Genomic DNA, 72,089 nt, shown 5'->3' on the forward strand with positions numbered 1-72,089 from the left:
ACATTTCTTCCTACATATACCCAGTAAGTTTTGGTTCCACTGGGATAAAACACTTAACTTAAAACCCTATGTGCTCTTTCAGGATCTAATCAGACTTTATTTGAGAGAGACTGAGTTAATGACCAGCTCACCTACCCTGGCATTTCTTACTGTGCACCTTTACAGACAGTGCTGGAGAAGTGAGGCTACAGCTCCACACATGTGACTGGCACAGCCACATCAAATGGAATTGGTTTGCTCATCTCACTGTTGGAGATGGGTACAAATAAAACTTTGATCGATGCCAGTAGGGATGCAGAGGTGATTGAGTGACAATTTAGTTTTTACTGCACTTGCGGCATTTTGTGTGTTGAAAACAATTGAAACTCTGTGGCTGTAATCAGCACATCTGGGGAACTCATAAGATGAGTTTGTAATCTTGGCCTAAGGTTGTAACATGAATGCTCTTGTCACTTATACTACCAGCAGTCTGGCAGTCTGGCAGCTTGGAGAAGGCAGAAAAAGCTGTAGGGAGTAGTTAAGTGGATGACTTTTGACTCTCTGTAAATAGAAAAGGAAAAATTGAGGTTTTTGAGCAGTCCTATGACTCCAGTATTTGCAAGTCTGCTACTTCATTCCTGTGGACTGCCAGAATACTTATCTCTTTCAAGAATATATTCGTTCTTCTTTCAAGAGTATTATGATTGTATGGACCTACAAAGCAAAACATCCCAAACTGCATGGGTACTTTGTCTACTGCCCATAAAAATAACATATACACGCATGAAAGTAGAGCAGCTTCACATAAATTTTGCTTTTCTCATTTTGAACTACATGTTCATAATTACTCCCTAAATATACATCTGAAAAAAAAAGTCATCAAGAATAAGAGATTTCTTTCCAAGAGAGAAGGTATCACAGATGAAATAGTCATACTGGGATCACTTTTCTGCTGTTGGTAATCCTATATTCAATGTGTTTGGAAGGCAGATACATGCATTTTCTACTTGCTTTGCATGTTCACAGTGAAACACACATGTACATAATTTCTGTACCTCTTTTAATGTGTTTTCAGCATAAACCTGTTTTCTATAAATTTATTTCCTGCTCCATATTTGTATGGAGATTACCTCTTAAATATGCTAAGTGGAGAAGTCAGAGCTCTCTTTATTTGTTAAATGAATTAGTGTTAGAAGTTCTGTTCAATTCCAACACTGAAAACATGAGGGAGGGTGGGAGAGAAGAGTTAGAAACACCCAAAGAAAAGTATTTTGCATATCAAAAATCACAGGGTTGCTAACAAAACTCAGCTTTTCCAAAAAAATCCATGTGAAGGAGTTAACTTAGTTTAAGCTAAAATATAAACTCCTTTCTCACTGCCTCACCGACTGCAGAAAATAGATTAAGAATTTCTTTAAAATGTGACCTTAGAAATCTGAACCTGGGAATTGGTGGTAACTGGGGGAGCAACTGAAGGTCTTTGAGCTCTGATTGGGTTGGGTAAAGATCCGTGTGTATTTGGATACGTAGCTGAAACTGATCCCTTCTTTGCTTTGCTCTATTCCCATTTCACAAGACAGACTTTGGTCTGTCCTGCTTCTCTGCACAGACAACTAAGGTTCAACACACAGACTGTCTCCCTCCCTCTCTCCCTCTATTCCCATTCATCTCCTGCCATGTTTAGCTCTTCCCTTCTGGGTTCGTGCACCACTTTCATGACTGCTACTGCATGACTGAGCATATATCCAGGGCTTCATGAAAGCTCTGATCTGGATCTGATTTATAAATGTGATACAAAAGTGTGTATCACATTTGTGTGATACACAAGGGTTTACAGCCAGGGGAGCGGGGAAGTGTCACCTGCAAATTTATGACTTTTAAAGAAAACCAGGTTGGGTACCTTTTGTGCACGAGGAAGGCTTACAGTAATCTTAAATTTAGATGAATAAGAGGAATGATGAAATAGGGATAAGTTTAATATAAAGAAATGGACTGTTTGAAAGAGATGGAAAAGATGAAGGATCGAGAGGCAAAGAATTGCTGATTGATCACCCATCATGACAGAAAAACAGGAAAGAAACAAAAAATAGAAGAAAGGAGTAACAGTCCCTGTAGAGGGAATAGCAAATTTGAAAGACAAAGAAAGACCAAAGGATAAAGATATAAGGCTTCTGATTGCTCTTTTGATGATGGTAGTCCTTTTGTTACAGGAATCAATAAATTAAGTCTACTTATCTAGCATCTGTGGTGATTTAAATCTTTACAGCCTGGGGGCTGCTTTTTACCACCTTCTGTTGGAGGTTGCCCAGCCCAGCTGCCCCAGCAGAGCAGAGACAGCAGCATGGGCTCCTTCATCCCTTTGGCCATCTGGCAGTCTGGGATTGATGGCCAGGAGTGATAAACTCGAGTTTACCACATGACTTCTTTCTAAAGTAGATGGGATCCATGCACACAGTGAGTAAAGCAAAAATGGTTCATACACATGAAGAATAAACAGTCAGGGTCCATGCTCCATCACTAAGCCTGCAGGTCCAGCAGATAAGATCCATGTCCAAAGTCCCCCCAGACAGCACAGTGGGAACCTCTGGCAGAAGATTGGTAGTGAACTGTTTTTGCAGGTACAACAGTTCAGAGGCTTTCGAGGGACTCGTATGTCTGTTAGGTGACATGAGGTATTCCAGTCAAATAAATAAGGCGTTTCTTCTCTGGGAGCAATTTTTAGGATGTTGCCATACTTAGTATCCATTTATTAAGAAAGAATTGAAAAAAAGGCATAGTTTTTTTATCCTCAGTTTGTGAAGCATGGGAGAACCAAATGAAAATTGCACTGCAGCACAACTAACTCATTTACAGAAGGCTATCCCTGTTTCAGGGCCTTTATATGAAATCTCTGCGAAGCCAGAGGAGTGAAGAAGAGGGCCTCAATAATTCAGTTAGATTATTGTATTAAAAAATATTCTCTGAACTATAACACAATTAAGTCACTAGAGGAAAAAATAAAAGATGCATTAGACCAAGAACATGTATTACATTATGATTGGTACCATAATTCCTGGGAGCAATAAATCATAATCATATATCTTCTGTTTGAAAGCCAATGGATATGCTGTCTCTGCCTGGAGCTCTGGTCAAACTTGTATAGTACAGAAAATAAATTAAAATGTTCTGAAGTTAAACTTTGGAAAAGAAAACTTTTGCATGCTGGATATTTTTTCCTTAATATAACCAGTGTATATGGTTTATTTGCATGCACTGGTTTGGAAGCTCCAGCTATTTTTAAAAGTCATCAAAGTGATATATGCAATCATTTGAGAACAAAATATAATTTCATCATTTGTTCATAATGTTCTAATTTTTTTCCTCAAAATTTTGCTGAAAGTGATGGAAAGTGAATTGGTATTGAGTCTTAGGGTCAAAATTTTGAAATTTGAGCACCTAAAATTAGGTTTCTAACTCCATATTTAAATAGCTAAATATAAGTAGCATGATTTTCAGAGCTGCTGAGCAATCCCAGCTGCCACTGAAATCAGTGGGAGCTTTAGGTAAATACCAGATTGCCTATTTAGTCTCATTATCATGTAAAGACTAAATAGGGATTGATACACTTTAGCCAGTGTTATTAAAGAAGGTTGTTATGGTAGAGCAGGGATCTGTAGAAGGACACAGAAAACTCTTGGTGAGCTTCAGAGGCCAAGCTGCTGCTCATGTGGGCACAAACCCTGCACTCTCGGACTATAATTTGTGAGGTAGTGCCCTCTGATGTTGCTGGTTCTCCATAATGTCCTCAAGCCTCTTGCCCTACAATAAAGGTTGTATGATGTTTATCTTTACTCCTCATGGCTTTGGAAGCCTCCAAGGTTCTCTGAGCCCTCTGCAGAGCCCAGGAGGAGCAGGTGCCCGGCTGCTGGCCTTGCTCTCTCTCTCTGCTGAGCCCTGCAGCGACTGATACTGCTGATTATGAAACAAAACAAAGGAGAAGCAGCTTCAATTGAACAAGCAATTGATGCAAAGATCAAAGAGGAAGCTAACAAAACACAACTTGAAAGAGAACAATTCAAAGCATCAAGCAGATGCTTTATTTCCCCTGCCTCCTGGTACAGATACAGAGAAAAGCCTCAAGTCACTGAAGTCAACATCTAATCTGACAGGAGCCAGGATTCCACATTCAGTGTTTCAATCCCTGGTTTGTGTCAGAGGTGCTACATTCTTCACATGCTTTGGATTTGGTTTTTTTGGGTTTTTTTTTTTTTTTTTGTTTTGTTTTGTTTTGTTTTGTTTTGTTTTGTGGGTTTTTTTGTCTCATTCCACTTTATTTTCACAACCAGGGGAAATCTGATTTTTGACACAATCTTTCCTAGGAGTAAGATGGATATTCTGTGTGCTGCAAACCCTGGTTTCATCAGGCTTGTGGCCTTCAAGGGTTATATTTCTGTTTAGCTTCTGGAAGCTCATTCGGCTGTCGTGGTCTCAACTGAGGTTGCAACAGGATTTGACAAAATATAATTTATGCTTTAAGTTTCTAATATTCTATTTGATGATTAATAATTTCACTGGGCATCAGTTTGTAGACAAGTCTTCCATATAAAATATCTTCTCTAAAAAAATAAAGGAAATACTTGTTAGTTAATCTTTTTGGTAAAAATACAGAGAAGGACCATAAATATTTCATAAGGGAAAAAAAGTAAAAAAAAATTGTGTTTATGTTAAGAAAAAAAATCAAATTCATATAAATGAGAAGATTAAATGCCTCCATGCCTGGGAATAGGTGATCCTTGGAAGAAGTGGGAAGAGCAGACTCCTATTATCATATTAGTATAACTTTCTGTGATGAAAGAAAGTAAAATTTGTACTCAAAGTCAGTGGACAAATTGCTCAACTTAAAGACATTGAATACAAAGAAAGGAGAACAGAATGTTTTTGAAGGCATTTATAATCATCACAGCGTGAATATTGATGGAAAAAGATGAGGACATTAGGTTTTCTCAGGTGCCTGAGTGAATTATAAGCCAGAGAATCACTGAATTTGAATGATGATTTGAGACACCTGCCTGGTGGGACACAACACTGGGCAGTCACCCCTGTGCTCTTCACAGCTGGCCCTAAGGTATTTTGACAGGAAATTACTACAGAGAGTCAACACTGAATGGAATGATGTGGATTTCTGACAATAAGGGGGGGCAACTTTTAGAAGAATTTCATGAGACACTTGGAGAGATAAAAAGGTCTGGAAGGAAGAAAATAGGGAGTAGATAAAAGAGGCTATATCAATAGTCTGTGGCAAGAAAGCTCTCAATACTTTTTGTTGGTAAACATCTCTGAACACGTTTTTGTGTCACATATCAGATATTCGAGTGAATTGCCTTCCACTGTTATTTCCAATAATCGTGATAGAGTTTATATTTTGATACAGTAATTTATGAGCAAGCATCTTGTCTGAAAAGTGTTACTTCTTTTAGTTTTCATTGGCAATATTTCCATCATTGCTGCTAGACTGTATTGCCTCCTCTCACACTACTCCACCGTCTCTTAAAAAATGAGTCTTTAGCACAAGAGCTTCTGCCTCTCCCCATCCTTTTGCCCCATCCCCCACCATTAATTTCCCCTTTCCTGTCACATCCTGTCTCCAATTCTGAGGTCTGTGGACTATTATCTGCCTCTCATCTCTTCAGTCCCTGCTATTTCAAGCTCTCTTTCCTCCTTTATTTCTGTTCTCATTATCTCAGCCTCACCTTCAACTCTGCTGGCTCCTGTCCCACTGCCTGCAAGCATGCTCTTGCATATTCTAGGTCAAAATAAGGCTTCTTTATCCAGCTTGCCCAGTTACAATCCTATCTCCTTCCTCACCTTTGTTTTCAGCACTCTAAGGCCCAGATCCAAGGATCTATTTTGGCTCCTAACTCATCCTTGAATGCCTAAAAGTATTCTAAATGCAGTACTACCTCAGTTTTCTTTTCTTAGCTCTCATGATGACCTTTTAAATGTCCCTTGTACCTTGTGACAGCTGAATTACTTTTTTTGGGAAATAACGTTTGCATGCTTTGGTTCCTTATGGAAGAGACACTGTAACAATTGACTAGGTTGTGTTTGTGCTCCTACATCCCCAGCATCATTCCCCTGGTATTAGCTACTTCCATGATGGGGCTGACAGGAAACTTTTTACTACATTCATATTGGACTGGTCATCACAAATTAGTTCTCAGAAATAAAAGGACAAATGAAGAGTAATTTCCAGGTTCATTATATTCTCTCTCCATCAACAAGAAGCCTTCCTTTTTTTTTAAGAAGGTGTATGGGCTATTCAACCCTTCTATAAATCTGCAGTCAAATAGGCTCCAAAGCTGAACTAATAGGACAATGACATACCTGACTTCTTCACAGTAAGTACATCTTAAGTTTTCTAATAAGTTTAATTCTGTGGAAGAAGTGTTCAGGACAGAGAGGGAATGGGAGCAGCTGGACACAAGGAACAGAGACAGGTGGAAGGAATTCAGCCAGCAAACATGGAGCGAAAGACATTTCTTCAAAGGGATTTTGGATTGCATAGGTAGAGCTGTTGAACCACTTGAAGGCTGTAACAAAAATTTCAGAGGATCCATAGAGAGGATCTGGGTGTTGCAATGTGTCAAATCACAGCATCTTTTAACGTTGTAACCACCTAGCAGTATTCACAATGCAGCATCTAAAAACCCAGCTATCAGAGTCCATGAACTGGGATTCATGAAATCCAGCTGCTGGAGAAGGCAATTGGGAAGTGCTGTGCACATGTCAGAGCATTTGAGCACTTTTCTTGGTTATTAGTCTTTCAAGTCACAGACACTTGCAGAAAATTATCCCATCCTGTTCATTCCTTTGGGACTAATGTTGCTGAACTCTTTGCTGGAATCAAGAAAATGATAAATCCAAGTCCTCAGTTTAAAAAAAAATGACAAGATATTAGTTTTGCTTCCTAAAGCTGGCTGTGAGGAACATGAAGACCCTTAGCAATACCAGGTAATTGGTGTTTTCCTTATTAGCTCCCTGGCTTGTCAGAAGCTGGCAGAAGTGCTATAAACATCTGAGCTCTGTGTTTACACCTCTGAGGTCAGCCAGCCAAGGTTCCTTCTTTGGATTCAGCTCACAGATGTTATTCTCTTAGTTGTGCCTGACAGTATTTTATGTTTCTTAACTTCGCAAATGGATAGTTAATGGCCTGGAACAAATTTTGGAAAGACACCTAAAAGAGAGCAAAACCGTAGAATGATGACTGCTCTTGGTGCAGGCAGCAGGACACTGCTTTTCTCATCTGGGCTTCAGGAGCTAAAATGTTCCCAGTACTGCCTTCCTATGGCTGCCCGTGGCAATGCTGTACACAGAGGTTGGCAGCAAATCTACCAGGACCTTTACAGTGTCCTGTCAGTATAACTCTAGTTTGATTGTTTCATCTTTGCCTCCACAGCTGGTTGCAAATTACCTACTGTACAAGTGGGGCAATCAGAAACCCTCATTGCTTTCATGTCAATCTACATACAGTGGTTGATGGTCATATTTTGGAGTTTCTTCACATTTTAGGGGAACAGAATGCTGTGCTAACTTTCTTCAGTAGAGCATAAAAATATCTTCCTCTCATAGAAATGAGACATAGCAGCAGATAACTATTTAAGTGATGTCAATAGCTACGTTTTCCTTTTAATAATTTAGACACTATAATATGATTTGCTTAGCTAGATCACTTACTCCCTGTGTATCATCTCAGATCAACCACAGAACACCAGAATTTATTAATACAACAGAAGAACATAAAATACAATTTTCTTCTTAAAAAATCTATTATAGTGTCAATAGGTTCAGCTGACTTTGAGCATGTGAATATATTTGAACTCTGCTATTAAGGCACGATCAATCACTGAAATCCAGTGGTATACAGAGTAGGGATGGAAGAAGGGGCATCCCATGGTGATGTGACCTAAGACACAGTGGTCACAACAGAGGGCATGCTGGGATATTTTAAAAGGTCCAAAGGCAGCACTGAAGTTTTTGTTCACAAACTCCAACAAAATTCAATTAAATTTTGATGAGCTGTGCTCAATTATTCTAAAAACCTGAACCAGCAGCCTTTCAGTGATGTAGCAATAAAAGCTGTCCACCTTGCATGTCATAGAAGTCTAGTCTGGGAAGTAAAAAGAAGAGAGGGAAAAAAATGAGAAATAGATCTGAGATGAAAGAATGGAAAATCGTTCTGTTTTTTCCTTCCTTGCCTTCCCTCCTGGAGAGTTGCAAGGACCCACAGAAGGTGGAGTGTGGTGTCACACCTCACCCTATGGAGGCTGGGTTTGCAGCTGCCCTGGAAACATCCCTCTTGCTGCAGGGTGAGCAGTGCTGGGCTTGCTGCCAGTGAGAGGTCTTTGCTGTGACTGTGCACTTGTTTGAATTATGGGCTCAGCTCTTCCCTGTGCTTGGCTGCTGGGTAGGGCTCATGTGCAGAGACTTGGCACCTCTCTGCCCCTCTCCAGAGCTGTTCAGGAATGCTGAAGAAGCTGGCAGCTTTACAGATGTGCTGGGATTCCCACTGGGGTAGGGTCAGCAAGTCAGGCCTCAGCTGGGCACTTGTGAAAAACTGAGTCCCCGTGCCAGGTGTCTGGCAATACTCGCTTTCTCCATTGATCTGAGCAAGTGACGCCACCTTCACATATATTTAGTAAACCAATTTTGGTAAAATCTGGAGAGCAAAATATTCTAATGAGACGTGTTTGCTTAACCTGGCCTACAACCCTCCTGGCTATTGAAGGACAGGGAATGTTGCTCAGACCAAGCATAATTTCTTCTGCTTGTAAATACTGACTGACGTGTACTCAATGTGAATATATTGTGTGCATTTATTACTTGAACATTAACAGTGTAATTATATATACAAGTATACAAAATATGTCTATGCATATATCTTAATATCTCTTCAGTCATTAATCTACTAAAGTCAGGAAAAAAAAAGATGTCTTTTAAAATAATATTCTTCTATAATTTTTTCCCTGTGTTGTCTCCTAAAATCACATTAAAAACAATAATAAAAAGCTGAATATAATAAAAAAGTGATGGACAATGAGGTCATGGAAAGAAAACAGAATTTTGTCATTCAATATGATATTAAAGAAAAAATTGCCTCAAAATATGGGGGTTTTTTGCTTTCTCTTGTGATGGAAGGTGATAAATGTCAATGAGCTTTCAAAAAAACCACTAGATTCATTGGAGCCCATAATGTGAAAACTCTGTGCAACAATAAATTTGGAAAGTTATTTATTCTTGGGATTGAAGTCTTAGGCTGCAGGGGTAGCAGCACTTAAGGTTCTCACTTGGCTCATTTTCCCTGAAAATGGAAAATAAATAACTCTGTGACTAAGCCTTTTTGATCTCCATTTAAAATCCTAAAATAAAGGCTTTTAGATGCAAACCAGTTCTTCTACAGTAGCAAGCTCCCACTATCACTTACTGTAGCCTCAACCCTTTTCTGTGGCACCCCAAATAAATAAGAGGCAAAGTACCTCCATTCCTGGGAAGAAATTCCCTCGCAGTTGCTGCACTATTGCCAATGTTCTGAAGTACCTGAATTTTTAAGGTGATGAAATATCTGGGGATCTGGGATCTATGCCTGAGAGCTCTGTCCATTAAGAAGAATGGATGAGGCAGTACTTTTTATTGTAACATCTTTATTTTAGGCACTTGGCCCTGCATCAGCACCCATTGCCCCTCAGAGCCAGGTGTGGCTGTACGGTTCCAAAGCTGGGAAGGAGCTCAGGGGAGCCAGCACAGGAGTACAGATTTGCATTAGCCAGAAAGGAGGAAAAGAGAGAAGAGAATTGGATCTAAGTATAATATTTGAGCCTTTATTCTAGCACATTAAATCAGGATTTATAACACCTCACGCAATGAGGTTCCTAGGCTTTTTTCTGGTGGTGCCTCTTTATGATCAGATATGATAGAGGGATGCAGGAGATTGAATTTCCATTAGTTTTTTCCTTCTGTATTAGTATTTACTTTCATGTTTACCACCTTCCAAAAGCATGATACAAATAGCAACATTATAACCCCCCTCTCCTTCAGCTTAATTGCTTCATGTGTGGTTCATTACCATACATCATATGAATGGATGCAAAAAACAGGGGGCACAGCTCTTTATACCTGTGGTCAGGGCATTCATTAGGAAGTTATGAAACTTGGCCTTCAGTTGCCTGCTCCTGCTAATGTTTATGATCTTTATATTTAGTCATCATTAAATAAATGCATTGTTTCAGTGCTTCAGAGACAAAATTATTAGTACTGACTTGCTCATAGGAGTGCTTTGAGCCCCTAAATATTCCTTTTTTTTTTTTTTTTTTTGGAAAAGATAGATATCTAGAGTTCCCAAGTACCTTTTCAGTGAAGAGCAACATTTTTTGCTTTTGGAGATGATATTTGACCTGCTGCCCCAAGAACAGAACTTGAATAATTTGCAGCTGACAATCTCATTATGTGAGTGTTTATATATTTTCCAGCAGGATAAAACCAAATAAATAAATACAGAAAAAATAACTTTTAAAGAGTAAGGACTCTCCTGTGATACTGTTATTCAGTGCAGTTTATGGGTTCTGGATCAAAAGAAAAAGATAATTTATCAGAGGAAGTCAATGATCATTTATCAGAGGAACAAAAATGCTTAGCTGAGTTCAGTCCTTGGTAAACGCCCTCTCTGATTTGGGTTGTGCTATTTTTGGTGCTTTGTTATGTTATTTGATATACATAGCTTGTAAAGTACTTGGAAAAGGTGAAGCCTTCACAGAAGTACTCTCAGTCCTGTAGCATCCAAGGTCACAGGGCTTTCACAAATAGGAGAGTGCAGATAAAGAGAAGCTGGCATCTGTCCTGGAAAGATCCTACCAGTCGACCAAAAGAACAGACTAAATCCCTCAGCAGTCTTTTTCCACAGTTCAGAAATCAGGGGTAAATTGAGGCTTGGGTTGGGGTTTTTTGTTTGTTTTGTTTTGTTTGTCTTTGAATAGCTGAGACAGCAATTAATAATGAGATAGAGATGCTATCCTGTGTATCCAGTGGAGATGTATGGAGATGGAAAAACGAGAAAGAAAGAGTCGAAAAGCCTCATATCAAAGTATTCCTATGTTTTCTTCTCCCAACATCTGCAATTCTGCAGACCTGGTCCTTCTCCTGGCCATCTCTGGGACCAAAGTAGCAGAACACAACACAAGGATTAGTGCCAAAACCAATTTGTGTACAGAGAGAGGCAGGACCTGCAACATCTGTGCCAGTCCCAGATTGCTATGGAAACTTAATCCACTGACTCGTGGCTGTGTCTGCTGGGGAATGCAGCAGCTGGAGCACCCTGGAGAACCTGTGAGGGTGGTGGTGTTTGCCCCAGCTGTGGGTGCTGCAATCTGCCCTTCTCTAAAGCATCCAATGCAAGTTGTAAGAAACCTGCAAAATACCCATGGATAATCTCAACCCATGATTTTAAAATTTTATTACACATTGTCATAAATGAACCTCTGACAAAGCATTTGTGAAGGCATGTTCTGCCAGAAATGTAGGAAATAAAGACTGTACAAGAGAGATTCTCCAATGCCCAGGTCTGAGTGAGGTTTTCATATGAAGAGTCTGAACACTCTCCTAGGGAGAAAGTATTCACCGTTTTAGTAAAGGGAGAATTAAGAGGAACGTTTGGGTGTGTTAAAGTCCTTTCAAACAGAGTGCTTTACACATTGCAAATCACCTGATTTCTCACCTGGAAAGACCTTTAGTGTGCTTGTGGAAGCACCCACTGTTTGAAGCATAATTGTAATTGTGTCAGGCATCAAATTTCATAGGTGTTCTGTACAACAGCGGACTTCAAGCTCTCCTGCAGTGGTGGGAGGGACACACTCTACAGTGAAAGTGTTAATTTCTGCTGATACTAATGCTTTAGCAATTACTTGCTCCATTTCATTTTAATCACCTTAGCTTGTTTAACCTAGGACGATGTAAAAGGAGTAATGAAGGAATCCAATTACTACAGCTCTACTCAGGGAAGAAAAATAGAAATAAAAAAGAAATAGAATTCTGAGCATGTGTGGGTTTTTAAAATAGTTCTGTGATGACCTGCCTAAGCTAGAAAAACAGTTAGGAGTGACTCTCACTGTTTTCCTGCTAAATAAAAAAGCCACTCAGAATGTGTAAACATAACCTGGTATTAATTTTGGAGAACAGTTTATTTTTATCAACCATTTAATTGTGCTAATATTTTAATATAAGTATGGAACATAATGTGAATAGGTTGCTTACTTTCTCTACATCAAAACTGATAATAGTTTAAATTCTTTTCATGATTCAAGCAAAAAACACTGAATGAGTACATCCAGAAGTGAGTTAAAATGCATTTTACTTCTCACACAAGACAGAACTTTCAAAAATTGCATTGTGATGCCAGCATAACATGTTGTTCCAAAGAAAGTCCGAGAACAAAAAATGGAGTCAAATTCAAAGCTAAAGAGATAATAGTTAATTAAAGCTGAAATCACCGCTACCAAGAAATTCAGGTCCTAAGACCTGTGCATCCTGATGCTGTGAGCAAAAACCCACACATGTAAAGTGAATTCCAATAAAATCAATACTGTCAATATTTGTGTTCAGCAGTGAGACAGTTATCTGTCCATTAGTGCCCAGTCTCACAGTGCTGTTTACCAGCCCCAGGACCTAAGGTTCCTTCCAGCTGCCCCTTAATTGTGCCAGGACCCAGCACTTGCTGCTCTGTTTTGCAACTGGAGCTCCATTTTGGGTGGGCCTGCAGCCCTCACTGTTCTGAGTCTCTGTGAACACCAGCAAAGACCCTCCTGTTTTTCACATTGTTATGAAGGTACATACTCAGTTTCTGAGCCAGACACAAATTCAGGTTTGCGATCTCTTTTCTTGCAGCAGTTCTTTGATACTTTTTGGTTCAGTTCTGCAAGTGCTGATGGGATAAATAACATTTGGTTGCTGACCTGGAGGTGCTCATATTGCCTACCTGGACTTCTCTCTTGCAGTCCCAAGGACACAAAGTATTTCATTACGGGAATGATGAAGAAAACCAAGCTGTAACCATATAGTAAAGCAAAACAGAGTTAGCTGGTCATTAGCAACCTGCAGCTTCCTGAAATCAGCATTTTCCTGCAGTCTGAATAGATAAGGGGACACATTTCCCTGACACCAGAGTGGAGGACATCCCCAGACAATAAATTACAATCTATTAGAGCAGCCCTTTCAGTTATATCAAGAAAGTATTACAATTTTTTTTTGGCCAGTGCAAAAAAAGAAAATCAAATATTTATTGATCCCAGTCAAATATGGGCATCAAATGAAATTACTGTTGTCTTCTTAACACTGTTGAAACCAAGGCTGTATAAAAGTAATTTCTCTAGTTGTCAAAACCTATTTGCTCTTTTTTTTCAAGATCTGCCTTTTCACAATCCAGGGAGCAGGGCCACTAACCCACAGAGGTGAACTAACACTACAAATGTTTCTCCAGTTTGTTTTGATCTAGCAAAGCAAAGGAGGGGAACAGAGTATCAGCATATTGAGATCAGGTTCATTCCTGTTTTCTGTTTCAAGTTCTGGTTTCAAAGACATCAAGACTGCCTTCATGCCTGGTAAATACAACTCACATTTGCTGTGTGGTGATACAGCTTCCTTGTGCCCTGCACTTGAACATGGTATTTATTGTCCCATTAGCACTCAAGGCACACATCTGCTAGCCAAGCTGGCAACTGGACTTGCTAATTAAATTCCCTTTTCAAATTATTTAAGCTTATATATAGTATCTATATTAGCATTATCCATGCTTAGCTCACGTCTCTTCTCTGTGGAATCAGGCTACATAGCTGTCTTTGTGTTGTCAGAGGCAGAGTAACAATTCACTGTCTTAATGAAACATTTTCCACAGTACTGTAGCCTGATAGAAAGTGAAATAATATTTGCTTAGAAAAGAAAGTTTTCTTTTTGCAAGGAGACAGCTTTTGTTCTGTCAGGAAGATATGTATCTAAATCTAGGTATGCCCTTTCTCCTGCCAGCAGCAAGCTGGAATTATGTGCTTCCTGATTCTCCATTAGGGACAAAGATATCATCAGCATTTGGGCCCCTGGCTGCCCTTGCAGAAGCTCTAGCAGCAGGTGTTATGCAAAGATTGGAAAAAGGTAATATTCCTCACAGAAATAAGAAAACCAGCAGCTTGTAGGTGTAAGTATACAGATGTGCTTTAACACTGTGCATGTTTCCTTAATGGCCTTAATTATAATCTAAATTATTTGTAGTGTTCTTGTTGTTATGTTAATGTTCTCATAAGAGAATAAATGCTGCTGAGGTTTGTTCACATTGATTTGAATTACTCTCTTTTAGTACTGTAATCCTTTTGCCTAGGGGTAAACTATGGCTGAACATATTCATGCAATTTTTCTGAGGGAAAAATAAAGCTATTGGTCGATTTAGTGCTAGAACCTGCTACTGTGAAATGGGGCAGTTTCAGCTGGAGTAGAGGGTGGGCACTGAAGGATGATATGGTGGTTTTTCCGTGGTATGACTCTCTCTCTCCCCTGCCCCTCACCATGTGCCTGGCTCGCAGGGTGTGCAGCCTGTTTGGTGTAGCCCCACTGGGCACAGGGTCCCTGGTGCTCAAAGGACATCCACCACCAGGCCTTGAAAAGCAGCAGCCTCTATGTAATCATGACACTGCTTTGAGGCAGTGGAGAAGAAGATCACAGAGATGGCAAAGGAAAAATACAGTGACAAAGGAAAGGCGAAAGATGGAGCAATAGTGTATTTTATATTTGCGTTTGCACATTTAACAATTCAGAAATTTCTCTGACTTCTTGGTCTCTGCATAACTTTTTCTTTTCAATTAATTTAGAAGTTTGAATACTTCATTACAAGATTCAGTGGCAGGACAACTTTCCAGCAGCTTGATAATGACTGTTTCCCCCACTAATGAATCTCTCTGTTGTGCTTGCTGGGGCTTATTCCACTGATTCACATATTATCTTACAGGGAGCCAGGTAGCCTCAGGTTATCAATTAATAAAAGATGTTCTTTTTTGCTCTCCTCTACTGTTATGTTTTTGATTTAATTATGAAGTATTTCCTGATCAGCTTGTTAATGATCATTCCAGATTCAAATTTCCACCTAAAATGAACAGGGGAAAAAAGAAACCCAGGAAAAAACCAGGCAGGTCTGATGGACCTTCACATTTATACAAACAGGGACAACCGTGGGAACAGGATTCACTGGGACTCCTCCCAGCACTCCCACAGCTTGCTGGCATTATTCCTGCCTTCCTCTGCCTCCCCTCCAATTTGCTCTTATTCTTTCTCTGATGATAATGTGAGCAGGGAGGCAAGAAGAAGTGGCACTGAGAAAATGGGAAGAAAGGGAAAGGAAATAATACGTTACAGCAAAAGCCACATTATTGAGGTTTGCTGCTTTCTGAGTTCAGCAAGGCCTCTCCTCTCCCTTCCTTAATGTGCCTTTGCTGCACACTTGAGGCAGTCACCCAAAAGCTCTGCCTGCTGCTGCCAGCTCCTGCTGCAAAGGTGTGAGGGCAGCTCTGGGGACCAGCGACTGCATGGTTCATGAACTCCAAGAAAAGAGTTCTGCTTGAACCTGCCTCAGGGTCACAGAGACCAAGACAGAAAAATAGTTGACAAATCACAGTTTTCATGCAGGTCAGGTGTTGTCAGCTCTGCTGGATGTCTGAGTTATATTTTGCTGTTTTATCGTGAAATGTGTCCCAAAGGTGCGACCTCTATTCAGCCAGACACCACTCAAATTTTTTGTTAAAGTAATTGCTCTTGGCCACATGTTCATATACTGGCCTGTGTCTCTCCTCCCCTTATGATGGAAGTGCATTACATAAGGCACTCAGAAGAACACAATTTACCACAAACCATCCTACACAAGCCCTGAATTTGTCCTTCTGCCACAGACAACTATGCAGCAGATGTTTGGACAAACGCCCTACAGAACACCCCTTCCTCACATCCCTGCTCAGCACAGGACACAAAATGCTCACAGTAGCCTGGGAAAAACTCAGACTTCAAGTATAAGTTTAAAAGCCACAGCTATGCTCTTTTATATGAACAAAAACAGTGGGAAGATCATGGGGCATTCATGACGTTAAAAAAAAAAAGGCTTAGAAATTGGTCATTCCTTTGCCTTTCTTCAGAGAAAGTCAAATATAAATCCTGGTAATCTCAATTGAGAGAAAATTGTCTTTCAATCTTAAATGTGACAATGGTAAACAAGACACACCAGGCAAACACTTCTGAGGCATTTATACCAAGGACAAACTATGAAATTTACTTACTTAGGACTTCATGAAGGGGCAAAAACCTACCCAAAAACAAGGTATTCAAGAAATATAGATCTAGTCTGGCTCCTTTCCATCATAATTACAGCAGTTTCATTAAGTAATTAATTAACCCAGCCTCAGTATGAGGCTCCTATCTGTAGCAAGGTGCTAGTAACAAAAATGGAGATGTTAATGTTCACATAGGACCAGGGACCTGTCTGAAGCAGCAGTCCTGCAGCTTCTGATTTTCACTAGTCCCACAGCTGTAGCAAAATCTTCAGTTGTATATGACATAATATAGTATGTATATTATTCAATTGTGAACAGTTAAGAGAAGCTTCTCCTCCTCACAGGAGTTCAGGACTGCAGAGAACGTTATGCAATAACAAGGGCCTATGTGAGCTCAGGGGTGATATCACATCCAAGAGTGCAAAAAAGCACTTACACATGTAACACAAACCTGTGCAAAACATCTGTATCACTGACTTTTTTTCTATGTTATAACTTCCATGAAAATCAGCATAGGAGGTAAAACACTTCTCAAGGATTAGGGGTTTTAAACCAATTGGACTTTTTTTGTGACATGTCATGTAGAGAAAAGAAAAGATTGTGACCCAATTAGAAAAATTTTCTCTAGTGAAAAGTCTTTATATCCTTTTTGATGAGTTGATTAGGTTGTTTTAAAGCACTACTCATGCCTGCAGCCAGTTTTGATAATTAATCAGGAAACTCAAGTGTGCAATGCAAGAAATGAAAGCACCAGATGAGAACATGCAGCAATGAAGTCTTGGTTTAGTCCTGACACATGGGGTTTACCTGTGAACTTCATGGACTGAAAAGCTGTGTATGGTGTAGCAGAAGGAAAGCCTCACTTTGTGTCACCAAATATTTCTTGTAGTCCAGGAAACATGTAATTTTTATTACATATTTTATGTAATTTCATGTAGAAATCATGAGAACTGGGGGGCTGTGGTCCTTGCAGTGTGTGCACAGGAACACCAATTTGCATGGATGGGACTGGCCATGGGTGCAGCACAAATAGGAATCCTGCTTCGAAGTGGGTTTTATGTGGCCATGCTGGAATGTTTCCCCTGAACACAGGGCCATTATTTCTGTATGGTGCCTGCATGCAACAAAGCATTTCACCTGTGTGGCTGTTGGCTGTTTATGGCTATCAGTGAAAATAATGGGAAGGCATGATGGCCTCAGCCATAATCTTTAAATGGAGTATAATTCTGCCAGCAAATGTGTCTAAATAGTAGCACAGATAAGCAGAACCATCATTTCCTTCATCTCTTAACCCAGGTTATTTCCATCTTAGGACCTGGAAACACTAAATTCAACTCAGAGAAGCTTTGCAGGTCCTGTTCTTTTGAATACATTATTTTATTCCTGCTGCACTTCAAGACTTGTTTTATTTACAACATATTCCCCTCAGCTGCCGTCTCTCCTGTGTTTTTTATTCTTTTCTCATTCTCTTTATTTCCTTTTTCATTTTATTCCTTTTCTTGCTTTGACCTTTTACTTTTTTTTCACACTCATCTCAACCCTTCCTCTCAGGCAGTGTCCCATTTTCTTCCTTCCTTTACTTGTCAGTCATAATCTCCTCACTCCTAACTAAACTGTTGTGCTTCACCACAGCCTTGTTACATCTAGTCAGCCAGTCCTAAAAGCATCCTGCAATTGGAAGAATTTCCTGTAGGAAGTAAAGCAAATCTGCACATCAGCATTAGGTAGAGGGGAAGTTTATTATCTAAACCAGACAGCAAATTATTTTGTTGCATTGATATGGATGGTATATAGGCTGTGTTTAGTGCAATGAAATTGGGATAAAGTATGGACCAGCACTGGTCTATGATTATTTAGTAGATATTGATCTCTCTGAAACTGTTTTGGACCATTCCAAAGATTTCTTATCTGGCTCGTGCTTGGCACATCCTGAGGGTTGGCAGCCCACAGGCAGCTCTGCTGCTGCTATCTTGCCTTGGGGAGGATCCTGTGCTTGGTAGAAGAAATGAAGAGTAAGTCCTCCCTACAGGAGCTGATCCCCTGCTAGGCAGTGCCATTATAGTCAGAGTCCTGTGGGTCTAATTTATTTCTTTGCAAAAAATAAAAAAAAGGTTATTGATCAACCTGTTCTAGTGGAGGGTCCATCATGGCAAGTGGCTTGAATCCAGATGATCTTTAAAGATCCTTTCCAATACAAAGTATTCTGTGATTCTATGATTCTATGAAAATATATGTGTTTCTCAAAACTTAAATGTGCAGGGACCTCTTCAGCAGCTGTTACACATCTTTCAGCAGAGGCTCAGGGTAAGAATCTGTTCCACAAAAAACTTTATATTGCGAAAAGATGATCATGCTGAGCAATCTTCATCTGTGAAAAGGAAAATAAGCATTCCCATGAATAGCTACATTTGCTTGATCATTTGATTTGGAACTGAAACAGTACTAAAAATATACAGGACACATTATAAACTGCACACAATGCTCATCTGTGTTTGACGTGCTATCTTGAACTTACAAACAGGTGTTAGTCTGGGCCAGGTAAAACACAAGCTTTGTAGTTTACATTACATTTGGGTAGTCTCAGAGGCATGCTACCTATCACATATTTTAAAGCTGGGAATTGAGAGAAAAAGAATTTGGTGTTTGGGATTTTTTCTTGCCTTTGACTGTTATAGGACAATGGCTAGGAATCCTAGCTTCTAAACTTGTGTTTGGAAAGCAATTGGTGTTGCCTTTGGATATGAAGAATGAAGAGATTCAGCTGAGAATGTGATCTCTTTTTTGCTAGAGAAATATTATGGAGATATTGTTTTGGTATCTTGATTCTTCTCACAGGAAATGGCATTGCATGCAGTATCCTGGTTCTCACACATTAAATAACTTCTAGTTTCACAGAATCACAGAATGGGTAAGGCTGGAGGGGACACAGCGGGTCAGCTGCTCTAGCAAGGTCATCCTAGAGCACATTGCACAGGACTGGATCCAGATGGTTCTTGAATATCCTGAATATCCTGAACATCCACGACCTTGCTGGACAATCTGCCCCAGTGTGCAGTCTCTGGCTCTTGGCCTTCATGGGCACAAGGGCACTGCTGGCTCATGGGCAGCTTGTTGCCCACCAGGACCCACAGGTCCTTCTCCTCAGAGCATTGAGCCTGAGACTGGCCCACAGCCTGTGCTGGTGCATGGAGTTATCCTTCTCCAGGGGAAGGACCCTGAATTTGCCGGTTTTGGATTTCAGAAAGTTCTTTTCTGCCCATCTATTCAAAGTGGGGTATTGGCCAGTCATTCCAGCTCTGTGTTGTCAGTGAACTTGCTGAAGAGGCATCTGCTCCTTCATCCAAGTCATTGGTGAATAAGTTAAACAATGTTTGATCCGGTATTGAACCTTGGAGGCCACCACTAGTGACGAGCCTCCAACTAGAACCCGTGTCACTGATTATGGCCCTCTGGGATCTTCCAGTTCTCAATCCAGAACCTCCTGAGTTTGTTTATGAGGATAAACATATCAGAACCTCATGAGTTTGTTTATGAGGATATTATGATATGGTGTTTCACTGACATTTTTGTTTATCTATATTACTTGCAACTACATGGTTGTTCAAAGGTGTATTTTTTATGATACTGATGGTAACAGCCTGATCAAAAATGGGGTGGTAGAGATGGTCTGATGGAGTGGTGATTATCATGTCTGTGGTGGGAATCACTGGGAAAATGTTTTGAGTGATGGAGGTGTTTGCTGTGCTAGGTGTTCACTGAAGGACCATTAGTTCATGTTATTTGCAATATAGACTTGAGTGTTTGTCTGAGGAATACTTTGCATGTTAAGGATTAGCTTGAAGATGATGTAAAGAGGATGAAAGTACAGCACAGAAACACCTGAGCTTATAGGGAAGAGAAATTAGTGGCAAAATTGAGTAAAAATTTCCACACAAAGGTGATTTTCCTCTGACTCCTGGTATTCAAGAGATATAAAACACCTTCCAAATGTGTTAATGGTAAATAGAATTATAAGTCTCTGGACTTCTGAGAGGAAGTCCAGGAGTCATGAGACTGATAATGGTGTAGGTTTTATGGCACATAAGAGTTTCTCAGTCTCAGTTAAACTCTTGATGTTTCATAATTAAATTTTTGTTGTTCTTCTAAGGACAACTCCAATGGGGATAAAGGAGAGATACTAAATGACTGAATATTGCATACAGTTATATTCACTAAGAGCTGTTCCTCTATATAGCTTTCTTAAGAATAGAACAATCTCTGCTGAAGCTTCTGATGTTAAATGATAAAATGTAAAAAAATACATTTTTAATAATAAATTTAGGTCTTATATGAAAAAAATAATAATAAAATAGAAAATATAGAAAAGTATTTCATTAATTACTGAACATTTATATCTCCTACGTCTCTATCTATATTTGATTTGAGCAAGCAGAGTTAATTTAACCTAATTCAGCTATTCCTCTGAGTTTCAGAAAGTAATGAAAGTTGAAAAAAGGCTAGACATGACTTTTTTTATGAGGCATCTTATGTAATGTAAGATTCAGTACAGCATATTATTTTCATATGCTTCAGTGCATTATATTAGGAAACAGTCTAATGTTCTGCCATTAAATGTTTTTTTTTTCCTAATTATTTAAAAATAATGGAATATATTGAAAAGATTTAAAGATGCTCATCTCAGATGGGGCTATAGGAATATTTTCTCTCAGTATACAAATTAGAATGGATTTCAGAAACTTAAAATATTAATTTTTCATGCTTTCAAATTAGTTTTATCTGTAGATTTAACATGATTAATAAATTGGTGTTCAAAACCACCAGATGTAGTGAAATATACAAAACCTGATGCAAGTATTATTTCAACAAATAAATTGATTCATGATAATTGGGTTGCCTTTCAAGAGCACTAGAAATGGACTTTTGCAAGAAATGAGGAGAAAAAAAATTTCTTAAAGGAAAAAGGTTTTCTGAAAAGATGAAACAAAACCTTTTCCCTTGTTTTTTTCCTGGAGATTATTCCTGAGGCCAGGGTATATAAAGGTGGTCTTTCTCTTACGTACACTTGTTTACTTATATTACCTTCAGAGTAGCTTTAGTTCCTGCAGAGCCGCTTAGTAAATCAAGCAAACCAAACCTTCTGTGGCTTTTCGTTTCTATAAATAGAAAAACATAATAAAGTAATTTATCTCCCTTTCATGGCTAATTTCACATTCAACTCATGTGCAAGATTTAGCACATCATTCCAATCTATGCTGTACAGAACGACTTTTGAGATCAGCCAGGGGGTTTGGTCTCAGATAACCAGATATAAATCTAGAGAACATGCTTTGGTTTGTAGTTCTTATGTCAGTGTGTATGTTGACAAAGCTTGTGCTGACCATGTGTTTGTCTTCCTGACATTTTGAAGCATGCACTTCCAGATTAAGTTTCCATATGCATGGGATTTAGAGTAGAATTAACAGCGCAACCTAAATAAAGTTGGCACATTTTACTTTTATCTCATGAGCTGGAAAGCTTTGTGCTTTCTGCAGCACGCAGTGGCATGAAGTCAGTGGAGCTCAGTAGTGCTGTGGAGCAAAATGATGGATCAACAACTTGCAGGGTGGTTTTTGCAGACCAGGAGTCACTAGGACGGAGAAATGCCTTGATTAACCCCCTGGTCTGTGGATATTGGGGGTGAGGAGGATTGGTAATGTACCAGCATCAAGGAATGCCTTGAGGAGCTCACAGAGAATCTTGCGCGGTGTGATGCACGATTTTGATGCGATGCTCTGGAGATCTGGGGCAGATCAGGCTTGTTAAGGTGGAGAGGTCACAGCCACAGTGTCTGCTTTTCTTTGTGTTTTCTGGAATGGATTTGACTCTTGGCTGTGCTAGCACCAGCAGAGCTAATAGAAACCACAGTACAAAATGGGCTCTGGCACTGTTTCCCTGCTGCAGCAGGAAGTCAAATGACAGAATCATGAAACCTCCTCATAAAACATTTTGTGTTCAGTCGTGTTTCCTCCTGGTCTTGATCCTGTCAGTGAAACAAAAGGCTCAAAGTGTAGCAAAGGCCTGAAGAGATATCATCATGTTAAAAAATAGAGTTGCTTCCAAAATCTTAATAAAAATTATACTAACTAGTCTGGAAATACTTTGTGGCTTTTTTAAAGATGAGGAAATGTTGTAGTTGTCTTCTTTAAAAAAATGTATTTACTTAGGTAGAGGAAAAAAAGCCCAAAACAAAACACAAAATTTACTTGAATAATTTAATTAGATTTTGGTGAAGGGTCTTTCTAAAAATTATTCTTCCTTCTTTGTTGTCATATCAGATTTTGTTATTACAAAAACCAATAACAAACAGCAAAAAAAAGCAACTGAATAAAGGAATAAAATGACCTAAAGGAAAATGTTGTAGAGCCAAAGGTAAGCAATTTAAGACAAATAAAAGCTATCTCATTTTACACAGTTTCATGGCTGATTGGTAAATAATAAAGATGAAAATGGCTCAGAAGTTAATGGGTACCTCAAAATAACCCCCATGAAGCAATCTGAGGGAAGAACTGTCCGATATTTTTTTTCTCATAGCTTTTTGCAGAGAAAAAGAAACAATTTACTTGATGGTCAATACTTCCATTTTTTGCAAGGGTAAAGGAGCTTAAGAATCTGTGTTTCCAAGGGAGCAGAGACTTTTGTGTTTCATTCAGTAGCAAAGCATATTTGCCAGAGCTCAACTCACAGGCCACGGGGTAATGTGGCAGCCAGGAACCAAGTCTGTCAGTCTTTTGCAGAAAGCTATTTTCTGATTTTATTGATGTACAATACAAAAAAACCCAACTGTTTTTTTCCAAATTACCTGCATTATTCCAATAGCTTTTGCAACTGTCAAATAGTTTCATAGACCTTGTTCATTTGGACCCAGTTGAGTGACAAATTACTGAATTCTGTTAATGCCATAAAAATTTATGACTGCTTTCAATACTTCAGCAGCTACCAATCCAATAAAATTTTTATAATGCTGCAGAAAGAAATTACCTTTGTAATGATCTTACTGCATAGCCAGTATGTATTGCACAGTATGTGAAAGGGGTGGGCAAAAAAGGCTGTTTTAAAGGAATTGTCTTTATGCAATCCAGCAAGAAAGCATCCATTTAGTGAAGTGCTAATGATATTTAGATCTGCAGAAAGTTGGTAATAGAGCTTTTTTGCACCTTATTAACTCTTTAATTTCTGACAAAGACGAAAACCTGTGTAACTGCCTACAGTGCTTTTTTTTCTTTGCTGAAGGTCTGTAAAATCTTCTGTGACTTCAGGAGACTCAGTGGAGATTCTGAAATGTGAAGTAACACGAGCAGGAAGCTTTCAGTCCTGTTCTGACTGGATCTTTTCATGTATGCCCACAGAGGTATTGATGAGCACATCATAAATCCCTGTATACACAGGAACAGAAATGCTGCTGTATAACCATCTGCTTTTTCACTCTGTTGTGAAAAAGAGAGTGATAAAACCAGATTTTTCTCTTTCTCCCTTTTGAACTTAGAGACTTTAAAAAAAATAAAGGCAAATTGGATTGAAAAAACACCCAGCAAGTCTTAAGTGGTTTTATTTTTTGGAAAGTAATTTTTAGAGTGTTTTCTTCTTAATAGTTGTATGCTCAAGTATTATCACAGTAAAATACTCTTGGAAAGCTGCATGCTATCCTAAATCTGAGGTCTACAGGTAGATCTCAGAAAACAAAACCATAAGATCATTGTGCTTGCAAGGTTTGTCCCTAAGGACCTTAGTTCAATAGACATTTGGAATAATAAGACTGAGCTGCTATTTTCCTTTGATGTGGACTAAAATAATAGCAAGAAATACAATGGGACACTAGTAAATAGATTTGACATGCTCCCAAACTCAGGAGAATGCAAAATTTGCTTTCTTCATTGTTTGAGGTCAGGAGAGAAAGTTTGCAAGAGTTTCGTTATTCTGTGACTGCAGAGAGCAGAAATTGTGTTACTGGATACTTGGCAAAGGAAGGCATGAACATTATATTAGCAGTCTCTCACTTCAGCCTGAATATTTCTTTTCCAACACATTACACTACTATAGGCTGAGACTATTTAATATAGATATGCCAAGTAGTGAATTTCTTGGACACAGTAGTCTTAGTAATACCTTTCTTTGACTTTGCAAATTCATTTCTGTAACATTTTCCTTTGTGGCCTTCTTACTATAAATCCATAGAGTCCTTTAAAAAAGCTGGACATGCTGCAGGAAGAACTTTGTAGAAACACACTCATTGCATTCCCATTCCACAGCTTTTTGAACTCACCATTTGTACAGTTGGAATTAATCTCTTTTCTTGTCTAGCTCGAACATAGCTGTGGCACAGCAATATTAGCAAAAAGGCCCTGTGGGCTCCCTATTATTAACTTCAGCTTTTGTACCAATACCATTATTAGCTTTGCATCTGCCATTAATGACACAGATAAAAAATGCAGTCATTTTTACAAAGCACTCTAATTTCACAGGCCTATGGGAATTTATTTCCTTATTATTGCTTTGGTTTCAGTCGTGTTTTCTGTCAGATCTGTGGATTTAGTGTGGGAAAATACCTTTGGCTGTCAATTGTTTGTCATTTGTGACTACATGAACCAAAAGACAAAGCTAGCTAATTTTCCTTAGGAAGCAACTGTAGGGGAAACGCTGTCAAATTCCATCTGTCTTCAGTTCAGCTGGAAAGAGCAGAAACACCTGCCTGGAGGGATGGAGCTGTGCAGCTTTCTGAAGCCACAGGACTGGAGTGCTCTTTCTCAGATGCCCAAAACCTGTCAGGTGTAATTGGAAGAGACCTTTTCAAGCCTTCAGAACATGACATCATGGTAGCATAGATGAAACTAGTGAAAATTCAGGTGATCTTTATGTAAAAAAGAATTATGCCTAGAAATACCATAAAATAAAATCGTTTCATGTTGAAGCATGAATGTTGTCTGAATACAATTTTCCAGAACAGGATGCCTCATTTTGAAGGGACTGCAACCTCATTTTGTAGGTGAGGTTATGACATTTGCCATTCCTTTCTGACTTTCACTGTTTCTGTAACAGATTGAATCTCTGCTTCTTGCATTTAAAAGTTAATAAATATTTTTTTCAGCTAGGTGAATCAGAGGCAATGTATTCATATTCAATCAAAGCTTCATCTCACTGTCATCACACATCTATATATTTAGAACACATAATATTTCAAGAGGTAACAGCTGGGCTTTGTTTGTTTTAAGCTGTGGACCAGTTGTAAAGGAAGGAGCAGTCTTAAAATTCCCTTCATAGAAACCTCCTGTGGATCTCCCAGAGATGGGGGAGTCCCCAGAAAGTTACTCTGTGTCCCCCCTCTCCCACATCCAAGCGTAAGGGCCTGTCAAGAACAGAGGCAGGACATGTCCCAAGTCCAAGGCTGCATTTCCAGCTGGTCTCTTAATAGAGACTAATGGTTCTTTTTCATCCCAGCAATTACACAAAGCCTCAACACCATTTTCTTTCTGAACTCTGTCCACTGCAGAACTCTACTGCATTAGATATTTCAAGGAGGTGAAAAAACTCATGGGGAGAAGAACTGAAGCCTCGTTTAGCTGGTTAGTGTCTGTGGCTGTGACTGTTCCACCAGTTCTTGACATGAATGCTGAGAGGCAAAGGACAAAAAGTGAAGGTACAATTAAAGGAAACAGTCACAAAACACTTAAAAAATATATTTAAAAAATAGGATATCCAGCAGTGGCTTCACAGGTGAAATATGAAAAAGTGATACAGAATTGAGAGAGTTTTCCTTCAAATTGAAGAATTTGCACAGAATAAACAGGAATCTTCTGTCTCCCCCAAAGTGAGATATTCAGAAGAAACAGAAATCGATATCTAGGATGATAACAAACCAAATAATGTCTCCCCATACATGTCTGATAAGCACCTGGGATAGCTTGAAAAGCTGAATGAAATTATTCAACAGATTACTATAGAAGTACAAACCTCTAACCCTTTCCTACAGCATGGCTGGAAAGCAGAAAACCCAATCATCTTTATGTCTGTACTTAAAAAAGTAGTGCTTAGATATTTCTCTAGCCACAGTCCAGCAGCAGAGATGGAGTAATAGTCTGAGACAACATGGACAAAGTGTGCATTTCCTTCTAAACTACTGAAGACATTTGAAAAGTTCTCCGCATGTTTGTATCTCTCTTCTAATTCATTCCGAACTCAGACAGATCCATTAATTTTTCTTTGTGCAAAAAATATCATCAATCTTCCCAGAAGCAAGTCAGAGTTTTCCATGATGAATCTCCTCAGCCTTTCTTCTCTTAGGCACCAAATACTCTTGTACTTGGCCCTGGAGCACCCTTTCCCATTCTGAATGTGCCAAAAAGATATGCATTGCTATTGGTTTGGATTGAGGAAGATGGATTTCCCTGTCATGATTCAGAACTGTCATGAGATCCCGTAATGTAAAAAATACTTGCTTTTGCACCTCTAATGCCAGGCTCAGATATTCATGTGCATCTAAAGTTTCAATAGAGCCACCTCCATCACCTCCAAATTTGGTAACAGCCCAGGAGAGAAGATGATGGTAGCTGTGATGGCCCAGATCTGCAGCCAGCTGATGTCCCAGGCTGTGGGAGAGCTCAGGAACCTGAATAAAGAAGCACACAATACTGAGCCCCAGGTGAAAGCAGAGACAATTTCTTCACCCTCCTCAGGTGGAGGTGGCATATGCAGCAGCACAGCTATGGGCCAAAGGCATCCCTTCCCTTGGATCAGGCTGTGCATTATTGCTTTCCCTCCATCTGAAGGAGAACTCCTGCTCAGACAGCAAGCTCAGCAAGATGGAGCACTTTTTACTCCTATAGGTTTAAATTCAAGTGGGGTAGATCTGCCATCACAGGTTTATGCCATAGAAAGTGGGCATGGTCAGGAAACAGCTGTTCCACACTGGGATACACATCATCTTATGCCATAGAAAGTGGGCATGGTCAGGAAACAGCTGTTCCACACTGGGATACACATCATCCCTTGAGGGGCACAGCTGCTGTTTTCCTCTCCCTTGTGGAAGACAATTGAAAGTGTGTGCAGCTCTGTAATAGAGAGGTCAGGACTGCAATTTCTCTGCTGGCAGAAATGCCAGGATGAGCACATTCCTGCAGAAAGGACACCACCATTGCTCTGCTTGTCTAATATCAATGCTCTTCAGTCAGAAGACAGCAAATTCTCACCTATAGTTGGTGGGCACTGCAATACTCAAGGAAGCAAAACAGAAGGGCAGGGAATTCAGGAAGGAACAGGGCTACAATAGTAAGAATATCCCACTGTATGACAAAGCTGGGCTTTTTGAAGTAAGCTACTGAAAATTTCTGGAAGGAGAGGGAAAATATAAGGACTCTATCATTTATTCTTTACTTGAGTAAAGTCTCTGAGGAAACACATTATTATCATTTGAAATTATGAGAGTATTATAAATTACATTTTAAATCATTCATTTAAGTCAATATATTTATTTTACATCTCTGTGCAGATACATAGGAAGGTATTTTGAACAGCACTAAAAATAAGTAAGGGAGAAAGAGCAAGAAAGTGAAATGAATGTAATTCTGCCACTGACATGGTCAATATTTTATTATGACTTCATAAATCTAACTGTCCCAAACTGTCCTTGGTAAAAAAGTGAAACAAATTACTGTCGTCTAGCTCCCTGTATGTGTTAATGTGTGACATTACTGTGGTCCCCACTCTGCAGAGTATTGAATCATTCAACTGGAAACACAATATTACTTTCTTACTTTGCAGCTGACAGGGATTATTGTTTGCCCAGTCAGAATCTGGTAAAATAAAGGGGCTAGAGGAACATCATGTCTTAGTGCTGTTTCTGAAACAAAATTCTGTAGCCACCATCAAGGAACACCAGACCAAACCTGCTATGTTAGAAAATCTTAGCCTTAACTTACTGATGTAAAGATTTTGTTTGCTTTTCCAATTGCATTATAGAAGCATACCTAATTGTTTGGGTTTTTTTTAAACAAAATTTTCTCTCTTCCTAAACTAAGAATTTATACCCTTAACAAAACAGTTGAGAGCCACAACTTGGAAAGCACTTGGCTTATTTTTGACAGTGTCCTTCTGGACGGTAGTTCATTTTTCAGAGAGATATCTTAGTTTGTAAAATCAATTAAGTATGAGACCAATTTATTGTGATTAAAGATGAGTGAACATTTGGGGACATTTTTACAGGAGCAGAAAGTACCTGATGGAACATGATGACAAGTGCTAGCTGGAACAAATGCCAAACTCTTGAGGGGATTGCAGTTTAAAAAAAGCCTAAAAGAGATTTGTTCACTTGCATTCACAAAAACACAAATAAAGTTCTTGGGCTTACAGCAAGGTTCAGAGTTTTCTGCCTGGCCGCAGCTCTGGAATGTCAAGGAGACAAACTACTCTCTTTTCCAAAAGCAGTGAGATCTTTTGTCAAGTCCATGTAATGTGTAATGAGAAACCTGTTTAGAAAGTGCATCAGTCTTAAATAGCATAATGAGAAATTACCCAAATCCTGAAAAAATAAATCATAATTAGTTTAAAAATATTCATGAATGACACTAATGTAAATAGTCTCTTTCACTTGTTTCCTTAATTCAGTGGTCATACTAGTCTGTTCAGGACAAATGCCTGTACTCATGGATTTACATCACGTAAATGATGTAGACATGGGCTGGTTACTACCCGTTACTGATAGTCACCACAATGAGGAAAAGAAATTGAATCTTTGCATGATGATCCACATCTCCAGTCCTAGTCCTGGTGCCACTTTCTCTGGTTAGTCCAGTGAAGGTTAAGCCTAGTGGTGAGGGGGGCTGCAGAACTGTGTACTGCTGTATCAGTGGCTATTAGAGAAGATAAGCATCAGAGAAAAAATCCTCAGATCTATTAATAAAATTTATTGAATATTCTGAAAATATATTTTCCTTAAAAATTTCCTGACATAGAAGTAAAGAGTAAGAAAACATTTTGATGAGTCACCTATATAATAGACAGACTATTTTTCTCTCATGACACAGCCACATTAAGACCAGCCTGATCTGGAATGTTTTGTCTTTTAATTAAAAGGGGCATCAGTTGTGAGTTCTTCCTTGCTGAATACGATTTAGCCAAAATTCTCTCTACAGCGAGTAAATTTATCTTGTTAAATGCCACTGTAACTAAGACCTTTGTGTATAGCAGCCATACTATAACAAAAGCCAGTGTAACTCTTGCTGTTGTTATAATGCCAGTATATGCAACAGCTTTCAAAAGAGAATGAAGGACTTTCATTTAGCTGCAAAGAAAAAATGTTCCAGCTTGGTAGAGACTGAGTAGAAAAGTGTCTTCAATTCATTAAGCTGTGCTGAATATTAAAGCTATTTTTCACTTAATTCTTAAAAAATAGTTTATTTGTTCTCAGATGATTGTATGTTCTCCTTCCATTTTTAGCAGTTATTCACTGAAGTCCTGCAACAATGAAGGAGGATGAGGATTATATTGGATTATGCTACTTGCTTTGTAGATTTTACATACACACATGGAAATGTGCATTTATAGAAAATATTCCATGGACCCCATGTATCTGGCAGAAGGAAAACTCCTACTTCTAGTTCTGTTCTGAGAGTGCTCACTCACCCCTTACTGGCCATCTATTGAAGCAGAGGATCTCTGAGCTCATTGTGGGACAGAAGAGATGATGATGATAATGCTTTTTTTTTTATTTAAATGCTCAATAATTGGAGGTTACTTGCAGCACTTCAGCATCTGAATCAAGAGCAGGTGAAAGGAAAACACAAATAAAAATTCTTAAGTATTAAGAAATTTCAAAACACTTCTGTAATCAAGTGTTCTTTCTGTATGGATTCTGTAAAATGTTGCATGCTCATGCCTTCATCACCATGCATTCCTGGTCTATTTATATATTCTCTGATAGATTCCAAACCCACCACTTTGCAGTAACTATAATGAGGAATGATGATCCACTGGTGAAAATAGCCTTGATTCAGTCTGCGCTGCAATAGGTAAGGACATGTCAAGGGCAAGTCATCAGTATGCTGTTTACTAAGATCTTTGGAGTCAATTTCTGCAATGTACTCCGTGATTTTGGACATATTATTGAATTTCAGTTGTCCTCTCACCAAACAGCTAAGAATAGCTTTTGCTATAAAAAGATAGGATTTTGCCATTCAGTATTCTTAGCTTGCTCCAATATGGAAAGTTACAAAAAAAAAAAAAAAAAAAAAAAAGTAGGAGAAAAAACCTATTGCTATTTCTTACAACAAACACTAAGAGAGATTGCCCAGACTGACCTGAAAACCAGTTGTCCCAGCTTCCTTTGGGAGAGTTGAGCGCTAGCCATGTCATGAGTTGGGATGGCGTGCCAGCCCCCTGATGGCAGAGGCTTAGCTCCCCTGTGCTTAGGCAGCAGAAAAGAGCAGATATCTGTGCCAGACACTCCCAGAGACCTGGGTTCTGTTTTAATGCTGTGCACCAGAGCTCAGTGGGGACTTGCCTGTAGTCATACCATCACAGAGCCTTAAAATTCCCCAGACCCACTGAAACTTTTCAAAGCCAGACTGCAAGTGTGTGCCCAACATCAGAAATCAGAACTTGATCTCAGAGCTTTGAATTCATAGGGCTTTTTGCAGCAAATTTAACGTTACATGAACCAAGTGCACTGCTCTCCAGTTTTGATATGTTCTTTTGAAGATATCTGATAGTGCAGGGAAATGTAAATCATTCATGGGGAACTAAAAATATTGATGATACGTTGTGATGTTTCCCCCTTGGTCTCAGATGTTTATCAGCTATCAAGTTCTCTTGGCTCATCTTGAGGATTTTCAATTTAAAATAAGCAAGTGAAATCCAGTCAAAACTTACTTAAGGACATACCTGCTTTTCCCAAAAGAAAAGGTAACCTCCAAAGCATGAATAATCTCTTTTACTAAATTAATATGCAGCAATGAGCTTTAGGTTTGGGCTTTGACTTCAGCTTAATTATCTGGTAGCATTTCAGAGATCATTTATTCCACCAGAATCTGTTCTCCAGACATTATATAACTGCATTTCAAGGGCTGTGCTCTGTTTTCAGCTTAATACGAGTGTATCTGAGAGCAATTTTCTTCACTGGGCTGACTTCTGATTTACCTCACTATAACACTAAAAATAGAATGTAGCCTCTATGTACCTGAGACTTATGTCTTTTCTTTTTATATTTTGGTAATATAACACTTAAAGGTACACCAAGTAGATATCCTGGGAATAGCTGGAGAGCTGTACTGCCTGGGAAATAGATATATATATTTTATAAATTGCAAGTGCCTTTTTCTGCTGCATAAAACTTGATGGCAAATACATTTATTTCATTCTAATCTACTCTTGTCCCAGAACAGTTCATAAAATAATTTCATTTCAATGAGAAAATAATAATTTCAATGACAATGCATACTAGAACTTTATACCACAGGGTGGCTCACTTGGTCAGAAAAGAAAATTCATGTGGTTTTACAAAGCACCTCCTCTGCTTTCATATCTGCCCAACAGCCTGTGGCAGAGGAGTGGCAGGAGGGTTCTCAGCTTTTGCAAGCTCCCCAGCTCCTGATGATAACCACCAACATGGCGATATGTGCAGCTATCCCTAAACTTTTCTTCAGGAGATGATTTCCAAGGGGCTTTGGCACTGCGGCAGTGAATTGTTCAGTGCTGTTCCCAGAGAGAGGGACAGCTGTCTGTCTGATGGATCTCTGTGGTTTGAGCAGTGAGTGGCCTATGATCACAGCATTCATGTCACCCAGCTCTGGGTGCAGCCCAACCTTTTACTGCTCAAACAGAAGTCCTACAGTATTGTGTCCTTATACTCCTGCAGGGGAGTTGCACCCTGCTGTTCAAAAGCATCTTTATGCACCATTTTCCTCTTCTATAAATTTAGGTATCTTGTCTGGCAGTTTTACTTCTGGAACTCAGTTTTTCCTAAGCAACAGAAAAATTATGTGGCACTGAGGAAGTACCACATAATTTGAAGTACCACGTTTGAATTCTTCACAACCTTCTGTAAACATTCCCAGGGCAGTACCTGACAAACCATCACATGAGACTGGACTCATGCATCAGTTTTAAAATAGATCATAGAATCATGTCATAGAACAGCCTGGGTTGGAAGAGAATTTTTCCAAACTCCCTGTCAAGGACAGGGACACCCTCCACTAGACCAAGTTACTCAGAGCTTCATCTGACCTGGCCTTAAACACTTCCAGGGATGGAGCATCCATTACTTCTATTGAAAACATTTTCCAGTGCCTCATCATAATATTAACTTTTGAAAAAGGCATGCTTTTCCATTAAAAATATCCATGTCTACCAGGTTCTTCTCCAGCATGATCCAGACTATGTTTCTGAAAGAAACTTTAATCTTTCTCCTTCCAGCTGGTTCCTGTTTTGGTTCTGCGCTCTGACATCCTTCAAAACTTTCTCTATCTGATGATTTACCTGTGGTGCTGGTCTAGCCCAGGGATGAATGGTTTCCTGAAGCTATTTACAAAAGTTTTATGTGTATCTCCATAAGAAAGGAAGAGAAAATGAAGATGAAAAATGAAGGGGAATGACAAAATAGAGAACACAATGTTTTTTTTCTTCCATCCTCTGTAAGAACTTTCTCTTTCCAAATGACATTTCCTCCTGCAGGTTTGTGTTTCAATATACTCAGAAAAGACAGAGAATAACAAACAGAACAGCTTCATTTTAGCAAAATGAATGGAGAATCATTCAACATTTATAAGAAGTGGAAGAGAGAAGGGGGAACAAAGGGTGGTGAAGCCAAAATATCCAAAATACCAAAAATATAAATGTTCTGCAGTAGTTCGTGACTAAATCTTGTTTTGTTGATCTAATTAAACATAATCAAAGTCCTCCCAAGCCTGCACACATGAATCAAAGTGCCATTTTTCCTTCCTAAAGGTAAGTACTTTAGTCCAGCTAATTGAATTCCTCTGAAACTCTTGAAACACATCAGCTGCTCATTGTTCCAGTGTCAGGATTTTTTCATCCTAGGTCTAGCATGTGGTGGATAGGAGCTTGTCTGAGTCACTGACCTGCCCTTTGGAGCTCTTGGAGTCACAGCAGTGAGATTAGGGCCTGCAAGAGGAGCTCAGCAAAGCTCCAATGCTAGCTACCCTGTACATGATGGGAGACAACTACTTATTGAATTCAGCAATAATTTCTACTCTTATTTTCATAATGGATGGGTCAGCATTCATGCTCAGATTAGAGAAATAAAAACCAGAAAAGCATACTGTACAAAAATGAATTATTTTATTGGAAGTCAAACTTTAAGAAAAGCCCATCACTTCAGCTTATGGAAATTTGCCCCAGTTTTTAGTTGTCTTTTTGATGGCCATTTCTTACACCTAAAGATTAGGCTTTCACCATATATTCTGCATGTCACTGCTTTATGACTAATGTGTCATAAAAGAGCATGTGATTTAATCTGTGCCATCTGGACTGAAAGTCTAAGCAGAGTGGGCTTTAAATTTTTTTGTTACATATGGAAGATATTCAGCAGTGTGAACAGTATTTCTAGTGTAATATTCATGCAATATTCATAGGTAATAACCACAATGGTTTATTAAGTTTCTGGGAGAGGAAGAAGAAGTAGTACATGTAAATAATCTGGTCATGTTATCATGGTCATTTGTTGTATTTGCTGATAAACTCAGGACAGCACCCTGTAAAGAAAACTGCCAGTTGTTCTTAAAGATAAACAGACACCTAGAAGAGGCAAATGATCCTGGCCTACAGGTTCACAACCCAGTCAAAATAATATGCAGTAGGAGAAGAGTGAAGCTTTGCAATGTGTGCATTTTTAGCTACAGGAGATTTTGAAATCCAGCTTTAAACTCATGCCTGCTCAGCTTGCTTCCTGGGATTGAGTCATGATTCATCATAACTGTAACACTTCCAATCAACAAAAGAGTGGTTTCATAGTTGAGGGAACAGCATTTTGTTATCTCTATCCATCTGTGCTTTAACTACAGGATTCTTTCTGCTTTGGCTTCCCAATTTTATATTCCATCTGTATTATATTCCATCTATTCCATCCACTGAAGGATGAGCCAATATTTCTTGTGATGTTGAAAATCTCAAGCAATATTTTTTTTTCCCCAAAGAAGATGTATTATAGAAACTGTTTTGTTGGGGCATTGGTTTTGGTTGTTGTACTGAAAGTGTCATGTTTTGAAAAGAGTCCTGTTTTATAAAGTCTGAATTGATCAGTCACCTTTATCAAGGTGCCTTTACATCCAAAATCTCTTTGCTGTTCAAGCTGATAAAATGTGGTCAGATAGGGATGCTAGCCTCTGTGTATTTATTTTTATCTGGATATGATCCGTGAAACTGCGCTTTATCCCATTTGACTTCTTCTAAAACTGATTGAAAGACTATCTTGAAATAGCTTATCAGGTCAATGGGCAGAAATAAGCAGAGCAGCTTGTGTAAAAGCTTTTCTTCTCAACTTTTTAAAGTTCATTCCTTTTTATATATATATAAGAATGAACAGAAGAAATCTGATGAAGTAAGACAATAGTGTGTTACTTTTTTAAAAAATAAAATGCAATGAAATCATGAATAACATTCTTCTGTTTTGATGTTGTATGGTATTGAAAGTCTCCAAAGTCGTCATTTGAGACCTGAAGTCACTCCAAATAAATGAAATAAACCCACTTTCTATTTTGTGATTTTTTTCTTGAGCAAGACACAAATGGAATAAATATATTAGTTTTGTACAGGTTGTACAATCTTAATTTATTAAGAGAAAGGTTTTACTCACAGACAATTATTTTTAAGAGACCAATGACTGCTTTTGGCATAATTTTGGAGCTGAGTAATTTCCAGACTAAGATGAGACTGGACCTTGTTTTCATTTTAGAGATTTTCAGTATTTTCAGAAATTAGATTCCAAAATGTTAGTTTCTATGTGGAAAAAATTGGACTTTTCAAATGGTAGATGAAAATTTAGTATTTCATTCTTATTATTCTTTTTTTTAATTGTTTTAAATTTTTTCCAGATTTCTCTCTATGTCTGATGCTATTGAACAGTCTGAAAGCAGGTTTACCTGTAAGGCAGTTTTGACTCAAGCTAAGAGGAATCTGTTACATGTATGAACATGAAAGCATCTAATTTTAACATATCATAGAATCATATAATGGTTTGAGTTGGAAGAGATCTTAATGATTTTCAAGGTCCAGCTCCCTGCAGAGACACCAGCTGTGCCTTGATAGCTATACTATTGAACACTTCCAGGGATGGGGCATCCACAACTTCTCTGGGCTGAACTGGACTGAAATATAGATCACACTGGTTTTCCATTCTTTTATACAAGTTCTGTGAATTGAGATGGTGCTCCGCATTATCATAAACAAAATGTTTTTCAAAGTTTTCCTCTTTCATTTAACTCAGAATCTGATGAGTGGTCACTGTAAAAGATCTATGTGAAAAACACTGTAAAGGAAGAAACCAAATGTGGCATAGTGTTGGGAGGTGAAACTTGCCTTCTGTCTTGGACAATGCTGCTAAAAAGAAGGGAGTTACCTGTTGAACAGTTATTTTTTTTCTGTGTGATTTCTGTGGCAGTAGGGAAAGGATCCCAAAATGACACAGGAGTAGGATGCTTGGCATTGTGGTCCCCATTGACTATGATGAATTGGTTTGGAATAGCAGGGTGAAAAACCCAAGATTAGATTAAGAGTTAAAAATTAGATTAAGCGTTGCTGCAATATTTCAGAAGAAACCTGAAGAAATCTAAGCAGAAATAATTAGAGTTCTGTTAAGAGCTAATGGTTAATTATGGCTGACAAGAATTTAATCATTTAATCAAATAAGGTTTTGTTACTAATGCATCTGTCTTTAGAGTAACGTGACAAAAGCAGAAGATTTTCAAAGATGTTTATACAAGAATGCAGGCTGACAGGTTCCAAATATGATAACACAAGGAGCTTGATGTAAGCTGTTGACATTTTTTATTTACCTCAGAAGGATTTGCTCATGAAGCAGTTGGTGATCGGCACAACCTTTTATTATATCAACTTAAACTCTGTCTTCACTTTTCTTGTTAAGGGTAGTTTAGGAAAAAAAATAGCCATGATATTGTATGAGGAGTAATGAGCGGGCAAATGGAGTCTGCAAATGTGACAATGGAGGAAAATTAGTTTGGGGAATTTAAGAAATAGAACTTAAAGAATGTTGTCTGACAGAGAAAATGAAGGGGTTAGTAATATATATACTTTGAAATATCCATTAGCATAATAAGAAGGATGTGCTTATATCAAATGAAGAAATGACAATACATTTCTTTTAGGAAAAAAGACCAGCCTTGAACAGCCATAAAATAGCTGGTGATATCATGCTTCCAGTGAAAGTGAAACGAAAAAAATTAGTATTACACTGAAATAAAATTATGAGTGCTCACAGAATCCTTTCTCTAAGCAAAAGTGCTATGTAAGCAGTGAGTGGAGAGGAATTTTACCTGCGCCTGTGATCTGTCCTTGAGGCACTAAGGAATCAGAATTCTGAAAGAGTTGAATTGTTTTGCAAATTCACAGGAAAAATATCTAAAGCAAACTCACAAATCAATGACTGGCAACTGCCCCAAAACTCTTATGATTAATTAGGTTTCAAATAGGCGAGACAGTGACTTACACCTTCTGAGGATTCAAGTAAGGACATCCAGTTGTGTGTAAGTTGTTCTGCTGAATGATCAGGAAGGAATCAACTGCAGATGGTGCTGATGGGCTTTTTGCTCAGATTAATTTGTGTCTTTTTTCCTCTGTACAGTGAATCTCTCAATTATGCTTCTGAAATACCAAGGTTAGAAATGAGAAGTTAGGAAATATTTCCAGGATCTACAAAATGTCATTTCCGTAAAATAAGCAATCAGCTCACCTGCTAACATGGAACTCAAGCACATAAACTTATATCAAGCTTTGCTGCAAATGCCAAACTACTTGAAATTCTTGAAACTCAAATATCTTGAGTTTCCTTGAAGGAAACACAGGGTAACTTAAAGGCTGAAAGTCCTCAGGCAGAAAATAGTGACTTCAGTAGAGCCTCTCCCATGTGTGTTGATGCCAATGGGAAGATTGAAACTGGGCACTCAAGATGCTGTGTACAAGAGCAGAGAGGCATGGGATGGTAGCTGGAGGGGCATAGCATGACACTGGCAAAAGCATTTTCGAAGCTGACAACCAGAACCAGGCAGTTAGTACATGTAAAACAAAACATAAATAGTAAACACAGATATAATGTGGAATTACAAACCAATTAAGAAAAAGCAAGGTGCACATTGTGTTAGCAAGTAGATAAAAGAAGTGGCAACTGGCCTCAAGAATGAGCAGGAAATAATCATCATTATCATACTCATGGCAAAAGACTGGGGCCACTGATGACTCACCAGAGCATCTCTGCCCCAAGTCCTTACCTACCATACTATTGTAACTTTTCTACTTTCAAACTTTACTGCTCTAAGTTCTCCACTCTCTCTGTTTCTGAGGCCTGCTTCCACAACTTCCTAGAAGTCTTCTTACCTTTACTATGTTTCTCACATTTAGCCACCATAAATTGGTCTGACCTGCTCAGAGAACAAATATAATATTGTAACAGTTAGAAGAGTTGCACTGAAACTGAAATGTGGAAGAGGAGTGGCAGGCACTACCAGGACCAGATCAAGAAGGTGCTTGCTAAGTAGAGGAGGAATCTGAAGACCTTGAGAGATATTAAATGCTTCAGTCACATTGTACATGTAAAATAAATATACAGAAAAGATTTTTAAGACCAAAACAAGGTGCAATTTTCAGGCCCGGTTTGGTTCATAAAATAGCATGTATAATCATGACTGTTTTCAGCCTGTATGTCACATTTTTTTTTCTTTGAGCCTATTATATGGTATCTTTTTACTGCTCAAAGTCAAATGTAAAAATGTTTATATTATTTGTCATAACAGTTGTAACAGTTTAGTCTTTTTACTTGCATTTAATATTATCCCTGCAGTAATTGAAACTGGACAGTTTTGCACAAAAAATTGTGAAATGTGAAACTATCAAGCTCTTTGGAACTATCTTTCAAAAAGTATCAGTCAAGTGAATGTCTCTTACTCTGTGTCAGACTGCAGAATACTCACTTGATGGTGCTTGCTTTCATCTCGCATGGAGCTCCTGGGCTCTGTCACACAAACATTTCTCATTTCATGATTCACTGGTCTGAGGCACCACAAAAGCCCCTTTGGAGACGTTACAGCTGATCATCTCCATCTGTCTCTCATACATGCACAAATTCCACAGCTGCCACTTCCTAAAATCTGTATGGTATTTTAGATATCAGCTTAATAATGCTATGGGAAAGGCATGTACTTTTATCCTTGTTTGTTATACAAACTCTGTTGCTTTTGAACCCTACTGGGAAGCAAAGAACTATGACTTCTTTAAAAGTTTTTGTTTTTGTTCTGGTTAGTAGTAACTTCTGCTTACAGGCATTCATCAAGTACTGCATAATTGAAGTTACTGAAATAAATGAAAAATTTATGACCTTACATAATGTAAACATACTAGCTGATTTGCATTTTGCAACACTTTTGTCAGTGACACATGTACATGATACACTATTTAATTCTTCTTTCACCTTGATCAGTTTTAAAAACAATAATATTATATTATTATATATAGGGATCCTTTAATTTCACAGATGTCTTAATAAATTACAGATTCTAGTACCATGAATCAAACTAGTATTTTCACATCATTTTTACATACAGTTTTACAGTATTTTTGAGACCACCTATACTGTCTCTTTGCAGTTAGAATAACATTTATTTCTTAGAGAGACACAAAGAGCAAATGGCATTACATTTGATAATAAACAATGCCAGATTCTTATGGGATATCCAACCATAAGATCAGAAATTATCTGCATTAAATGCATCGATCTCTGTAGGTGAAAAATGGTAAAATTCCATGTCTAAACCATTTTGGAGAAGTGCTCTTCAGAGCAGAGATGGGATCCAGCCTGCTGCATGGATCCCACATGAGTGATGTTGGAGCCAGGAGTTCAGCTTGCAACCTAGGCTTGTAGGATGACTTCTGAGTCCCATGCAGTTTGATCCCTCAGGATCCTTCTCTGGAAAGCAGGGTTCTCTGCCAGGTTACTGGGCCTTGAAGCTGCTGTTCAGAGCTAGTGAAAAAGAGGAAGGGTGCTCAGAATGTCTCCAGCTTGACCCGCTCCTCAGGACTGCTGTGGCACATGGGCAGCTCTGCAGTAGCCCAACCCTTTCTCTCACTCCTTTTCACAAGTCCACACAAGTCCTTCAGACATAAGTATGGGTCGTATTTTTTTTAAATATTTATTTTAAATTTACATAGCTATAGTAATTTTAGTAATGTTTCTTCCCTTGCAACAAAATAATTCTCCCCATCTTTATCAGTGGTGTAGGAGACTAGGGGTCAGGTCTATCCATCAGAGGTTTGTTTAGTCTGCTTTGCTAACCCACCTGGCTCCTTGGGGACATTACCCATGGTACCTGCTGTGGTGTGCATGAAAGCATGAAAATCCTGGAAAGAGTTTACCCGTTTGCATGATTATGCAGTCAGAGCACTCCCTGGGGACAGGCAAAGACACAGGCTGGAGACATTCTTCCACGGTCTGTTTATATATTTCACATGCACCACTCCTAGCTGCAGTGCCCAGGCAGTCCTTGGAGCAGACACCACAGCTGAGGCCTCCTCCCAACCAGGAGAGTGACCTAAAAAACAGGCACAGGAAATGTGTTTCCTCTTGCACTCTGATTAGAAGTGGCACAGATGTTATTCAACTCCCAGCTCTCAGTTAGGTGGAGCCGAGGGTCAGGGTTCTTCCTTATGATGTAGGTTTAAAAATTCTGAGGCAAAGGAGGACAAGGAACCTGGCTTCCTCAAACTGTGACTGAGCTGGCTGTTACCAGGATGGAATATGAGCAGCAGGTGTGGCAGTGACCTCTGCCAAGAGGCATAATCCACTCAGGCAGCCCTGAACCTCCTCAGAGACTGCTTAAAGAATTAAAACTCTTCGAGAATGATGTTTTCAGGAGCAGAATTTTGGACAAAAGCATTTAAAGTAACACTTCTCCAGAAGAGAGTCTGGTTTGGATGCAGCTCCTGCATAATTCTTTGAATTTAAATATAATAACTGACTAGGGAATTCTTCCTTATCAAACTTCTAATACCTAAAGTCCTAATGTGTCCCAAATGACATTTAGTTCAATACCGAGCAGTGTGTATAGGAAGATTTATTGCAAAATACAGATACAGAGATGGATCAAGGACAGTGCTTGGATCACCCTGGATTTCTCTTGAGGCCCCCCCTTTTACTGCTATACACAGGATTGGCCTTTCTCAAATTGGACAATATTACTTCATTATAGACCAGCTGTTAAGGTTCCAGGACCCTTCAAGTGTTTAATTTCTTCTTCATATAGATTTCTGCTAGTTAAATTCCTTGCTGGTTTCATAGGTAATGATGTTACTTCTCTTATACTAATAAATTTGAGGCATCTTTAAAAATTTCTTTATAAGAAAATGTGCATTTTTCTGCACCAGAGTATCTCCAGCTAGCAGCAGTTACTGTCAGGCATAATTGGAGGGTAAAACTGTCTTTACTGAGGTCACACTGATGACAGATGAACACTTTGACTTAAAAAAAATGTAAGGAAGACAATACAGAAACACATAAAGTGATAAATAAGTGCATAAATAATAAGAAAAAAATGTAGCTAAATTTGCATTGCCATACATGGATGTATTGCTTCTGAGAAAGCAGTTGTTTGCTTGAAGATGGATAAGGAGAGTCACAGTTTTGGTGACAGAATCCTCAGAAGAATGGGCAGGTTCCTTGCAATCAAAGGGACCCCTCTTAAAGGATGCTGTGGCTGTTGAAAGGAAATGCAAGTTTGAAAAGGCAGAAGCTCCTAGAAGAGAAATCCAGTCAGAATCACTAAATACAATAGAGTTTGTGTGGATGGTCTTCTGAGAGAATCACAGTCCCTGCTGAAAATCTTGGTTATACTGACTAATCTCAAACAGTCATGAAAATCTCCAGAGCCTTCTGGGGTGGTATGATTTATAAATAACCTGAGGATATGTTTGCATTTTTCAGGGGCAATGGATAGTTCACTATGAGAATAACTTACATATTTGATCTTTAATATCTATATCTTTTGCCATGTTTACTTGAGGTTATTTTATTCTGTGTTTTATATTTCACCTTTTGACATCAAATCTGGATGAATTATTAAAAAACTTTATGTCACATGGCAGATAATTATGATTTATGCATTAAGGATTTCTATTCACAAAGCAGAGATTGAAGAGATAAAATCTGTATAATTTAGAAGATGGTGGTAATTATTCATATAAAGTGTGCAAAATACAGTGTACCTTCCAATTCTGATTTCAAAGGGAATTCTGTTCCAGTTTATTACATGAAATGCAATTATTTATTTGTCTTGTTTTAGAGCTTTGGTATAGTGCCAGAGCTCTAGGAAAGGATGATTTCTGGAAAAGCTAAATTAAAATTGATAAGCAACAGTTAGGTCTATTCTCTTGCCTGGACAGGAGCTATCTTTCACATCACCCTGTGCAATCTCAGCAAAAGTGTTTAGGCAGTGAAATTGCATTCTCTGTATTCTCTGATTTTTTTAGCATTGTATAAAAACGAGGAGAACTGCTCCAGAATATAGAAGTCTGCAAACACAGGGTTACTCCTATTGGTTATTTTTTCCTGTACTGATGGGATACTTTACAAAGCAGTAGTGTACCAGCAGACTTCACAAGCAGATTGAACTTCCCAGAGTCCTTTATTAGTAGTCACCTCTTTCCACTTTAAAAGACAATAGGAAATTTAGTTTAGAAAAACTCATCCAGTCCTCTTCCCAAACACAGGGACCTAAAAATGAGACATCCTCAAAACTGGAGCTGAGGTGCTCTGGATCTGAGCCAGAGCTTTTATGAACTTGTTTTTATTGAGGAGTGGGAAGGGAGGGGAGCATGACAGTACTCAGGGTTAAAATGTTCCAAATTAATATGTCGCACGGCACAGCATGAATGTTGTTGTTGTAAATTTGTTATTGCTGACAGCAAATGGGAGAAAAGAAAATCTCAGCTGTTTACTTTTATGACTGGCCTATTTATCTGAAACCTTACCTGTCTCACATGGAATTATGGATGACTGCTAAATAAGTAATATGTATGCATTGCACCTGAATAAAGTACTGCTTGAGAAAGAAGACGTACTCAACTTCCCAGAAGCATAACAATCACTCTTCAATCTTCCATTCTCAGATGGAAGGAGAAAATATATGAAATACACCTGGAGATACAGTGTTGATGCAAACACTGCTAGCAAAAGTATGTGATATATTACACCTTCCTGAGTGGCAGTGAATTTCTGAAACCTCTAAATCCATCAGGAAATAAATGACAACAGAGAAAGACAAAACAAGGTAAAATAGGACACGGCGAGAAATGAACCATTTTGTTGGTGGAACGAATTGATACTTTGCAGGAAATGCCCCCAGAGAAGGTGTGACCAATTCCTGCTGAGCTGTCTGATAGCATCAGTGTACACCCTGCAGATGGTTGTAGGCCAAAGGCTAGAACAGAAAAAGAAATGACATTCACAAAGGAAGCAGATAGATTTAAGAGATAGAATAAAGTAATCTAGATATTTCTGGTAAGTTCACAGCCCACTGCTTGCTTTTTGAGACAAAACTGGGTAACAGCTCTGTGTTATTTTGAATCATTCTTCTGCCTTTGTTAGTACCCATGAGCCAAAGTGATGTTTTGAGGACTCTCAATTTAATAGAAATATCCTACCTAATGCATACAAAGTGAGACATTTTTCATATGGGTGTTGTTTGGTTTTTTTCATTGGTTACCAGAAATCACAAAGCAGGCTTGAAGTGAGGGTGGATTTTTTTGGAGGGGTTTTTTGGTGGTTTTTTTTTGTTTTTTGTTTTTTGTTTTTGTTTGGTTTTTTTTTTTTTTTTTTGGTTATTGTTTTGGGTGCATTTTTTTTCCCTCCTTTGTTTCTATAGGCATTAGGTTAGGTTCAGGAGAGAATTTGAAGTATCCCTTATTCAGCTTTTGATCAGCAGGAACAACTGTTGGACTGGAGGAGTATTCTGTGAAGTGTGGCCAGAAGTAAATCTTGCTCAGAAAGCAGAACCATCAATATAAAAGTGCAAAAACTGAAAATTATGCCCATTTCTGAGATATATATATATATATATATATATAAAGGATTATTTCTTTGTAGAAGCTCCTCTTGTTTATACACTGATCAGAACACACAAAGGGCAGAGGTAAGCAGAAGCTGGTCTAACATGGAGTTTGCACTGGACGAACTCAAATTCTAAGAATTTTGATCAAAGTAAAAATGACATCTAATCTTGTTTCTTTATCTGATTTTAGTGATGATAAGCCAATTAAAATTTGAGCTCTGTACTTTTAGTCCTAATAGTCCTGATTCCCATTTGGCTCATTAAAGCTTGACTGTGGGTTCATGCTTTAGGGCAGGAGGAATAAGTATGAATTCAGCTGGATTCAGCTCCTTGCCTTTTCCTTTTTACATTTTGCATTTGCTTCAAGGTCGATGGGAAAAGATGTTCAATACAAATGATCCCCGAGGGTCCTTATTAGAAACACAGCTGTTCAATGATGGCAAAAGCTGTTTAGAATTACTCTAACACCAATTCAGTTAACTACTTTGGAATCCTTCAAAAGTATGTGATGTTAACTTTTGTCATCTTTATATTTTAGTGAAAACACCACATAAAACAAAGTCAAAAGCTTTCTGAACAACACTAAGAAGACATTAACTGTATTAAATTAACAACAATGACAATCTCAGCTAAGCCTTAGAGTCCCAGCAAAAAAATGCAACCAAACAAAACATTCAGATTTTTTTGATAATTTTTCCTTAAATCAAAGCTAATTTGATTTTTTCCTTTCCTTTCCTTGGATCTGTATCTGTCCATTTCTATACCACCTCTTCATTATTTGTCTGGATTTATAGCAGCATGATTGAACTATACATACTTTAAAAGAGTTAACAGTGTTTTTTTTTATTTTAGTCAAAAATTTTCTGTTATTCAAAGGTATTAAGCCTCATAATTGGTGTTGACACATCTTCTCAGCTTAGTCTTTTAGGACTTATCAATATAAGGTATTCCGGCATGCTTAGTTTTAAAATGATTAAAATTACTGCCTTCTGTTTTGGGTCCTTGGTTGTTATTGTTGGGAGCTCTAATACTCAATGATTTCCTTCAGCTGCAGATCAAGAACCTTTGTGGAATATAGTCTTTCCACATGACTGACCTATCACTTCTGTCAACTGCTGCTCACAGCTGGTGTTAGGGCTCCTGCTCCTGTCTCTGAGAAATCTTCTTGGTTTTGTGTATTTTTTAGTCTTTGACCTGCTCCTTCCTTCTTCTACCTGTCTTTTCCTGATTCCATATAACTTCTATTAATTATTCTCACCATCTAATGCTCTATCCTTTTCTGTTTTTACTGTCCTCCTAGATAAGGCTGAATTATTATGTGCTATATGTACCCTTCTCTCCATGTGAGATCTTATAAACTTATTATGCATTTTTAACCTCATTTCAATTATCACTCTTTTTGTTTCCTTATTATAATTAGCTTTCCCAGCTGACTTAACTTATGATTAGTTTCAGATCATTGAAACTGAATCCTCTGAAGCACAAAAATTTCCTGCTGAGGGTTCATTCTTCCTGCAAATGACAAGTATAATAAAGTTATAGTCACTTAGCTCAGAAAGGTTGCTCTTCTTTAGTTGGTGAGATGAGATGTAACACAGGACTCCTTCAAGTTAGACCAGAAAATTGTCTAAAATATTTTTAGATATATCAAGGTCAGAAAAAGACTTTCAGCTTTGCCTGATTTTAGTTGAACATACACAAGGTAATCCCGTTGGTTTTCAATATTTTATAGCAGGTAGACCTGGTCAAATGCTTTTCAATGAGAAAGCTTGGTTGACAATTTTTTATTTAATAAATATGTTTTTTAAGCAGATTAATGAAAAGGGATTTAATGTTTTCTTAAGATTAAAAAAGCTCCTTTTCTTCTGTTTGGGTTGTAGCTTTTTGACAAACAGGAAAGGAAAACAGGTTGACTTTTAAAGTGAAGCTATTAAATAATAACATTTAATAGAAATGTCATGTGCAAACACACCTTTGAAATCCTTCTGATGCTCGCATACATGGACTTTTCTCCTTTGGCAGACCATGTTGTGGTAGGTGTAATAATCTGGGGTACACAAGACATAGCAGCAAGGGGCCTCATCCAAGTGTTTGTCCTGCATGTAGGGCAGCTTTGTTGAAGTGGGGCTATGGTTGGGATAATGGTTCTCTTGGTTAAAGGAACTAGGTGGAATTCCCTGGCTCTTCCCACCCATCAGCAGCTTCTGCTGTCACATAAGCACTGCTGCACATTTGGAGGCACATATGCCCTACTGCATATGAAGGAAAAGAAGGAAGGTATGAGAAGGTTTTGGAAGGCTTTACTTTACCTTCCAGCCAAGTTTGCTTTCCCAGAGCTATCCAAAGCAATGACATGGAGCACTGCTGCTTCTGCTCCCTGAAAAATTCACTCAAAGGGCAGGGCAGGAAGCCGCCTCTGGGAAAGAGCAATCTCATTCCCATTCTGCCAGAGCAGGAGCACAAGGAACACTGCTGCAGGATTTCCTAATCCTGCTCACAGAGAGCAGCAGGAAGCTATTTTTAGGAGCCATTTGGTCTCCTGCAAATTGCCATGTTGTTGATGTGGTAATCAATAGTAACAATATAATTCTGCAGCCGGGAAGTTACCTGGAGTGAGAGGGCAGAATTTGCAGCTTCCCTTTAGAAACTGCTTGCTAATTTTTAGTGGTTATGTGTGCACAGCCATGGTCTGTGTTTTCAGGTAATTTATTTTCAAGTGTTGCTTGAAAACAGACTGGATTAAGACAAGAATGGTATTATGATTCCAAATGTTTGTAATTTCTGGAAAACATTTTTCATTTGGATTTAAGTGATAGAGTAAAAATATATTTCCATGATAACACATAGGGTTTGATCCCATGGAGTTTAACATTCTAGCAATCTAAAGCTAGCTGTCACATAAACCATAGTAAAGACAGAATATGTCACTGAATTATTTACTTCCCTGAAAGGGAATAGAAAGGTGTTGCTTTTTGTACATCCAAATTCAGTGGCACGCTCACCTCAGGAAATTCAACTTCTTTCTGCACAGGATGAGATTTATTAGTGCAGTGACATGAGGCACTTAACTCAGGAGATATTAATTACCAAACCCAGGAGGAACTCGTTACACTAAATCAACAACATAAACCTATCTCCATGCGCAAGGTCATGCGCTGGCGGTCACTTTTAAACAGAACCATTTTATATTTATTTTAGTTTCATAAAATGATGTCAGTGACATCACCTCTCTGACAGATTGATCTAATTAAAATAACCACAGCAGCACACATTTGGAAAATCCTTCTATTACTGGCTCATGGAAAGCTGAGTATTATGGAAGCTATTATACTCTCTGGGCAAAAAAACTGTATCTGGGTAAAGATGAGGAATAGTCTTGCCCTCCCTACTTATGTCTGTGATTCTGTTCCTGACAGTTAATGTACTCCTTTGCTATCCTTTTGCTAGTGTTGTGTGGCTGCTTCTGCAAAGTGCTAAAAACTCCAAATGTCCCCCAATATATTTAGAGGAGTCAACAAGAGGGGAAAAGTAAGGAAGAAATGAGAAATTCCCGTTGAGACATAGCTTAATTTGTATTCATCATAGGAAGCATGTTTGTTTTAATTTGCTAACTAAGTAATGCCATTTAGGATCACAGAGGCAATGGAAAGAGAACTGCTTTAAGCTCTAGTCCATGAGTAGGCTCCTGCAAACATTTGGAGCATTGTTATTTAGGTTGCCAAAATTACTCAAAAGGAGTATGAATTGGCTGCTCAGAGTACAGGTTATATCAAATCAGTAGGTGGCACTCTATATACTGGCCTCATTCTAGTGATTTCAACATTCAACTTTTCATTTCTTCTTAAAATGTGTTTATAACCAAATGTAGAGTAATACTTCTCTATCTTCCAGTGTATGTTACTTCACTCTGTTTCATATTATTATTACGGTCACATGAGTTAAACACTTGTGTGTTATACAATGGGAGGGTCATAACTCAAATTTCAACAAGAATTATCTGCATCATTATAAATAAAATATTTCACTTTTTAATTATTTAGAATGACATGTATGAAAATCATTAGTTCATAAAGTGCCATTTTTTGACATCTCACAGTAATTTTAAATGTTTTTAAAAAACCCTTAAGCACCTATTTTTAACAAATGGGTACTGCCTGTAAAAGGAAGGTCACGTATTCCAACTTCAATATTTAATGAAACCTAAAACAATACCCTGAAAGACTTTAGTTTTCATGGGTGATGAATCAGAATCTAAAAATGTAGTTGGTGAAGGCTTTCAGAACTAAATTCCCAAGAAAAACACAAGGATGACTTGCAGAAAAACTAGGTGTCTAAATCATCTGAGGGGAAGCTCTCATCAGGTCATTATTCCTTTCTGCTCTCAGGATACTTTTTAAGGTTGAGCTTTTTCCTTCAGTTTTCCCTTGTGTTGGTTAGACGTTAATGTATCCCAGTGTGGGAGACAATATCCACAGGTAATATATTAGAAATAACAGTTTTGCAAGGAAATCAGAAGTGTTTCTGTCCTCGTATAACACCTTATATCACGTTATAGATCAATGTCTTCAGTTGATACTCCTCTCTTAGAGGAAGCAGATGACTACTTTAGGAAATACCATTGTGACTACAACACCTCACTGTGACAGAGAAGGTGGTGCTAATGAACATGTTTTAATAGTGCCACTGGGGAGCAGAAAAGCTCCCATATCAATGTTTCAGGGACTGATATGTAAATGAATGGCTGCACTGAAAAGTCCTGATGTCCTTCATAAGGTATCTGCCTCGTTGGTGAAAGAGAACAAGAAAAATATTTCCTGGGGGTGGCAAAGACTTTTCAAAAAGAAATTTCAGTGAAGCACCACAAGAAACTACTTTAATTTAAGCACCAAAGAAACTACTACCATTTATAAATGGTAGTAAAGTAGTTTATGGTTTTATTGCTTTTGTTGTCTTTTTAAAAGTAATCAAATTGGACAAAAAAAGAAATAAATGACTCAGAGCTCTCACTAGTTTTGAGCAGCACTTCTGTTCACACAACTTCAAAACATCTTTCTTCTCTTGTGGTGATGGTGAAAGAAGGATGTTGTTGTTTTGGTGGGGCTGCTGCAGTGGGAGTGTGAATTATGAATATAGTGCTACACCTGCTTTTTGTTTACGGAATCAAGAGCACAGCCTTGTCATTCCCAGCTTTGAAAACCATTTGTTTTTCTCCTGAAGTTTGAATTCCCTTAAGAGTGGGAAACACTGCATTATGTGTGTAAGTGCTTTTTCAACAAATGCTTTTATGTTTTTACTTTACAGTGTTACCAGATGCCACACTTCTCCACTGAGTATGATAAGTAATTTACAGAGCTATCAGGGAACATAGAATTCATGCACATATAGAGATTTCATGATCCTCCTGCAAGTTATGAAAAATTGTATTTTGTGAGGTCTTTTGGGAAGGTGGAAGTGTGAAAGGTTCATACTGATACCCAAAAGGTCGACAGCAGGAAAGCGATCAAAGTCCTGGGAAGCTTTGATCCCTCTTCCATTGGATCCCCTAGGTTATGCTTGCTTTTCTTCCACATCACCTGGTCATCTTAAAAGCATCACCAGCATTACAAAGAACCAGCTGGCCTCTTTCTGCTTTGCTGCGTGCTGAGGAAGGGAAGGAAGACACAGGGTGCTTTTATAGCTAGGCACCCTGATACCTACCAGAACATTCCCTCCTGCTGCAGTATGTGATGCTCCTCGAGGTGTTTAAACCTGTGGTATAAATGGGTGATTTCAAAGCAGCACATCATTTGTGAGGCTGTTTCCCAGCCCTTTCCCTGCAGCAGTGGCCCCTGTCCTGTTTGTTGAAATGGCCTGAATATGTGCCAGAACACATTTCCATATTTTATCACCAGCAGTTGTTGGTCAGGGTGTTTCAGGTCACAGTGTTTTAGGGATGTATTTGGCATAAAGTCTTTCTGTCAGTAGGTCAGCCCAGAATGAGACTTTCAACTCTTGAAGTCTGAAGCCTCAGTTGCTCTGTCTCATGAGAATGCAGATCACATACACAGTGTATACCCAAAGCACTAAATATTTATCATCTCTATGACGAAAGTGCTTCATAAGTTACACATCTAAAGTAAGCCCTTTTTAAACAGCTGCCCCTACCACATGCCTCTGTGCACAAGAGGATGTATTTGCTAAAGACAACAAAATGAATAATTTCTTTTTACTAAGGGAAACCTGACATAGAAATTCTGCTAAAATCTTATCAGCCCACAAGCAAACGCCTAAAGGTAAAATTTCCAGTACCCTCATTCAATCCCCTGTGCAGGGGGGTCTGGAATTGAGGTAATCAATTATCCCAGGCAATATTTTTCCTATAAAATGTTGTCTGAAACCCAGGAAATATGTACAGCATCCACACATGCTGAATGTAAGAGAAACCCGGAGGCAGACCGTGAAATATGACTCAATCTCTTTCCAATTTGCTGATGGGACCATTGAGTTGCATATTTCCTATATGTGCAATTCCCCAAAAAATGGTGCAATTTTGGTTTTAAAGTACTGTTATGAAGGTTTCTGCTCTCCAACAGAGCACTGTGGATACAAATGATGCCAAGCTGAATGTTGGCTGATACATACAATGACAGATCTTCATTTCAAAGAGATCACTACTAGTCATGAGCAAAGGGAAGAATAGGGCATACAAGACAGAGTTGAAAAGAGAAAGAATAAAATGTGCATTATGTCAGTGTGTGGCAAACACAAAGAGGAAAAAAATGCTTGAGAAGCCTATTTATTTCTCTAAAACTGTGTTAAAAGTACAGTGATTTATAGATTTGAAAAGATTCCAAACAAATATCACAGCCAGACATGCCAAGTGTTTCCGATTAGCAAATTAGCTAAATCCTATATAAAATATTATGGGATTGAATGTGGAAAAAAAGCAAATTGCATTTGGGAAGGTTAAATATAGTTCTTATGGTGTAAAAATTTTGGTAATGAGACAGAAAAAAAGATCTAAAATTAAAATTACTATATTTTCTACACCCTAATAAATGGATTATCTGAGTACTGCATCTGCTCATACATCTGTTTTCTGCAGCTAACATAATCAGAGAATTCACCAGAGAATTGTAGTTAATACTTGAATTCAGAATATTTGAGGTGACAATTTTAGATCCTGGATTCTCGGAGAATTCCCAGGTACTTTTGCACAGATACTCAACTCCACCATTTACAAAAGTGCTTTTTCAAGGAAATGTGGACTACAGCTGTACATCAATATGGGCAAAGATTTTTCTTTTCAGATACTACATGATGATCTTCTTCGATCTAAACACATTTATAGTAATATACAATTAAAATTACGTTGGATGTTCTTTAGGACAGGAATGCTATGAAATGCATTTACAGTGCAATGTATCCATCACACTTTTAATTAAGATAAAAAGTAATTAATAATTACACAGCAAGCTGATATGAATGCCAGTCTGGCCTTCATCACTGCATTTTCATAGTGACTTATTTTTCTCCCCTGAAAGTGAGACCTGCCAAGCTGTTTTTGTTTTGTAGCTGACTCTCAAATTGGGTGTCTTTTGGCTAGCAGAATTTAAATAAGGAGAGCAGGCTTTTTGCTTCTGATAGATTCAGTCAGCGTTGTATATTGGCTTTTAGCTAGACCCTCACATTTTTCAGCAGCCCATGATGTCTTGGTAACAGAACTTTTGCCATGCCTTAAACAAAGAAAATCTTGCCCTTGCTTCCAGATACCTGATAAATTCTGGAAGGTTATGTCAGTCATAAATGAGCACCCTTAGGACTGACCTGTCTGGGTGACTGCCCAGAGTTTGCAGTCTCTGCTCAGACACGTGGGAAGTCACAAGTGTGACCCAATTGCAGGTGACCATCACTAAGTCATTGATTGTGGCAAGTGGGTGAGTCTCACCCCTGCAAACACTGCTGAGTGAAATGGTGTCAGGAGCAGCTGGGAGCACAGCTTGCTGTGCATTCACTGATCTTTTACCCAGATTGGGATTCACAGAGCTGTTGCAGGTGGCCCAAGGCTCACCTTGGGAGCCCAAGGCACATCCAGATACCTCTAGTGGTATATAAACAACCCATTAAATACTTGATCACTCAGGGACCCTTCTCTTCCAGCTCATGCCCTGGAGTTCCCCAACTGGGATTTGTTTCCAGATTAGCTGTCAGTTTGAAAAAAAAGCTGATCTTGAGAAATGCCTCAAAGGGACAATTTAGAAATGCCCACCAGAGCCATTAGAAAGCTCTGGGAAAGTCTGAAACTGTGAGACAGCATGAGTAAAACCCATCTACCCATTCTCTGAAACAAAATAGGAATTCAACACTATTTTCTTTAATGCCAATGATTGCAGTGAACTTTTAATTAAGAAAATATATGTGGAGCAACACAGTTCTCTGCTGAAGCATTTCACTTCTTCACTTGGTACAGTCCCCGGAAAATCCTCCTTTCAATTAATTTTGTAGGTGATAAATTAATCAAACTCCTCACATATTTCAAAATGAGAAACAGAATTCCACAGATTTCCTGCTGCATTCAACCTGTTTTTGATGAAAAGGGAAATCAAAAATGTTTCTCTGATGGAGCTTTCCAAAATTGTGTATCTTTTCCATTATGCAAATTTTTCAGTGTTCAATGTAAGCTCCACTTTGATTAGGAAAATTGCCGTAGGAAGGAGCAGCAATCTAAAAAAGAAACCCAACAACCTGCACTCTTGCTGTCTAGCTTCCTTGTGGCAAGGATCTGCACAAAGTTATTGCTTCTCAATTATCACTTCCTAGCTGATCTTTGAGAGAGCAAAGCTATTGCTCACAGGAATGTTAGCAAACTGCATAAACTGGGTGGGTTATTTTGGCTTCAACAGAAGCAAATTGCAGGAATTGCTATTTTTGTGCTATCAGTCCTGTAATGAAAACAGAACACATTAGAAAAATGTGATAAGATAGAGAAGTTCTAATTGGTTTTGTACTGTATCTTACTTCTCCCCTTGTGTAGAAGAAGCTAGTGTGGGATAGCTGGTGACCTTTGATGTGATGTGACACCACTTGAACTCACAAGTGATTAGCTAGTGTCCTTTCTTCCTTTTTCTCCTGGGGCATATATCTTAGATTTGGGCACTGAAGATCTCATGGGTATGGGCTGTCTCCTACTGCCCCATTAGGGCCATCATGGTTATCACAAGGCAGGACTGGCATCTTCATTTACAAGTGATGATGGGCTACACAGAAAGGAAAGATGGGTTTACCTGTGGAAGTAAGAGAGACCTTTTGGAAAAACTTGTTTCAGCCCATAGTTAGAGTCTGTGATTTCCTTTATCTGAAAATTCACTTGAAGTAAAGTGCCCAGTTATGTCTTTTGGTGTAGACTACTTTGCATACTTAGAAATGAAAAGATGTTCCCTAACAGTTCAAGATGTACAGGGGTGTATGTGGACTCTTTCACCACCACTAAAAATCCAACCACACCATTCAGGTCTGGACAAAAGGAGAATGTTGGCAGTGTTGGCAGAGAATCAAAGGATTATCAGCATCCTAAGGTCCTTGGATGAAATGGGAAAACTTTTCCGAAAAGAGCAATAGTGTTTGGAATGCATAAAGCTCATCTTCAAAAATTTATCTCAGAGTACTTAGAAAGCAAAACTGGGAAAGCTCTGGGTTTTTTCCCACTTTCTTCTTCTGCATTTTATTTTCATTTTCAGAGGAGAAGGCCAAATTATGTTTAAATGAAGGTGTTTGTGACTATGATATAGAGAAACATCTGCTGTTTCCAATTAAACCTGCTTTCACTGACACTCATTGATACCTCACATTTCTTCCATCTGCACTCTTGAGAATAAGGGAGAGTCCTTGTAGACAATGTTGTTTCCTTTTTCAGACCCATTTTTTATGACTGTAACACTCCTGGAACATGTTTATCAGTGTTCAAACATACTGTTAAACACACACTGCAGATGTACCTAATATTTCTAAATATTCACAAGATTTGAATAAACTCAAGCTGACTGAATTGACTGATTGAATGACTTCATCTAAATTATGAAGCATGTAAAGAAATTTATGGATGCAACTAGTTTCCAGAACTTGGAAGGGAGTCAACTTCACCATCATGTGAGGTTTCCAGGTTCTTTTAAGGCTACCAATAAGCATAAATGAAACTTTAAAGCGTGTTAACTCTCCAGAGGGAGGCTAAACTTTACTGTATGGCAATTTGATTCCCTGTCAAGTTATATGTAATGCTTCCATTGTCATCAGGTTGGACAGCATTCCCTCCAAAATTTGTTCTCCACTATTATCAATTTCCTGTATGCCTAAGGCTAGGAAATCCAGGTAACCTATTTTACAGGTGTAGAATGGAAACAAACACAGGCTATTGTTCAGCCTGGAGAAGTGGAGGCTTTATAGCAGCCTTCTTGTACCTAAGAGAGATATTGAGGGATTTTTTACAAGGATTTGTAGGGAGAGTGACTTCAACCTGTCGGAGGGTAGGTTTAGATTAAATATTAGGAATAAATTATTCCTTGTGAGTGTTATGAAGCACTGGAACAGGTTGCTCAGAGAAGTGGTGAATGTTGCCCCTATGGCAGTTTCTAAAGACAGGTTGGATGGGGCTTTGAGCAACCTGGTCTAGTGAAAGGTGTCCCTGTCCATGCTGGGGGCATTGGAACAAGAAGATCTTTAACATCCCTTCCAAACCAAACCAAACCAGACAAAACCAAACCAGACAAAACCAAACCAAACCAAACCAAACCAAACCAAACCAAACCAAACCAAACCAAACCAAACCAAACCAAACCAAACCAAACCAAACCAAACCTTTCCATGATTCTCTATATTTGGGTGATTCCTGCAATGCTATGTTTCAGCATAGAGGAACAAGCAAAACTGCTGAAATGCACTGCTGAATATTTGAAATGTCCTGTATTTTGCCTGGGTAACTTCCTAGACAAGTTATTACCTTATAGGCAATATCCTCAAAAATACTTTGTTACAGCCGAACTGTTCAGTGATGTGTCACCTTTCAGTCTTCACAACCTCAGGGTAGGCATTCAGGGTCTTACTATGACAGCTGCTTTACAAACTGCAGAAACGTTTACACAGGCTGGTTTTAAAACCCATGTCTAGCTTCAGGGTGTATAACAAAACGAACAATTTTATTTGGCAATATCATACCACAAGCTATTTGAAAAAATAAAGGATTGTATCCTTACCCCCTACCTTCTTAGAGACACAGGCAATTACTGTCTCCTGCCTGCAGGAGAAATACTCCCTTCCAGTTAGAATTCATCACAGCCACCAACCATGCTCAGGAGCTGATCACTTGCCTCTCATACTAATGTGAGATGCCACTGATACTGGGGCATTTCCATCCACTCTCAATTATTGTCTTGGATGGAAAAATTTAGAATGTTATCCAGTATGTTGGAGGCTACATATGAAAGGATCAACTTCTGAAAGCTCTTACCATGAAAGTAGAGTTCACCTGGGAGATGGTGTTCTTAGCTGTTCTGGTTAGAGATTCAGATTTTGGGGGTATGGCACCTGATCCTCTCAAGATGTAAGCACTAAAGTCATGTTATGAATGCCTAAATCTGAAGAGAAAAATAGAGAAATTAATTTCCAGACAACTGTTTGTTTGTCTTTTTTTTGTTTGTTTGTTTGTGTTTTTTTACCTTGCATGCCATTATTGTTCTAGAATTGTGTGACAGCCTATGGCTTATCTGTGGTATGTGCTGTACTTGCATGGAGTCAGATATTCCCACACATCTCACAACCAGGTCTACAAAACAGATGAATACAGACCAAGAATATAGTTAAGCTGCAGTATAAATGAAATGTTATCTGGTTATGTCAGAAAATCAAGAGTCTTGTTTTCCTACACATAGAGAGAACTTTGAGTGAAATCAGAAAAAAATCAGGAGCTGATATGAAGCAGAAGAATGGATATAGCACCTGTTGCTTCTTTTTCTTCTGGTCATTATTTTCCTGCTACTGCCATCACTGGGACTTCACAGAGCTCTCCACTTCTGGGTCTATCACTGCCCCTGAGCTGGGAAAATGAGAGGTTACACAGGAGGACAAAGAGTTTTCCAGTCTGAAGCACTTTCCAAGGAAAAAGCAGTGCTGCAAAATTGCAAAACACCTAAGACATGTAACATCAAAACACCTAAGACAGGTAACATCACCAACAGTCAAGGTGTGCAGAATGCAGTGTAGTGTAGTCCTAGCTTTTATATGCTAGGATCCTGTGTGATCTTGGCCAAGCCACCTGGCTTTTTTCTTCTAGGTCTTTCTCCCTCTTTTGGATGTAGCACCTTTTAAAGAAGTAATTTCTTTCAAAACAGATATTGTATAGGAGTATTTTATTAGCTGAGGCATTTAATAATCTCTAAGACAAATTTTGATAACAAATGCTTTCCTCAGGGTGAACACACATCTAGAATTGCTCCAGCCCTTCTATTGACTACTTGGGAATGACAGTATAAATCAGCAGTGGTGTAATAGACACAGAATAGCTTATAAAGTAAGTGTTGACTTTCTCGGGAGATTTCCGATCTGCTATTGAGAAATTTGGTTTTTCCATTTTCCATAAAGTTATAACAAAAGATCTACAAAAGAAAGAGAGGTAAATTAAGCCCTTTATATAAGAAGACAAAACCTCAGCCCAAGTGAAAGTAGTATATTACTCAGAATGGGGTACAACATTGTGATACACTGTTCGTGACTGTAGTGAACTGAAAGTGGGAAGATAGTATTATTAGCTTTACTATAGATTTTGGTTGGTTAGTGCTCACAGAACAATTCTGCTTCTGCTATTGAGACACTCACTCTTCAAAAGTCAGGCATGATGACTGTTTTGAGATTATAATCATGGATAGCATCCTCACTGTCTGCTTGAATCCTAGACCCACCATGACACACTTGATGCCACCACAAGATCCACACAGTGCAAAGTAGGTGATCCCAGGGAGAGGACTTGGGTCACTCTTACATCCTTTCCTTTCTAGCCAAATCCTGAATCCCTGGCTTTAGGTAGCTTTTGAGCCCTTTGCTCTTACTAATTCACTCATAATTTTGAATATTTTCTTCTTGCTTTCTGCTTACAGCAAGACTCAAGGCTAAAGTGGCCACTCCACACACCTGTCCCCTCCACAAAACCTGTGGAGTTTATGAGATAGGTAAGAAGTGCCCTGCTTGGCCTAAAGCTTGCGCATTTCTGACAGATCTCAGAGCAGTTGATAGAGCAAGTGTCTGAGTGCTCCTCCAGGACACTGATTGCAAAAACACACCAGAGTAAAGCTGACAGTTCATAACTGTGTCTGCACTATCTTATTCCCTTATGGGTTTCCTTATTGTATTCAAGGGAAAAAGGATGGGAATTGATAGGAGCATATGAACTACCATGACTTCTACATAAATTTAAAAGGTAATTGTTATCTCTAGTATGAGATAAAAAGACTCAAAAGTAGATTCATCTCTAAAAACTCTCTGTTGCTAAATGGAAAGCAGAGACACCTAATATTGTTACTATGGAAGTCTAATGTAATATCAGAACCACTGATATTTGTAAAACTAGTGGTTTTTTTTCACACTGTTTTCCTTTCAAATCCTGCAGGATTATAAAAATTTCCCATGGGGATGTGCCTGTGGCAAATACAGATTTTCTACACTATCAGAACAATGAGCAAAAAACCCCCAAACCAGCCTGAAAAAAGAAATGCTACTCATCTCATGAAGGAACATAGCATAGAGGTATGAGATGTCTGTACCAGGGGCTATTTGGGCAGAGTTCTTTGGCTGTACAAATCTAGGATTAATGAGGAGCAGCAGGGAGGTGACATTTCACCTCTGTGTGATGCTGCTGAGATCAGTAACAGAACAACACATTCACTCTGGGTGGCCACTGATGCAACATCTCGAGAAACTGGAAAGTATATAGAAAATAGCTGCAAACTAACTAAAAGCACAGGAAAAAAAAGGCCTTTATGTCTTTTTCCCCTGACAAATGTAAAGTTTTCAGCCTGTTTCATTTAAGTAAAATATTAAAAAACAACACTTCACCCTCATGGTAGTACTTATACTATGTCATGGAGAGCTTTTCCATCCAGTAGTGAAACATGGTAACAGGACTCAGTGGCTGAAATGATCATAATTAGGAAAACTCAAATAGGAAAATATGCTTGATTTTTAATAATGACAAAGCTTTAACAACTGCCAAACGTTACCAGGTAAGATTCTGGATTTACCATTTTGTAGTGTTTTTCAACCAATACAAAGTATACTGCTTTAAGTATTTCATTGAACTCCACGCAGGGATGGCTTAGGTTACTCGGCATCAGCCGCTTCCTGGGCTTAGCTCAGACTGTGTGTAAGCACTTGCCCTGCACAACAGGGAATCTCCAGAGCAGTGCCGCTCCATGTCACCTCACACAAAGCACAGGTAAAGCCAGAGCAGTCTGGAATTTCTGCCAGTGGCACCGCAGTGGGACACGCCATCCCCGCAGCAGTGGGGCCGCACTTTTCGCACGGAGGCGCCGGTTTGGAAACAGAACTAGCGGAGAGCAGCTGCTGGAACTGTGTATGGCAAAGGACAACTTTCTTCTCGGAGTCCACAGTGCTGGAGTGTTAAGACGAATAAGGATTTTCTCGGTCTCCTTCTATGTAACAGTTCAGCACAATTTGTAGTCAGCTCTCCACGTTCTCCCCGCAATATGAAAGGTCTGTTCAGCTGGGGACAGTGAATGCTCTTACAGCCCTTTCGTGCGGCTCCGGGATAATACCTCGCCTAGATCCCAAGCTCGCAGAGTCTGGAGCTAGCAGAAGTGTGCTAAAATGCTGCCACCTTGTGCTGGTTTGGCAGCACACCTCGGCTGAGCATTCCGCTGGCATGGCCCCAGGATTGATGCTGTGTCCCGGCACAGCCCTGTCCGGAGGCAGCGCAGGGCACCTGCACCCCAGACCCATCCTTCCACCGCAGCTTTCCTGGCTGCAGAAACGGAGAGGGAGCCGGAAACCCCCCTCAATTTCAGCCTCCAGTCTGAGCTTACCAACAACTCAGGAAAGGAAGACTGATTCGAACCAGGAAACTTATAATGAAGTTAAATAGATGCAACTCATTCCTGTAACTCTCCATTTTGGTGGCATTAATACCATAAATACTGAACAAATCTCCTGGTTTCATATTGGCAGGAAGCTTCTGAGATGCAGAATACACATATTCAGCCTAATTCACTGCTTTAATTCACCAGTGTTTTAAGCAGAACAAAACCTAATTCCTAAGGATGCACCTAAGTTTCAAGAGGGAACTCAGGGCTTCCCAGTGGAAGGATGATTTATCTGGTTTTAGTCTTAAGAATTAGCACTCTCCACCCTCTCTAAACTGTGCTTCATCCTGCTATGAGCTGCCTTTAATTCACTTTGAGTCCATAAACCAGCCCATCCCATCGCCCCCTTTAATGGTTAATCAGTAGCAGTGCCAAGTTTCTCCCATGGTGTAACACTGCTCTCTGACACTCTCCTTATTTAAGCAGAAAATAGAAAAGTTTGCAATAACCTGGAGATATTTTTCTTAGTATCTGATCAGTAGATCCGGCACAAATTAGCATTTGAAAGTTATGTGTGTGAAATGTGAAGTACTATATTATGATGAGCTAAATGTTATTTCATCAGACAGTTATTCAGAAGGCTAAAGAGCTTGTTTCCTTTGACCCAAGAGGGAAATCTATCATCAAGGGACTGTTATGGTCTAAAGCTTTGTAAGATTTAGATTTCAGTCAGGAAAGTATAAATTCTTACAGTCACTGCTCTGGCTGCTGCCCCTTGGCACTGACACTGTTTTGACAGCAAAGCTTAAGGCTGGTTGGCAGTGTGTGAGTGTCTCTGGTACCTGCTCCTGGACCTTTTCTCCGGGAACAGATGAGGACAAAGCTGTAGAATTGCTGAGCATCTCCTGTGAAGCTGCTGGAAACTGCAAGACCTGGGTGCTTTCAAGATGGTAGAAAGACTGCTAAGTGACTCAAAACAGATACTGCACAGTTTATTCTGGTGAAACTTAATAAACCCTTTGCACAAAATACTTCAGTGCGAATCATCCATAAGGTCACATTTACCCCCCTTATTTCTTGCTCTTCAAAAATCTAACTAACTGTGCAAAACACACACAGAAATAAGCAAGCACAGAGATATCTCCTGATTTAAGTGGAGTACTGACATTAATATTTTTCCCTGTTGCATTTAGAGCTGATCAATTGAAACACAACTTATTTTCAGAAAATTCTGTTAATGTTAGGTGGTATGAATATGTTGTTATTGATCACTTGTTTGCAAAGCTGATTTTGCTAGAATTTGCAAATTGCAACACTAGTGTTTAGATAATCTTTGGATACAGGTGGTACACTTGTGCATGAATAAGTGTGCTAGTCTGTGTCTGAGACAGCAAGGGGAACTGTAATGCCTGTTGTTTACAGCTTAAAGTGCTGGGTTGTTGGTCATATTTGGGATCACAGCATCTCTGGTCTTTTGTCATCTCCACTAGTGAGATTACAGAAGTGAATGAGACAGCAGGGAGGAGAAGGGAGCAGGGTGCTTTTCACTATTAAGAGAAAAGCAGAGGGAGAACATAAAGCTATGCTGAATTTTCGGTCTCTTTGTTCCTCATTGCTCCTAAGAAGGATGTGTGTTACCTGCTCCCATCATCTCTCCTTTCCCCTACAGAGGGGCTTCTGACTAAAGGGACCCGTGCCAGGATCCTACAGTGCTGTATTTGCCTGCCTCCTCCACTTGATTTGTAGGCAAAGTCAATCTTTAGGCAGCTCTTGTTGCTCTTGCCTACTCCATGCCATTTGCTTCTCTTGCAGCCTCTCCATTCATGCTCAGCTTCCAGATTCCACTGAAAACCACCACAAGCTGGACTTTCCCATACTAATTTCTTTGGGTGTACAGTGAATTCCTGAACAACACTGGCACCCATTTCTAAGATTCCATTCCTTCCCTTTGCTTGCCAGGCATTGTTATGATCATTTCACTATGAGCCTTATGGCTTCTGGTGGTTTCTACACAGCCTGGTTTCTGAAATGATCAGGACGGGATCTCTACATAGCCATTCACATGTAGGGATCTAGTGGGCACCTGTCCTGCCATCCACTGACCTCTGCAGATGCAACAAAGTTCAGGTACCCTGGGTGTATGAGATGGACTGAAAAGCTATATGACAGCTGAACATCTTGAGGCGAGGAAAGCTGTGTCTTCTCCTGATTTTAAAACATTTATGGTTTTATACTTTTGTTTGTTTGTTTCCTCTGCCTGCACAGACTAAATGTGGACGCTTCAGTCTTAGCATTTAATAAATGCTTGAGTTCCCTGGCCCCTTTGATCAGGGTGTGAAAAGTAGCCAACAGTCAGTTTTACACTAACAATGATTTACTTATCTCCATAAATATGCCAGTAGGTGTCCAGGAGCATATGAACTATTTATCCCTCAAGGAGTGTGAGGTGAAGATCTTTGCCCCAGGATCTTGGTCAGACATTCAGGACATTTCTCAGGATGTCAATTGCCTTTGTATCATATCTGTGATGCTGCAACAAGAAGGGTGAGATAAGCCAGGCAGAACAAAAAGACATTTTCTGATTCTTTATGCTATCTGGGTTTACCAAGTGCAAGTATTATATTATTCATAATTCATTTTTCATATGCTGAAGGGAAATCCTGAGCTATAGACAAGAAGTTAAGGTGTGGGAAAAAAAATTTGAATTTTCAGTTATAGGTATAGGAGTAGATGTGGCTTCTAAAATATGATAGTGTTGAAATACTTTGTGTGAAGAGTATTTATGAGTACAAAACTGCAACTGGTGTTAGGTTGAACAACTGGTTCATCAAACCTATGTAAAGAAAAAAATATACATGTAGTTGTTTTATTTCCTGTTTGTTGAAGAGAACTCCAGTTCTATATTTTTTTTTCAATTGTCAAAAGGCTATTTATCCTCATTGCAGTGGAATAGGATACAAATAGGCAACCAGATAAATTATTTAAAGCATAGAGGCTAGAAGTGTTTTGGTAAAATGTGTGCTCACTTTCACTTTGCTGACATAATTATTCCTTCTACAAAATATTATCTTTCTTGTTTTCTAAATGCTAAACTTAGCAATTAAAAAAAAATAGCAAACTTCAGTACTAAGAACTTTACCAAGGCTGTTCTTCCCTCCTAATGCATTTAAGATGTGTTACAAATAAGTCCATTATTTTTAACAGAGCAAGTTTCTGTCTTGAATTATAAGAGAAAATGAACACAGCATTTGACTGGGGAGAGAAAGAGGCTTAAACACAGGAGATCATCAGAGGTGTTGAAAGGAGGCAGCTGACAAAGTAGTGCATCACTTACATCTTCTGCTAAGCTTCACTTGCCTTTCTCAGAGAGTTCATAGGATTGACTGAAACTGTGTTTGATGCCAGGCATCATCCCTCAGCCCTGCCTGGAAACAAATACAGCACTGCTCCTTGTGCAGGTGCACTCTGCAAGACCCTGCAGGAAAGCATGTTTAGCAGGAGATGCTGGGGCAGGGGAAGTGATGCCCTGAGGCATTCACAGCTTCCTCAGACCTATCAGTTCAATCTCTACCAGATTCACCAAAATGACAGCTGTTCCCTAAGTGGCCCTGAAGTTTGGTGGCACCAAAGCACATGGAGAGGCTCTGTGTGCCTCACTGGAAAGAGGGCTCCTAGGCATTTCTGAGTGACAGAGCACAGAGCTGGCTAGCATTCAGTCACTTGGAGCAGAAGCATCTTGGGGAGAATGCCTTTCTGCAAAAGATAGTGAATAGATATAAAATGTAATAAATTAGCTCAGACATTGAAATATATTGAAAAAGCACCTGCACTTCAGCTATGATCCTGAACTTCATCTTATTGACTGACTTATTCTTGTCTATTACTTTACACAACTTTTTTTCCCTTCATCATGTGCTTTCAAGATCTGGGGTGTAGTGTTTCATGGATTAGAAATTCCTGTTGTTCATGTACCCATACCCTTCTTTTTTTAGGTTCTTTCTGAAGCACTTTATACAGTGCTTTAACACCACTTTTGTTGATCTTTCTCTTCTTCTGATAATATTTTTTTAATTACTGTCATATATGTATGCAATGGAGGAAAGTTCAGTCCTATTGAAGTAAAATTGAGGAATGAGCCACAATGAATTCTGAAGGCAGAGTTGGTTTTTTAGTTGATTAAAGCCTTGCACATGCCCAAAGACAATGATGATGATGATGATTATGGATGTCACATACTAATAGTAGAAAAGCATTTAAATTGAGCCACATGTGTTGCTGAACTTTGTGGATGCAGCAGGTACGTCTCTCAGAAAACGTACAAAACACTCAGAAAAGAGGCAGAAGAGTTGCAACAATTTTTCCAGCCATTTCCTTTGCTGAAAGAGGAGCATCACTCTGTCTCCATGACCTTGTCTCTGCAGCTGCACTGTTTTTTGATGCTTCAGTTTTTCTAATCATTGGAATTGTTCTCTCTACTGTGTATGATGCATTTAGACTCCTGGCAGAAGAGACTAATCATTACTAATGTGGGGATGTTAAACACAAAGGAGACAAACCTGGATGGTAGCATGAATTTGATATAACCAGTCAAACATGATCTATCTCATTTTCTCTAAATGAATTATTACAGAATAAAATTTACACCCTCAAGAAGCTGAAGACAAAAATTGAACTTGCCTTAAAATTGCTAATGTCTAGAGGAATGCATATTCAGCACTTCATATGTAATTGCATTTAATTTCCTTTTGGTCGAGTATGACGTTTTCTTTACAAAATATCCAAAAGAAATTTACAGGCAATTTTTTTTTTTTTAATGGCTGCCTAAAATGCCTCATTGCCCCTTCCCTGGTGTGAGGCATCTTAACTATCCGGGTAGCAGTTAATCCTCAGGGACAATATGATATGAAATTCCCCAGGACCATGGTGTGTTGCTGCACTATGGAAGTCACAGAGTATCCAACTGGTCTTAAAAGGAAAGAAATAGGTTTGCATAGTTCAGATATTTTTGAGGAAGTCGCTTTTCATTGTTTGTATAATGAGTGGGAAAAAAACACATATTGGGGAAGAAGATTGATTTTGACAAAAATTTCCTCTGATTCAGGGTAGAATTTCTGATCTAGTAGGTGAAAACTACTTTGTGATGAGATATATCATTCATCCTGATTTGTGAAAAGTCCTCAATATTTAGCAGAGATCCAGTAAAGTAGGGATTTAGACCTGAGGCAGTCCAAAGGCATGATAAAGAGTTGAATAATAAGGCAATTAACACTTGTATTGTGTTATCAAAAGCTGTCTTCCCAAAACGAAATTTCATAATGGTGGTAAGCCAGCAAAAAAAAAGAGAAATGTTTCACTTTTTTTTTTCATTACATGGGGATCTTATTTTTTTGCACTGTCTACATCTGAACACAGAATATCTTGTCAGAAGCTTTCAGTGTAGGGACATAATGCTGAGTTGTTTTTACACACAGTAGCTTAATATTTTTATTAATGAAAGAAAAATAGCATTCAACAGTTAAAAGAAGACATTCCATGTTCATTTGGAATTACTGTTATTCATAAATCACTAGCAAATCCAGAGAAGAACACAAGTTAGATTTTAAAATGGGAACCTGTTCCTAAAAGCAAAGAACCACATTTTTGGAAGGGCAAAAATATCCAAACTTTGAAAATCAGCCTCTCTAAGGCATCCTAAGGCATCTCTAAGGTATAAGGCACAAAATCTAGGTATCCAAAATCATAAGTCTTGGTCAAGGCATTCACACTCTGGTCAGAGCTTAGGTACCCTAAGCAACACTATCTATATGTGACAGCAGATATGGATCAATGACATAGACACAACAGAAAAAATACGTTAAATATTTGTATCGCAGTCAAAACAATTAAAAAAACAAAATAAAAAGACAAATTTTAATTTTTATTAGACTTTTTATTTATTATTAGACGACAAAATATATTAAAAATAAATTATATAGACATAAAAATTTGAGAAAAATAAATTACCATGCATTAGAAGTCTCACATGTAGAAGGCATAAATGATTATTAGGGCACTGCAGAAGCTGGGTTAAGATTGGTTATGAAGTTAGGGAGAAATCTCCTTCCACTCTGCATTATTTGGAAATTTCTGAGTGATTTATACCCCAACTGCCTTATTTACATGGTATGTTTCTGGACAAGTCAAAACCAGATTAATCTTAAAGCGAAACAGTCTGCAGGTTGGGAAGGAACGAATCATACTACGCCAGGGATTTGTGGCAGCTCTCATGCTGATGGATTACAGGCCACCCTCCAGATTATGTGTGCATAAATCACTCCAGCCAGCCTTGCCTTTCAGACCCACACTGTGACAGAAGGCAAGGTCAGAGTGATGCAGCCAGCACTCAACAGCGCAGATTAATCGGGAGAATGAGCTTGTTCTCATAGCTCTGGTGGGTGACATGGGATTGTTAATTAATGCACGTGATTAGGCCATCAGCAATGGCTCTGCGTATGCTCCAGCCGGAATTAAAGGAATGAGAATATCCTCCCTAGCACAATGAATGAAGATGCTGCACTGCTTTTGCAATGTAAAGCATTTGTATTTGGAGTTCCCACCTGCAGTACTGCAAGGAAGCTGGCTCTGCTACTGGGAGCTGTGCTCCTGAAAACATTTCAAAGTCAGGGACTTTGTGTTTTTATAAGTTTGTGCTGTTGAAATAAATATGTGACAGAGAGTATGACAAGCCTACAAGTCTAAATTAGGATGCTACATGTTATGGTTATCAGCCACTCTTAAGAGTCAGAAATAGAAGGTTTACTAAAAGCAACTTTCTCAAAAGAAAATTAGAAGAATGCTGCAAGTTGAATGACCAAACATTTTGAGTACAAAAAGGAAGAAACATTTTTTAATTTAGTGAAAATGAAAGAAAGGAATAAAGGGAAATAAGAGAGGACAAGTGAGAGAAGAACAGTTTTCTGAAATCTTGTTTTCTGACAGGTGTCTTCATACATTCATAAATGTGAAACTGCTAACCCAAGCTCATCAATTGCATATGAAGGGCAATTTATATAGAGCTTTGTGACTTTTTAATCATATTCAGTTGACTCATCCTTGCTATGGACTTGTTTTGTTCTTCACAGTCCAGTTGTGATCAACCTGCAAGACACTAAAACCCCCTAGACAGGGACACATTTTAGAAAGACTCTGCTAAAATCAGCACATTTTTACCCTTTTTCTTCCAAATATTTTTAAGCTATTAATTTCTGTGTTAAAAAAAAAAAAAAAAAAGAAAATTACAAAGATGTGAGACCATAAAACCATGAGACACAATCCTCAACTGCCAAATTCTCTCTCCCCCTGCACTTTGCATTTACTCCTTCCTAGGAGCCAGCTTTGACGGTTTTCAGCACAAATTCTTTTGTGTGCTCTGTCAGGTACAGAAGAGAGTGCATGAAGGACTTAGAGAATCAGGGAGATAAATAGCTATCATCCTCATTAAGGTATCTGGGATGTAAATCTCTACCAGTTGGCATTAAGAGTGGAATCATAGAGAAAAACTTCAGGTGATGATGGCCTGACGCCTACTCTCATTCCTGGCATGATTTGTTTTTATTCTGGGTTAGTACTAGTCTGGTCCTGTGGTCTAAATTCCCATTTATAGATGGAGTGCACTATGTGAACTCTTGAAGATTTTAATCCTGTTTATTCTTTTCCTAAAAGCAATTCTCTTCATGCACTCCAAATATTTCCCAGCACAATAAATAGAGGCCCTGGGATAGTTACTTCAGAAGTGTACTTCTGCTTGCCACTAAAAACAATATATAGACAATATATATAGAGATGTATGTGTATGCCTCATAGTCTAGCAAAAGAAAACAGTTGAGCAGAGTCACTGAAGCTAAGGACAGAAAATATTGTACTGAGAGCTGCGTCTTAAACCTCATAAGAATTAAAATGTCTTAGTTCAATGTTAAGAAAGAAATTTACCACCATTTAGAATCTCAGTGCATTATAATTGCCTCTAAATAGAGATGTGATCTCAAATACCTAGTAAAGAGTTTTTCTTAACCTTATATGGTGGGTTGTAAACTTATTACACAATATTCAAATATTTTATTATTTACACAGTAGGGTTTGGGGTTTTTTTGGTTTTTTTTTTTTTTTGAGAATTAAAGACCTGTTTACATTACTGTATGACAAGCACAGTTAAAAACAGAAAGCAACAAGAAGGTCAATTATATGAGCCAGGAACTACTGGGTGGAGAAGACAAGTTGCTCTCTTACTTGACTAGTTCATGCAAAGGCTCTAAGGTCTTTAACAGGTTGGCCTAGACCTGACACACCTTTATTATGAAGCCTAAGTTTCCTTTATTGCTCACTTGTGGTTTCTACTAATTTTTAAGCTGTAGAAATGGTAGAGGAACATGTGTTCCACCCTCCAACATCTTAAGATGCAAATTCTAAGTCAGAAGCTCCTTTAAGTCACTGCTTACAGATCTGAAAGCTCTTTTGCCTGGGGCTCGTGCTGCTGTTGCTGTCCTCTGAGGCACTTGAGAGCATTTCTGTACTCCCAGCACTTCCTTAAATGTCGTCTTAAATGTCCATCTGCAAATTTCCTCCTCTGCTCTGACGTTATTAGCCATTAGATCTTCAAATCAGGTTGTGATACTCATGTTGCTGGAAAAGTTCATCATAGGAGAACCCGCTCCCACTGGTTTTTGCAGCAGCTTCCAAGCTGAAAGTGTTTCTCTGGGAGAGTTACAAGATGCTTGTACATCTTTTAAGAGCATGTCATGAGAAAATCCAGGCATTTTTGCGAAGTGTATGAAGTGCTTATTACTTCTTGGCTTATTTCCCCAGGGGCCCATTTTGTACTTTGGGATTTTTTAGATGGCATTTTCTCCCTCATTGCCAAAAACCACTTTTTATTCTTCATCTCATTTCATGCGCAATGAACAGACAGACCTTGGCAAAATGAACATTGCTACTGACTTCACATGTAGCATAGATATTTGAATACACACACTGCTAACTTTAGCCCTTTTTAAGTGCCTGACTTTGAAAAAATGGAAAGTGGCAACATTTTTTTCAACCAGCTACTTTTGCATTTCACATATTTCAGAAATAATGGGAGAGTATGTTCTGTCCTGAGCTACCGGCAGTTGGAAAAATTAAAATTGCTGTTGTGTCAGAACCAAACAGAAGCTTAAAATAATTTGTTAGCTTTAGTCAATACAGTGAGAATTTCCATGTCTATACACAAGTTTATGAAGCTTGTGGGCTGAAGGAGACTTGGAAGAACTGTGTTCTAATCCTGTCAGCTCCTCTTGTTAACCATGGAAACATGGCTTTCATCCTTCTTCTTCCCACTTGGTGTCTGTTTTGTCAGAATACAGCTTTAGCAGTCTCACAGCAAAGGCATATTTCAGCTGGCTCAGAAACCTTTAGTGCTATAGCACCATAGCAAAACAAAGAAATGTTAGTGTTGGGGATTGTATCTGCACTTGCAAAGTGAAAACTTGGCTTTCATATTTTCTTTCTTTTTATCAGCATACATTGGTCACTATATTCAAGTAAAATCATGAAAGGGGAAGTGAAATCAGGGATATAATCTGTACTTAGTATTTGATAATACATTAGTGTAGAAAATTATTTCAGATTGCAGTTCAACTTCATTTAACAGTGAACATATTTTAGAGAAAATCCTAATGATGGTTCAGGGATATTTTATCCCCTAGCTTGTCCTATACTCTACATTTTAAGTCATTATTCTGCTATCTTTAAAATCGTGGAATCGCAATATCCAGAGTTGGAAGAGACCAATAAAGAATCACCAAGGCCAACTCCAGGCCCTGTACAGGACACCCCAGGAATCTCACCATGTGCCTGAGAGCATTGTCCAAATGCTTCTTGAATTCTGGCAGGCTTGGTGCTTGAGCACTGCCCTGGGGAGCCTGTTCCAGTGCCCAACCACCCTCTGGGTGAAGAACCTTTTCTTGCTATCCAACCTAAACCTCCCCTGACACAACTTCATGCTATTTCTTTTTTGCTTTTTAACAATGAAGTCATAAGATAAAATGTAGATTAGACTGTTTCTGAGGACTGCTTCATTTTGTTCCTAATCATAAATACACTCACAAGCAAAACCAGACACTATTTTCACTGTTTCTCTCTTCCTGTTATAGACTTGGTTTTAATCTTCACAGCTTCTGGTTCTGTGGATTAGCTATCAATGAAATTCATAAGTAGAAAACAAGCAAAAAAAGCATCACTGGAACTAAATGGATGAAACTGAGAAAAGGTGTTGGGTCACAGTGAGGTAACTAAGCAACAGTGAAACATTTTGGAGGTGATGACTTCAGGAAAACAGGGAAGATCTGAGCTCAGATTGGTCCTTTTACATGTCAAATGCCTATCCAAGGGGCATGGGTTATCTTCCCAGTTTCTCTGAAGTCCCTTTACAGTCAGTCAGTGCAAGGAGGCCACCAACATGCCCAGTAATGGTGTCAGTGCCCTGAGATATGAATAGCTGCTCTGGGTCACCCCACACACACCACGCTGCTCTCAGTACTTCCAGAGGCTGCTTGTTCTCCAGAGTGTGAGACAGTGAAAAAGACCTGCAAAACCATCAAAAAGGAGCCTTACAACCCCCTAAGTAATTCAATACTTACCAATTCTGGTATTTCAAAGACCCATTGAAATTGCAAAGAAATTTCAGAATGGCAATTGAGGTTTTGGGGTTTTTTGTTGTTTGTTTGGTTTTGTTTTGGTTTTGTTTTGGTTTTGGCAATTCAATCTTTCATATTCATGAATGCTAGAATGTGTCCTTCTCTTCTCTAAACAAAATACTTGAAAAGAGGGAAAAAAGACTACAGAATGTCTTTAATGACCTTGTGCTAACAGAAGTATTGACATTTATTAGTCACTAAACAATAATTGATGCTCCTCTTCCCTTTTGACTATTTTCTCTTTTATATGAGCATGCTTCTTCTGTTTTACTGTGAAGAGTTTTCTATGATTTCTGACACATAAATGCAGAAATGCTTAGTGTGAATTTAATTAAAATTAGTGTGTTGATAGCACAGGAGGATAAAGTTTAGATAAAATTTAGTCACAAATGTTAATGGAGGTTAAAGATCAAACAGGAAAAGAGAAGCTGTTTTTTGCTGATAAAAATTAGTTCTGGATAAACCTTCCACAGAAATAGCTGATGTTCTAAAAATAGACAAAAATCCTCAAAATCTTTGCAGACTAAATTCACCTGTAAACATATATTAAAATCTTCAGTCTGACTTCCCTCCTCACTTTTTCCTTACCCATAATAGATACCATTAATCATGAGTAAGAGCTGTATATTTTGTTCAATTTGTAATTCATCAAGGAAAAGGTGTTCCAAAATCACCCCAGTATTAGACAGGATTTTTTTTTAACTCTCATAGTGAAAAAATATTAAAGAAATGAACAAGCTCAGGTTTATTAGGACATAGTTCAAAGAGTCAGATAACCTTTCTAACACTCCAAAGCTGTGGATCTGAGGCTTGCTTACTGTGGTTGCTTTTCTGGAAAGCACTCATAAAAGTTACTCAGGGAGTATTTCAGGTCTGTAAATATCAGGGCAGGTAGAAGAAGAGCTGGATGGAGTCTTTGTAGTAGGACTGCATGCTTTCCCTGTGCATGGAGGACCAAAGTCAAGCATTGAGCAAGGCTCAGGCTGTGCATCAGAACAACAGATCAAAGGCAACCCAGCTTGAGCACTCTCTGTTAAATAAAGGAAGATCCTAATGCTGACAAATTAACCAGTCTCAATGATGGAAAGCACCTGCCCTTCATTAGCTGTGACACTGTATTCTTCATTTGACACCTCAGGCAAGCACAACATATGCAGCCTGAAAGGGTGCCAGTAATTGATTTGAAGTGCTATTGGGTAAGCTGCTAATTTTTAACCATTTTGTGGGCATTACACTATGAATCAATGCTACTTTGGATGCCTTAAAAGTTACCAAAAATATGGAAGACATATATAAGTAGCTGAACTGCCCTCTGATTTAGACAATGACTTGTTACTACTTCAGTCTCAAATTAGAAATGCTGAGATCTGACGGCTTTTGAGCTCTGTAAATCCCTGAACAGTGCCTGCAATACAGTGCTGAAGGGTGTGATTCCTTCCCTGGGGGACACTACAGCTTTGTGAATCTTTAGTTCCTGGAAAGGAGCCTGGGGGCAGCACACTCTGCAGAAGGGAAGGCCAAATGCTCCAGAGAGAGATTCATGTAGAGCAAAGGGGAAATTGTTGTGAGATTAAGTGTCAGAATAGACTAACAGACACCTGAGGGACAATAGGACAGGTGACATGCCATAGTGCAGAGGACATGCGAGGGTGAGGTGCACAGGCTGCTCTGTGTTATGACTTTCCTCCTCAGCTCTTTCCAAGACATCTGTAGCACAGATTCAAGGGACTTACATTTTCTCTGATCATGGTATCCAGTAGCAATCAGCACTCCCCAGATACAATTCCCCCTGGTGTGCCAGAAGTTTGGAAGACAAAAATTTAGTAAGGATGAACAAAATAAGTTTGTACATCGCAGAAGGGTTTATTTACCAACCAAAAAGGACACATCTCATGATGACAAAGTACACTAAAAAGATATAAAATAGCATGAGTGTTTAAAAAGTAGTTAGAAGTAAAAGTTGAGGTGTCAATATTCAGTTCTTCCCTGGAATGTTTCAGGGTATATTACTATCACAATGTTAGAAATTAGGAAGAATCTTTCTTAGCAATCTATATGAACATGTTCTGCTGTTTAGGCTTCTTGTTTCTCTTTGGTGTGATTATTGATCTTTGTCAGGCATAGGCTTAAAAATGCAGTCACTTGTGCTTAATACATCACTGTACAGAAGTATTTGATTACAAGGATCATGTAGTTTCTCAAATAAAGGAACAGATAATCTGCAACAGAATGACCCTATTATTAATAATCACGACGGGGGAAGTCTGGCTTTAAATGTAGTGCACTAAAATCAAACAAGAAAAAAGAAATATTTCATTTTTTCCCTCTCTATTGTCAGAAGCGTTTTTTGTATTAGAGGAAGTACATTTTGACCAAAGGATCAGTCTGCTTCATTAGCTGTCCAAGTAGTGGAACTGAACAAATAATTTTGTTGCTATGGGCTACTCGGACTAGGAGTGATATGGAATGCTCACTAAGAAATTTCTATCTGTCTTAGTGAATGAACTGACAAAAGCACAACATGGTGTCAGGCTGAGTGGCTTGTTGTCATTCAGCAATTCTGCCACAGCCCTGTGGATGAAAAAGTGACAAGATACAGTTCAGATGTGTGTTGTCTCTGCTCCTGATTAAGGAAGGATTAACCAAAGTAATGCAATGGGCATTTATTTAACCCTCAGCTTCAGTATCAGGAAAATGGATTTGTACACCTGC

This window comes from Melospiza melodia, chromosome 4 (assembly GCF_035770615.1).
Source record: "Melospiza melodia melodia isolate bMelMel2 chromosome 4, bMelMel2.pri, whole genome shotgun sequence".
NCBI lineage: Eukaryota > Metazoa > Chordata > Aves > Passeriformes > Passerellidae > Melospiza > Melospiza melodia.